The following is a 55,329-nucleotide window of genomic DNA, read 5'->3' on the forward strand; positions in this document are numbered from 1 at the left end:
ACAGGATGGGAAGCAGAAGAGCCGCGAAGGCCATCCATGTGCCAGAAAGCCAGCAGATGCTCAGCCCAAGAACAGGACGCTGCAGAACAAGAGGACCGAGGATGCAGCCCCAGTCAGAGGCTGAGGCCCAGAAGCTCACTGTGGAGCCGCCACTGAAAGTCTGCGTAGGAAGGTGAAGAAACTGGAGACCGGAGGCCAAAGGTGATGGTGAAGAGCAGCTGGCCCCAGCGGAACCCTTCCCGCTCCCCCTCCCCTCCCACCCGGGCCACAGGCCTAAGGTTGGTGCTGCCCGCACCGCACCCCACGGCAGGCTGTCTTTCCCTACACCTGGGGCACGGACACACCCAGACCTGCACTTTGCTTTTCTGACCGGTCAGGTGTTCTTTCAGCCACTCAGTTGACAAACCATGATTAACAGTCACCCTGCCCTGACGGGGGTGATAACGTGTTCACCCAGGAAGGGTGACTTTGAAGTTATGACTCTCTTTAACAGAGTGGAGACAAATAATGGAAACATTTAACATTTTACAAACCCACTGTGTGAATGTGAATATATTTATTCATGCAAGTGGACATGATGCCCGTGGGGGGACAGATGCCACACCTCTGCCTGCGACCCAGCCTTAGCCCAGGGTGGGTGTGGACTGGGAGCTTGCATGGAGGGCTCCTGAGTTGCCCCTGAATGAAATCAGATGGTTGCTACAGTCAATGTCTCCGAGGCACGGGTGCTGAAGGCTTGGTCACAGCCTGTGGCACCACCAGGAGGGGCAGGAGATTTAGGAGAGGAGCCCAGTTGGAGGAAGTTGGGTCGCTGGGGGTGTGCGCTTGAGGGGATATTGGACATGGGTGTCTTCCTCTTCTCTTGGCGTCCTGGCTGTCTCAGGGTGAGCATTTTCCTCTGCATGCCCTCTACTGTGGTGTGCTGCCTGGTCACAGTCCAGACTATGGACCAAAACCTCAACACCGTGAGTCAAAGAAACCTCTCCTCCTTATAAGCTGTCTGCCTCGGGTATTTTGTTACAGTAACAAGAAGCTAACCAACAACAGTCAAAATAAAGATGCTAGGTAAAACAAGATTTTAATGGAGAAATAGTATAAAAAGCAATAAATGGGAATCTGTGTATGAAAGCGAAGATGAGCGAATGGTTGAGTGAGGGAAAGACACTCAAGGAGTGGACACAGTGGCAACAGATCGCAGGGGCCATGAGCCCTGGGGTGAAGCCAGAACTGAGGCCTTCTCCGCCTTCCCTCTGCTGGGCCCAGGACTGAACTTTACAAAAGTGGGGGGACCAGGACGTGGGAGCATGAACAGGGCGGGTAGGGGCTCTAGGATCGGAGATTGCGCCAGCTCCGCGGATGCGGCCACCTCTGCCTATGCTCTGAATCTCCAGGGCCGAGAGCCCCGCTGTGGAAGCGGACGCGGGGCCTGGGCTGGAGGCCGGCCGGGCCGATCACCACTCACCACGACACTGCAGACCACACGGAAATGACAGCCGCCCCGGGGAGGCCGCGGGCGGGCTTGCAGGCCTCGGCCCAACGCTGCCTCCCGAGGGCGCTGCCGCTGGCCCTCCTGGCCCTTGCCGCACACACGGGTGATGGAAGATGGAGTTTAGGTTCTAAAAGCACGTGTTAAAGGGAGTCACACGGCGCAAGGACGGTGCTGAGTGGCTCCAAGAAAGGCGTGCAGCAGAGACAGCCCCAAGGAGAAGGAGGAGCCGCCCTGTGAACCACCTGGGAAGCCAGTGATAGAGGCAGGAGCGTCGTCCCGGAACACAGAGCCCAGGGCAGCCGAGCACCGGTGGGCGCGAGGGCAGGCAGCAGAGCTGCACCACTAGGAGGGGCAGGCTCTTGGCTGCTGTTGTCCTTTGTTCTAAGATGCTTTTCACTATCGCTCAGGCTGGGCTTGAACTCCCACACTCTAGCAATCCTCCTGCCTCAGCCTCCGAGTACTGGGACTACAAGTGCACACCAGTGCACCCAGCTAGGAGCAGACTCTTAATAAAAAAAAGTGTTGGGGGTAACCACTTGCTTCACACTGGAAACAACATAAAACTGAATTTTACCTTATGCCAAAGATCAAGTCCAGATAATTTAAAGGTTTGACATTCAAAAATCCTCTAAAATTACAAGAAAAAAAGAAATTATATGGCTTTATAATAGCGGAAGCCTCTTAAAGATACATATACACACGTGACTAAATAAGTATAAGGTACATTAGCTTGACCTACAAATTAAAAACATATAAAAAGTACATGCTAAATGGCTCCAATTGCTTTATAAAAGGGACACAAATAGGAAAAGGAGTCAAATTATCCTTATTACCAGATATGATCCTTCTTGGAGTTTTGTTTTTTGTTTTGAGACAGGGTCTCACTATGTAATTCAGGCTGGTCTTGAACTATGTGGTCCAGGCTGGCCTCAAACTAGTGGCGATTCTCCTGCCTCAGCCTCCTGAGTGCTGGAATTACAGGTGTGCACCACCAAGCACAGCAGCAGATATGATCCTATACACTGGAGACCCTAAAGTCTCCACCAGAAGACTTGTAGAGATGATAAATAAATTCAGCAAAGCACCAGGATATAAAATCAACATTAACGGCCAGTGATTTAGCTCAGTGGTGCTGCCGCCTGCCTTGCAAGCACTAGGTCCTGAGTTTGATCCCCAGTATCAAAAAAAAAAAATCAACATTAAAAAAATCAATAGCTTTTCTATACAACGATAATGAACTACTTGAGAAAGAAATCAGGAAAACAGTTCTATTCACAATAGCTTCAAAAACAAATCCTAGGGGTCAATCTAATCAAGGAGATAGAAGACTCTACAAAGACAATTTCAGAACTCTGAAGGAAGAAATTGAAGAAGACACTAGAGATGGAAAGACCCATGTTCAGGGAGCAGCAGAATGAATGTGGTTAAATGGTCATCCCAGCAAAAGCACTGGACAGATTCAATGGAATCCCATCAAAGTACCAGTGACGTTCTTTACAGAATCAGACAGACATCCCAGAGGTCATATGGAAACAGGAAAGACCCAGAACAGCCAAACTGAACCAAAGCAAACACCGCAGGGCTGGCAGCACTGCAATACCCAGTCTCTAACAGTGACACAATGGCGTGGTGACAAAACAGCATGGTTCTGGCAGAAAGGGACACTCAGACCAGTGGGACAGAGAGAGGACACAGAACAAACCCACACACCACAGCCAGCTCACTCTTGACAGGGCCAAAGCAAACACCGGAGAAGGACACCCTCCTTAACAGCCATGCTGGGAAGTGGGACCTCCACTTGGAGGAGGCCGGAGCCAGGTCCCTGTCCCTCACCCTGTACAAAATCAATTCGAAATGGATCACAGGCCTGGGTCTAAGACCCAGAACTCTGAAATGCTAATAGAAAACACAGCAGAGACACAGACGCTATGGGAACAAAAACTTTCTGAATAGGACTCCAAATAGCACAGGAAATAATAGCAAGAGCCAACAAATGGGGCTGGGTCAGGTTTAAAAGCTTTTGCACAGCAAGAGCATCAACAGTGAAGAGACAGCCCACAGAATGGGAGAAAATCCTTGCCAGCTACTCTTCTGACACAGGATTAATATCTAGAACACATAAAGAACTCAAAAAACAACACCGCTGGGGATTTAGCTCAGTGGCACTGTGCCTGCCTTGCAAGTGCAAGGTCCTAAGTTCGATCTCCAGTACCAAAAAAACCCCAAAAACCAAAAAAACTTAACACCAAAAAAACAAATAGCCCAATCAATATATGGGCAAAAGAACTGAACAGACATTTCTCAAATGTACAAATGACCCGTATGTAAATGAAAAAAGGTCCAACATCTCAAGCCATTAGAGAAATGTAAATCCAACCCACAATGAGACTCCACCCTAGTTGGAATGGCTGTCATGAAGAATACAAACACACCAAGTGCTGGTGAAGAGGCAGGGGAGAAGGGGCACCTCTCACCGCTGGTGGGAGTGTGAAAAACAGCCACTGCGGAAATCCGAATGGAGGTCCCTCAGGACGCAAAAATGCAGCAACCTCTCCATCCAGCTGTATTGCTCCTTGGTTTAGACCCAAAGGAATGGAAGTCAGCACACCAGAGGACATCTGCATGCCCTTGTTTCTTGTGGCAAAAATATAACTGCCGACATGGAACCAGCCTAGGTGCCCATTGAGACGTGGGTAAAGAACACATGGTTTACATATACACAACAAAGCTGCCATAGAAAAGCATGGAATTCTGTCATTTGCAGGAAAATGGATGGGTCTGGAGATCATCGTGCCCAGTAAAATAAGCCAGACCCAGAAGGATGAATATCTCAGTTCTCCCTAATATGTGGAATCTAAAAAAGATAAGTAGAAGGAGACTATTTTTAGAAAAGGAAGGGAAGAAAGGGAAGGGAGGGAATTGAAGGTCAGGTAACGGGGCATAAATATGATCACATGCATTACACAGCAATACACACACACACACACACACACCACCGTGAGACTGGAGGGCGGGGCAGTGGTGGTGGAGAAAGGGCCAGCTACAGTGTGTTATGTGCATGCACAATTGTGCCCAACGTCTGTATGACCAACAGGCACTAAGAAAAGTGTGGGGAAAAACAGCTCCGCAACAAGTAACTGCTGGGTGTGGTGGTGCACACCCATAATCCCAGCACTGGGAAAGCTGAGGCAGAAGAATTGCTGCCAAGAGGCCAGCCTGGGCTCCATGGTGAGTTCAAGGCCAGCCTGAACTGCACCGTGAGACCCTGTCTCAAATAAACAAACACACAAGTAACAACCTGGAATATGTTTGCAAGGCATATAACAGAACAGTGAAATTGCTCCTGCAACTCACTATGAGAAAGCCCAACTCAACAGAAAACCAGGCAGGGAAGCACTACTGTGAGGGAACCAGAGTTGTGGATCTACATAAGAAAAGGATGCCCAGGCTCATTAGCAACTCCAGGAAGCTTACGAAAACTCAAGGTTCTTTTCACTCAGCAATTAGCAAACGTTAGACAGCATCCACTGTCAGCAGAGACACGGAAGCAGAAACTGAATCCTCCCAGGGCTGAGGACCAAGCTGCTGCACTTCGTGGTCGGGAGCCCCTGGGCTCTGGGAGCCTCCACAGGGGCAGTGCAGGGGCTGTTCCCTCCGATGCTGTTCCCACAGGAAAACCCTGAAGACACCCAGGTGCCCACTGGTGGGAGATCAAATAAAAACTTGCTGCACTGATTCAGCAGGATAGTGGTCCAACAGGTAGCCCTGACACATAATAGATAAAAATAGAGCACGCAGACAGCTGGATGATAACTGTGTGTATTTCTAAACCACCAAATAATACAGTTGCCTTACAGTCACTCGGTGAAAATGTGAAAGACACAGATACAGATTCGCTCTCGTGATGGCTCTGCGATGGCACTGTGAGAACTGACTGAAGAGTTCTACTTAGATCTTTTGTTTCCTTATATTTAGTTATTATTTCTGGAAGGGGGAATCAAGACATTTGTCTTTTTGGTGATTATTTCAAGTATTTCTTTATGGTGCACTTCCTGTGGGGTTCAAACTTTTCAGAGGCCGATCAGGCCTCCAGCCTGCCTGGAGAGTGGTGTGCAGAGGGTAGAGAGAGACAGACAAGAGCCAGACTTGCAGAGCACCTGGGGCGCTGGGAGGTCAGGGTGTCTATTGGGTGCACACAATAATCAGAGGCAGTGCAGGGAGACTCCAAGGGTGGTGGTAACCCTATGCTGATGAGGACCTCAGGGCGATGAGATGAGGTGGGCAAAGCATTCCTACAGTAGTAGGTGGGAAGAGATGGCAGGCTAATGAGGCATTTGTCCTCCCCAGGTGAAACCTTTCTCTTACTGCTCGGTTCTCAAGGAACCAGGGTGTCTTCAGCTGATGTAACCTTGCCTTTGAGCGTCACAGCATCAGAGGACCACTGAGGCTTCAGCTGTGGCTGGAGGCAAAGCAGTTATGTTCCCACGTGCCATGGCCAGCCGACAGGCAAGAAGACGAGGCCTCAGACAGCCCTGATCACAATTTAATTATGAAATGATTTTTCCCCCCAAAATTATACAGAATGGCTCTTGACACAAATTCATGCCTTTTGCAATACTGGCAGAAAACTGTCGTGACGGGCACACTGCAAATGGCGTAACACTGAGGTCTACATACAATTTAAATGACCTTCTAAGGAGATGTCGAAAGTGCTGTTTCCCTTTACTGACAAGGTGAGCGTTAATCTTATATGTTAAGACTCACAGCATTCAGCAACATGATGACTTAGGTTTGAACTATACATAAGACATTAGATAAGGACTTTTGAAGAACCAACGGTGAGTACAAATCAGGTTCATCAAAACCTTTTCTCTAGCGCCATCTGGTGGGAAGAAGAAACAACTTCAACTGCCCCTTCCACAGAGTCCCTTGCAGCTATCGCAGGGCGCTTTTCAGCAAAGCTCTCTCCCTTACACTGCACTTACCGTGTCTGCACAGTAGCTACTTACTCCCTTTAGGGACTTCCTTAAACGGGACATTCTTCAGCCCACTGGTTACATAAGAAGCAAGTGATCTTGTTCTTCATTCTTCCTGTCAAACCTTGGGTTTTTCCATATGTTTTATTCCCTTTCCTGGCAGGTTTGCTCATCACCTCTTGTGATATATTCCAGTCACACGTGGTCTGACTCCTTCCCTCCAATCATAACCTATACGCACCTGCACTTCAGCCCTCTAGTATAAAAATAAATATTCCAACAGCTGGTTTGTACGTAAGACATTTAGTGTTCTTTTATCATTTTACTTTACATAAACTTGTGATGGTGAGAATATTTCATTTAAAGGACTTTAAATATAACACAATCAATATAAATATTCAGTGTCAATTACAGGGAGTTCTTTCTCTGAAGCACTGGGTGAGATGTAAAAAGCACACAGTATTTTACCAGGAGCCAATAATATAAGCTGAGCATTAAAAAAATACATCAACATTTTAAAAGGGGGAAAACACAGTAACAAGATTATTAATCCCCAACCGCAACACTGAGCTCCCTCACCCACTTACAATGCAGAGATGTGACTGCGGAGGGCGGTAAAATTACTCTGGAAAGTGCCAACAGCACTGGCACAAATTACATCGTGCAAAATGGCTATCGCTGTTTGATGTGGAGGTCTGGAACGTGATTCTCCCTGTTTCCAAATCAGCACAGCAGAGGACAGAAAAGAAGCAAGGCAAAGCACTCGCTGCAGACCCTTCGACCTGAGACTGGCGCGTGGGGGCTCGGCCCTGTCAGTTGACTCCGCTCAGGTGGTCCCGCAGGTTCATACAGACACAGTGGACCGTGGGTTCACCCCCCTCTTTGAAGTCTATGATGAAGAGGCTGATCCCGGTGTTGGGACTGACGGCCATGAGCTCCGATCTGTTCAGAGTCGCTGGCAAGGAGCCTTTGAGGTCAGTCAGAAAATAGCCGAACAAGCTCCGCATGTAGGCGCCGTGGCTCACGACCAGGATGCTGGCTGCCAGGCCTGGAGGGCTGCAGTCTGCACGAAACTCACCACTGTGGTTCTTTCCTAAAGGAAATATCTCTGCCAAAGATGTTTCCAGATAGTTGCCCGGAACTTCTGGGGAAAGCTGTTCTTTCTGACTTGCTTCTTTTAGGATTAGTTGGCAAAGAAATTCAAAGAAATCTTTTCCACGTATTTTTACCTGTAAGGAAAAAATAAAAAGTAAAATAAGATGACATTAATGACTTCTTTAAAATAGAAACATAAAACATAAGTGACTGTTAAAATCTTTAAACTTATATGGAACTTAAAAAAACCCAAATAACCAAAGACACCCTGAAGAGAAAAAAAAACCAAAAAACCAGGAGGTTTATACTATTTCAAAATACACTATGAAACTTCAGTAACTTCAAAATATAGTACAAAACCATAGGAATCAAACCATCATGGTACTGGCCTAAAACAGACACACAGAGCAGCGGAGCAGAACACAGCCTGGACGTACACCATGGATCTGCAGCCAGCCGACGGACCTCCAGCACAGGCACTAGGACGCACACCAGGAAGAACACTGGCTCTGCTCCGTCCCATCAATGGTACTGTGGCAGCGGGAGACCCTACCTGCCTCTCGCCAGCTACAGAACCAGCTCACAACAGACTGCAGACTTCCAGCCAAGACCTGAAACTATGAAACCAGAGGCAAAAGCAGGGCAAACGCTCCAAGATGCGGATGGGCGTGGAGTTTTTGCACAATATCCCAAACACAAGAAACAAAAGCACAAGCTGATGAATGGGACTGCATCGAAATGGAAAGCTTCTGCCCAGCAAAGGAGTCAGCAGAGTGAAGCGACAACCACAGGAGGAAGGGAACTGCTCGCTGCTGCCCACATGACAAGGGGTCAGCACACACAAGGGCTCCAAACCCCCAGCAGCGCAAGACAATCCAACTGAAACATGCTCAAGAGACCTAAACAGACATCTCCAGGCACACGAACAGGCAGCTTCCGTGAACAAATGCTCCACCTCGCTCGGCACCAGGAAAACCCAGCTCAAAAGCTCAAGTCATCAGCTCAGCCCCAGGAAGGGTGGCTACTAACACCCAGTGCTGCTAAAGATGTGGATGAAAGGGGCCCTCGCACTCTATGGGTGGGAATGGAACTTATACATCTACGGCAGAAAACACGACGGAGGGTCCTCAGAAGATTACGATAATCCCACTTCTGGTGTATGTGCAAAAGAGATGAAATCATTGTGTTGAAGAGAAGACTGCAGTGCAACATTCTTCACACTAGCCTAGATGTGGAAATGTGTGGTAATACACTCAATGGAATATTATTCAGCCATAAAAAGGATGAAATCCTGTCACTTGCGACAATGTGGATGGAACTGGTGATTATTATATTAAGTAAGATAAGCTGGACACAAAAATATAAGCAGAGCATGGTCTCACTCATGCAAAATCTACAAGGTTGATCTCATAAAAGCTGGGAGCAGAATGGTGGTCACCTGCGGCCAGGGAGAGAAGATGGGACAGTCTGGCCAGTGGGTATAAGTCACACTCAGGGGCAGGCAGCTATGCCATGCCACCCGGGCCTGGGGTCCACAGATAACAACTACAGATTACACTTTTCAGAAGGTGAGAGGACTCTGAAGGTCTCCATCATAAAGAGATGATGTCTGTGGAGGCGGACGTGCTTAGCTACTTAAACGTCCACAGTGGAAGCTGAGTCAACATCACACGGTGCTCATTAACATCTGTAACTTGTCTTCATGGATAATTAAAAGACAAATTTAAACTGAACAATCTACATGACCGACAGCACACCTTCCCAGTGTGTCGGCGTAAGTGCACATGAGCCAGTGTCCCAGGCTACATTTCCGGCCACTATGAAGCCCCTGGTGTGAGTGTCCCCACATTTCTGCAAGCACAGTGGCAACAAAAATGAGTAAGACACAACTTCCAAGTCCTGACCTCAGAGGAACTACGTAGTTAGGGAATCCAGAGTAAGGACAACGCCAGGAAACAGCCTCCCTGGGAAACGTGGCTGCAGTGACACCACAGCTCAACGCTAAGTCCTGCTTCTTACTGAGTCATTTCCTGATGCAGTGAGTCTTTATCGGGAGATTACAAAGTGAAAAGTAGGAAGAAACCACCACCAGTAACACAACTCAAGTCGGAAGACTTGGAAGGGATGGGAGCACCGGCTGTCAGCGAAGAGCAGAGAGGGGAGAGACCCAATAAGTGCAGGGCCTGTGTCGCGGCTCCTGCCACACCGCCTGCCCAGGCGCTGCTTCACAACCTCAGCCGCTCTTAAACACATTTCCCTAGACCCGGCACCAGTGACAACTGCCATGACGGCGTGTGCAAAACGTTGGAGAACTTGAGAGGAAAAAAGAAATGATGCCAAGCCAAGCTGTTTTGTGAACCAAGCAACTTCCAAACTGCTTGGCTGTGATTCCCAAACCTCTGATTTGCAAGTGAGCTGATCCCAGCCGCCTGGCACTGCAAGTTCACCTGTATGGAGATGGGGCTGGTGCTCCTGCTTACCTGGTCCAGCGTCTCTCCTCCGGGAGGTGTGAACACTGGGCACTCTTTCCCTTCAGCCTTGGCCATGGCTCGTAGCTCGCTCAACGCCTTGCCTTCGGCAACCCCGTACTTCTGCAATGGTCCAACAGATCAACGCGCCCCATGTGAGTTTGCAATGTAACAACCAAGCTGAGGGTCAGGGCAAACTCGGAAATCATCCCAGGACTAAGCTTCGTGTCCTTCACGTTACTGCTTGATCCTGTGCTCAGCAGAGAGCCATGACCCCAGCTTGCCATGTGGGCCATGCGGACACACGAAGGGCTCTGCACAGCCCTCACCACGGGCAAGGAGCCAGGCTGGCCACTGACCATGCAGGGTCTCCCTCATCCCAGCAACAGCGATGGGGGAAGCTGCACTGGGAGAGGCCGAGCCACCACCTCCATCCTCCAGCCAATCACCAGCAGGGCTGTGTGACTTCGAGGCTCACAAGCTTTCCAGGCTCACCAAGTCTCAGCTGGTGCAAAGGATGAGCTAGTCAAAAAGAAATACAGGGCCGGAGATGTAGCTCAGTGGTGCCACCACCTGCCTCGCAAGCGCAAAGTCCTGAGTTCGATCCCCCGTACCAAAAACAAAAAGAAAAACAAATGACCAAGAATGCAGGGAACTTGCAAGGATCGATAAGGAGAAGTCTGATGGCACCATTCTTAAGCTATTAAACTGGGAGATGAAAGAGACAAACTTTCATGAGCTTCAGACATTTATAGCTAAATGGATGCACCTTGAGACGGTATGTTTAAATACCACATTGTTTCTCTGGTGTGAGAAACTGAAAATGGAAATAAGGACTAAAATGTATAATAGATATGGGGAAATGGGAAGAAAACGTTCAAAGGGGAAGGGGAACGAGGGAGGGGGAGGGAGAAAGGAAGGAACAAGAAAAAAGTGAAAATAGGAAAAAATGGAAACAGCTTTTGTACAATGGGGGAGGGGCTGGAGGGAGGGGAGAAAGGGAAAAAAGAGGCGGGATATATAGTGTGCAGATGCAATTCCCTACGATGGGTGTTATCATTGCGTATGCCTAAAATGTACCAATAAATGTTTTGCTATTAAAAAAAAAAAGAAAGAAAACCCACACTTTCTCCTGGAGCACAGGAGGCAATCAAGCAACAGCTATAAGAGCCTTAAAGAAAAGTGCACATTCCCACATCCATTTCTGAAAACGTGTTAGACAGGTGTGCACAGAATTAACTACGAAGATGCTTAACATATATGCATCAGCAGAAAATCCAGCCATAATCCAGCTGTCAATCAGCAGTACCTGGGCTATAGAAACTGTGCAGTAGCCACACACAGGAACGATAGCCAGTGCACACTAAATGGGAAACGCTGGCCTAAAAGTGGTAGGTACAATTCCATTTAGAAGAGTGCACACAGAGACGGACATGTAAAAGTCAGCAACACGCATGCCCCAGTGTTCACTGCGTGTATCTGGGGGTGGTGGAAATTTACACTGTATTTTTTTCAAACTCTTCTCACTGTTAGCTTCCTACAATGATAACGCAATACTGCATGATAAAGTACCGAAAGAAACAACTGCCATTTTTGTGCTGCAGGGACAATGCCAGTGTCCTCATACCATTATCAGATACAGGGCCAATTCTGAAAATGCCTCTTTACAAGAATACATGCATGTTGTCTTAGAAAGTTGGCCACTCCTGCCATCCTCCAGTCGCGATTTTTACGTCTTCAGCTCTATGTGCACTCGCTTGCATCTCACAGGGACAGAAACCTCTTTTATAAAATATCCCGAGTGTCACACTGAGCACACTGGGGACAAGGCCCCAATGTGATGGGGATCCCAACAGCGACACCCTCTCCCAGGGGCCCACAGGGCGACAACCAGGGGAGCCAGTGGGCGGCCTGGAGGGAGGGCGGAGGGACACAGACATGTGCAGCTGCCTTTGGAGTTCACCTTGAGGCCCCAGAGCCTGGAAGGGGAGCGGAAGTCGGCAGGGTGTGGGGAGCAAGTGCCCCAGGCGGGGCTGATACAAACCAAGAAGCGCATGGAGGGAAGAGCTGGAGCGCGTGGGCAGCAAGAGTGGTCCCCCGGCCACACAGACTCCAAGGCCAGGTGGCCAGGCGATGCTGGACACGGACGGGGTCTGTGTCCTGTGGCTCCCGCCCCGTAAGGTGTGGATCAAGACAAGGGTTTCGTCCTCAGCACTGGGAGCTGTGAGGATGGAGGGCTGTGCGTCACTTGCTCGGAGGTGGGCCGCCCGCCCACTGGGGACTGTGCCAGGGTTCACTCAAGCTACCTCGCGGGCTGGAGAACCCGGGGAGCGAATGGCAGGGGAGGTGACAGTCACTACGCACATGAGACCCTGTCTCGAAAAACTGAAAAGAGTCATCGTCAGTACCAAGGTGAGAGGACCCTGAGCTGAAACAAGGGCAGCATGGGCTCTCCGAGAAATGAGCAGCTCAGCACCACCCAGAGACGAGGACGAGGCACACACCTACAGTCCTCACCACTCAGGAGGCTGAGGCAGGAGGGATGCAACTCAAGCCCAGCCTGGGCAACTTAGCAAGCCCATCTCAAAATAAAATAAAAAGGGCTGGAGGTGTAGCTCAGGGATACAGCGCTTGCCTAGTACACATAAAGCCCTGGCTTCTACCCACAGCACCAAAAACTTACAACAAACAAAAGCTACAAAGTATCACAATAACAAGCACACAGATGTAACACTCGTCAGGTGTAGATGTTGACTGACTGTGCGGCAAGAGGCAGCAAAAAGGAAAAATGAAGGACTTGCAGAGCGGGGTAAGGCAGGAGCAGGCTGTAGTAAGGGCAGCACACCCCACTGCGGGGTGGAAATGTCACGACGCATCCAGACCGGAAATCAGCAGCTGGCAGTGTGACGTCTGAGCGTGCAGCTCGGGAAGAGACCAACAATCATCAGGCCATTGCTGCGAGCACAGATGAACAACTGAGAGCGCAGCGAGAGAGGGCGGCGCTGAGGCGGGGGTCCCCACCAGGTCTGAGCATGGCTCTGGGGGCGGGCGGGAGGGAGGGAGGGGTCCCCTCCATGGGATTTACCTCTGCTGGGGCCGAGGCTGTGTTCTGAACTGTAACAGAACACAGGGAAGTCAGGAGGCGAGTCTGTAAAAGTGCTCTAGCTATTCTGCCGGATTTCTACCCAGCTAGAAAAGACGTTAATGAGCTTACAGGTCAGTACTGTAACAGAACACTGCTCTAGAAGAGACCTGGGTCCAAATCTCAGATGTGAAATTGCTGCGACTCTGGGTGAGTCACGGCTTCAGGGAGATTCATTTCTGGTAGATAAAATAGGGGTAAGAAAATCTAATTGTGCTGAGGAGTAGGATTAGGAGTGAGAACTATTCATTCTTACTTGAAACTTATCTTTTATAATTTAAGGTGCTTATCTCATCTCACATGATTTTAATAGTTAAGTAAAGGTGGCTGGAAACCTCGTAGAGTCTAAAACATTTCATTCCCAGTAGGACAGCACTTGAATTTTTAGCAAGTGATAAACTAAGGTGGCTTACTGAAAACATATGGTAAAGAATAATATATAAATAAGTTACCCTTTCTCGAAGTCTTGAATCATACTTTACTGTCATGCCTTTGCAAAATTTGCTCTTCTCCAAAATTCCATGGATGGTCTGAAAAATCAAAAGACAGTTCCTTTTCTTAGATTAAAAAAAAAGAAATTTCAAAATAATACATGCTATCCTAGTTAATAAAAAAGAACCAGCAATGATTTTCCCATGCATAGCTGTCTGTCAGGCTAAGGGCTATAGCTCAGTGGCAGGGCACTTACTTAGTACGCTCAAGGCCCAGACTTGCTCCTTAGTGCTGAGGAAGCAAAGCACTGGATGTGGTGGCTGGGACTGAGGCGAGAGGTTCACAAATTCAAGTCCAGCCCAGGCAACTTAGCAAGACTCTATCTCAAAATAAAAGAGGAAGAGGGCCGGGACTGGCTCGGCAGTCGAGTCCAGGGGGCTCGGGCTCAGTACTGGGGACAAGGCTGTCCCAAGGTGCCACCTCCAGCAATCACGTCAGCTGTGTGTGATCTGTAACTCAGTGGCTTCACTGAGGTTTTCATTTCACTTATTCCCCATTTTAAACTGATGTTATCAATATACACACCTATTTTAAGTCTGCTGCTCACTGAGTTCTGGAAGGCATATACACCCATCTAAATACCACCTAAATCAAGAGAACTGCACCATTACCAACCCAAAGGCTCCTGCATCCCCACGCCAGCAAATCCTCCTCACCCCAGGCAGCCACTGGTCTGCCTTCGAAAGCCAGGGGTCACGCTTTTCCAAGCGTCACGAGTGGATCCTGAGGTCTGTACCCTTTTGTGTCTGGCTTCTTTTGCTTGGCATAACGTTTCTGAGCCTCCTCCACTGGATGAATGTATCTCACCCAGCTCTCCGGCTGAGCTGTGTCCTGCTCCATGAATACATGCTCCTGTATCTATTCACTCCTCACCAGCACATCGGCCGTTTCTGTCCCTCGGCCATTACACATAAAACTGCCGTTAAACGATCATGTACAAGTCTCTCGGTGTGAACATTCCTAATTCCGCGTGTTCCTAATTCTGTTAGGTAAATTTCTGGGACTGAAATTGCTCGGTAACACAACGAAGGTACGTTAAACTTTGAAACAATTTCCCAAAGTAGCTGCTTCCTTTCACGTTCTCAGCAGCAACCAGAGGCTTTCAGCCGCTGGACAAGCCTCTCTTCTGAGGCATTTGAATGTGTGAGGCAGCGGCAGCAGTAGCAGCAGCACACTGTGGTTCTGATTTCCATTTCCGTGGTGATTAATGATTCTGAGCATCTTTTCACTTGCTTATTGGCCTCCCATATATCTTCTTTTGTGAAGCACTTAGTCAAATTCAAATCTTTCACCTCTTTTAAAGTGAAGTGATTGTCTAATTAATGAGTAGAAGGACTTTACATTCACATACTTTGTAAGGTATATACACCCATCCATATGCATGGCATATGCATTATATGCACACAATATATATTTTTCCCTCCCAATCTATGGTTTGCTTTTTCATTTTCTTAGTGGTATCTTTCACAGAATAAAATTTTTCATTTGAATATATAGTGAATTTCGAGTTAGTTTTTGTGTCTGGGACAAGCTAAGGGTCTCCTGCTCATGTCCTCCGCGTGGCTCTGCCCACCCCCGAATCACCTGGCACTTCTCTGAGCCCTGCTGGGGGCTGGAGGCACAGCACCATGATGGGGCCCTTGCTCAGCACAGCCAAGGCCCTGGGTTCTATCCCCGGCACTGAAAAAAGGTAAAAACAAAACCAAAACTAAACTAAAAGCCAACTGACCAAAAAAACAAAGATAAATAACAGTTGCCAGTATAAATATGGGTCTATATCTCTTCACTTTATGTGACCAAACAAAGTTTTATTTCACCTTCACATTTTTAAAGAATTTTCATTGGGTATAGATTTGGAAATTTTTTTCTTTCTTTTCTTTTTTTTTGAAGACAGGGTCTTGCTGTGTAGTCCAAGCTGGCCTCGAACTCACAGAAATCCACCTGCCTCAGCCTCCCAAATGCTGAGTGTGCCACTATGCCTAGCCTGTCCAAAACATATTTTTTTCAATTGCCATTGATATTTAATGTGCTCATTTCAGAAAATTTGGAAAGTGAAAGGGAGGGTAAGATGACTTACCACACTGAGGTAATTGCTGTTAATATTTGACTTAATTTCCAGTGTCTCTTTTTCTTATGTAATAATTTCCTTTGCAAATGTGAGACCTAAGTGACTCCATTTTAAAATTTGGCTCCATCTTAAAATAAGGTGGTCTGGACATAAACTCCAGTTCCAAGAAAAACCACAAGATGTACTTTGACCACCCGCCTGTGATAATGTTCAGCAGTCCCCTAGCAACAGCTAATCAGTAGTTACCCCAATACCCCAATGTCCCAGATGTTCTTTTCAATAGCTTGAGCAACCGTTTGCTGTTTGGCCCACGAGGCACAGCCAATCAGGTTTAAACATTCAAAATTTGCTATGTACCAGCCAATCATGTAATTTCCAAACTGGAACTCCCCGAACCTTGCTGTAACCCCTATAAAAACCCCTGCTGATTTGGAGTTAGGGGCTCTCAATCCTGACCCGCTGCATCGGCGATGGTTGAGAGTCCCTGCTCGAGCTTGAATAAACAACCCTTGTGTGTTTGCATCGGAATCGGCTCCTTGGTGGTCTTCGGGGTCCTGGCAGTCTGGGCACAACATTTGGGGGCTCGTCCGGGATCCCCAAGACCCCCAGGATCCCCGTACCGGAGGGTCGACGCTGGGCGGTGAGTGTTTCTGTGTCTATAAAGTCTGGGGCCCATTTTCTGAGCAGGTCGGCAGATGGTCTAGGCGGATGCGCTGGAGGGCCGCTGACCCGGGGTCCTGGAAGACGTTCTGGACCCCTCCGGAGAGGACGGAGTGCCCTGTGAGTCTCTAAGACTTCTGGAAGGACGGTGCGGGTCACTCCCACGGCATGGCGTGAGGCCGTCGTCCTACTTTCAGTTTTGCCTCCGATTGAGCAGAGGACTGTTTTGTCTTGCCTTTTGTTTTTCTGTTGTGCTTGGCTGTCTATCACCGTGTATTATTGTTGTCACTTGACTTGGACTGGGATGATGGGACAGACCGTGACCACCCCCCTGTCCCTCATGATGGACCATTTTAAAAAAGTTCGGGAGTGTGCTCATAATCTAAGTTTAGAAATTTAAAAAGGGAAACTAATCACTCTCTGTAGATCAGAGTGGCCAACTTACGGAGTGGGCTGGCAACCCGAGGGCACATTTGACCTCGGAACGGCTAGGAAGGTCCGAGAAGCAGTCTTCCACTCCCAAATGGGACATCCTGACCAGGTGCCTTACATCGTCACTTGGGAAAATCTAATATGTGACCCCCCTCCATGGGTCAAGCCCTTTTTGCCTCCACAGAAACAGCAGCCGGAGGTAATCCTGGCAGCCTGTGAAAAGATTCCCAGAGAATGCGATGGAAAAAGGCAAACCGGAACTGAGCCGACCGTGCCGCTTTACCTGGTCCTCCAAGGAGGAACCGAGGAAGATCTCCTTTCCCCCCCACCACCACTCTCCCTCCACTCCCCCGCGACAACAGGCAGGGGGAGAAGTCCCAGCCCCAGCCGGAACTGGGGAGGGAGGGCCGGCTCTGGGCGCTGGCAGCGGGGATGGCCCTGCCCAGAACCCTCACCATCAGCATGCTGCCTCACCGGCAGGGCCGGCAGACTCTACTGTTCTCCCGCTGAGAGTGACAGGGCCCCCTGATGAGCATGGTAACCAGCCTCATCACTACTGGCCCTTCGCCACCAGTGACCTTTATAACTGGCGTACTCAACACGCCAAATTCTCAGACAACCCTAGGAATTTAATTAACCTATTAGAAACTGTTTTGTTCACTCACCAGCCCACCTGGGATGATTGTCAACAGCTCCTCCAGATCCTGTTTACCACACAGGAGTGAGAGAGAATCCAAAATGAAGCCAGGAAATCGGTTCCTGGTGACAATGGTCAACCCACCACCAATGTTGACACTATCAACACTTCTTTTCCTTTGTCCTGGCCCGACTGGGACTTCAACACAGCAGAAGGTAAGGAGAGGCTCTGGGTCTATCGCCAGGCTCTGTTGGGAGGTCTCAAAGCGGCTGCTCGAAAGCCCACCAACTTGGCCAAGGTAGGGGATGTACAACAGGGACCGAAGGAAAGCCCTGCAGCCTTCCTAGAAAGAATTCAGGAAGCCTTCCGTAGGTATACTCCTAGGGACCCAGAGGCAACTGAGACAAAGGAAGCTGTAATAATGCATTTTGTCAACCAGGCGGCGCCAGATATTAGGAGAAAGTTACAGAAAGTAGACAGATTAGGAGAAAAGAGTATTCAGGACTTAGTGGCAGTGACAGAGAGAGTGTATAACAACAGGGAAAATGCAGAGGAAAGACAGGTAAAAGCTGACAACCGCCAGACCCAAAACCTGGCTCGGATCCTTCTGGCCACCACTGCAGGAGAGCCGAGAGAACGTGAATGTCGTCTGAGAAAAACTGCGGTGGAAGGAGAAGGTAAGGGGGAACGCAGGGAGTGCCCCCCGGTTGGGGAAAAATCAATGTGCTTACTGCAAAGAGGAAGGTCACTGGGCTAAGGAATGCCCCAAAAAGTGACAGGGAGGCCACTCAAAGGCCCCCATCCTGGCCATGGACGAAATAAGTGGTTAGGAGGGATGGGGCTCGGCACCCCTCCCTGAGCCCAGGGTAACCCTTAAAGTGGAGGGGAAGCCCGTTGAGTTTCTAGTAGACACCAGAGCTCAGCATTCAGTTCTGCTTAAACCACATGGCCATATATCTGACAAAACTTCCTGGGTCCAAGGAGCCACAGGCATGAAAAAGTACTCATGGACTACCTGAAGAACAGTGGACTTGGGAGTGGGCTGGGTAATCCACTCATTTATGATTATACCTGACTGCCCCTATCCTCTACTTGGAAGAGACTTGCTCACTAAGTTAGGAGCCCAAATCCATTTTCAGCTTGGGGACATGGAGGTCCTTAACCAGGAGGGAAAGCCCATCCAAGTGTTAACTATGAGCCTTGAGGATGAGTATCTGCTACACCAGGGGCAGCCCCCCCCCCAATCCTGACGTGGAACAATGGCTTGCCATGTTCCCGCAAGCATAGGCAGAGACTGAGGGCATGGGGCTGGCCGCACACAGGACACCTGTGTTCATAGAAATAAAGCCAGGAGTGGACCCTGCACAAGTTTGCCAATATCCTATGTCCCTGGAGGCCCGCAAAGGAATAACTCCACACATCAGGAGGTTACTTGCTCAGGGTATTCTAAGGCCCTGTCAATCGGCCTGGAACACCCCCTTGTTGCCGGTACAGAAACCCCACTCAAATGACTATCGACCAGTGCAGGACCTCCGTGAGGTAAACAGAAGGGTCATAGATATCCACCCCATGGTGCCTAACCCATACACCCTTCTGAGCTCAGTTCCCCCGAGCCATCAATGGTACATGGTCTTGGATCTCAAGGATGCCTTCTTTAGCCTTCCGCTGGCACCCAAAAGCCAGCATATCTTCGCATTTGAATGGAGTGACCCGGAACAAGGCCTCAACGGACAGTTGAGCTGGACCCAGTTACCTCAGGGGTTCAAAAACTCCCCCACCATCTTCGACGAGGCCCTGCATGAAGACCTGGGTGAGTTCCGCCTCCAAAACCCCCAATTGACTCTGTTACAATATGTAGATGATCTCCTTATAGCAGCTAAGACGTGGGAGGCCTGCCTAGATGGAACCAAGAAACTCTTGACGGTCATAGGGGAACTGGGATACCGGGCATCTGCCAACAAGGCCCAAATCTGTAAACCTGAGGTAAGCTACCTAGGATACATACTCAAAGAAGGGCAGAGATGGCTGTCTGATGCTAGAAAAGAGACAGTTCTCAAGATACCCGCACGAGATTCCCCTCGGAAGATTAGAGAATTCTTGGGATTGGCTGGCTTCTGCCGCTTATGGATACCGGGGTTCACGGAACTTGCGAGGCCCCTTTATGAGACAACTAAAGACAATCAGGCCTTTCAATGGACAGAAAAACTACAAAAGTTCTTTGATCAAATTAAGGCTGCCTTGTTGTCAGTGCCAGCCTTGGGCTTGCCCGATGTCACTAAGCCCTTCTACCTTTACATTGATGAAAACAAAGGAATTGCTAAGGGCATCCTAGTCCAATATCTGGGCCCATGGAGCCGACCAGTAGCATACCTGTCCAAAAAAACTTGATCCTGTTGCACTCGGATGGCCCCCATGCCTGAGGATAATCGCTGCCATGGCCCTGATGGTCAAAGATGCTGATAAGTTGACCTTGGGCCAAGAACTGTACGTGACCACCCCCCAAGCCATTGAAGGGGTTCTAAAACAGCCTCCAGATAGATAGCTCAGCAATGCCCGCCTAACCCACTATCAGGGCCTGCTCTTAAACCCAACCCGAATTGTCTTCCAGACCCTGGCTGCCCTAAACCCGGCTACATTATTGCCTGACCCAGACCTGGAGGCCCCGCTACATGACTGTACTGACATCTTGGCTCAGGTACACGGGACCCGAGCGGATCTGAAAGATCAACCATGGCCAGATGCTGAAGATACCTGGTACACTGATGGGAGCAGTTTTATTCAGGATGGGCAAAGGTATGCCGGGGCAGCTGTGGTCACTGAGACTGAGGTCGTTTGGGCTGAACCCTTGCCCACTGGAACGTCAGTACAGCGAGCAGAGCTCATAGCGTTAACCAAGGCACTGACTCTGGGAAAGGGCCAGAAGCTAAATATATACACAGACAGCAGGTATGCTTTTGCCACCGCTCACATACATGGGGCCATATACAGGGAAAGAGGACTGTTAACGGCTGAAGGAAAGACTATTAAAAACAAAAAGGAAATTCTTGCGCTACTGGCGGCCCTATGGCTGCCAAAGAAATTGACTATTGTCCACTGTCCCGGGCACCAAAAAATGATACTCTGATTGCCCGAGGAAATAATTTGGCCAACCAGACAGCTCGAAAAATAGCCCTAGAGGCTGATCTGACGCTGACCACTCAATTGCCCGATCCAGGGGGCGCTGCTTTGCCAGAAAAACCTCAATACACTGAGGCAGACTTAAAATGGATAAAACAACTGCCTATGACCCAATGCCTCAAAGGATGGTGGAAATCATCTGAGTGTAAAATCATTCTACCTGAGGCCTTGGGAGAACAAGTTCTCTCCAAAATGCACCGATCCACCCACATGGGTGTCCGCAAGATGCAGGACCTCCTAAGACATGCTGAAATCAAGATTCGAGATGCCAGTACCAAAATAGAATGCATTGTTGCTACTTGCAAGGCCTGCCAACTGACCAATGCTACCTCAAATAAGGCTAACCCTGGCAGCAGATTGAGAGGAGACCGACCTGGCGTACACTGGGAACTAGAATTTACTGAGGTAAGACCTGGAAGATATGGTTACAGATACCTGCTAGTCTTTGTAGATACTTTTTCAGGATGGACAGAAGCTTTTCCCACCAAACATGAGACAGCACAGATTGTGGCCCAAAAGCTGCTAGAAGACATATTGCCAAGGTATAGTTTCCCAGTAATGCTAGGGTCAGACAATGGACCTACCTTCGTTTCGAAGGTGAGTCGAAGCTTAGCGCAGGTACTGGGGGCAGACTGGAAATTACATTGTGTATACAGATCCCAGAGTTCAGGACAGGTAGAGAGAATGAACAGGACCCTAAAAGAGACCTTAACTAAATTAGCCTTAGAGACTGGCGGTGACTGGGTGGCTCTCCTTCCCTTTGCCCTCTATAGGGTACGCAATTCACCCTATAAGATGGGACTGACTCCCTTTGAAATTATGTTTGGGGTGCCCCCTCCCATTATCCCTAACCTCCGGTCTGAGGTGCTCACTGAACTTGGTGATCAAGAGTTGTTATTTTCTTTAAGAGGTATTCAACTGATTCACAAGGACGTCTGGCCCAAGCTAAAAGCCCTATACGAGTCTGGACCTTGCATACTTAACAAATTGGTCTCATTCATTAGAGAAAGCATCAGTACAGTACAATTAATGGTTCTCAGGTCAAAATACCAACCTATATCAGAGAACCCAATAGAATTAACCCCCAGAGACCCATGATTGGGCCTCTAGAGCTACATACGAAGGGGGGAATGTGAGACCTAAGTGACTCCATTTTAAAATTTGGCTCCATCTTAAAATAAGGTGGTCTGGACATAAACTCCAGTTCCAAGAAAAACTACAAGATGTACTTTGACCACCCGCCTGTGATAATGTTCAGCAGTCCCCTAGCAACAGCTAATCAGTAGTTACCCCAATACCCCAATGTCCCAGATGTTCTTTTCAATAGCTTGAGCAACTGTTTGCAGTTTGGCCTGCGAGGCACAGCCAATCAGGTTTAAACATTCAAAATTTGCTATGTACCAGCCAATCATGTAATTTCCAAACTGGAACTCCCCGAACCTTGCTGTAACCCCTATAAAAACCCCTGCTGATTTGGAGTTAGGGGCTCTCAATCCTGACCCGCTGCATCGGTGATGGTTGAGAGTCCCTGCTCAAGCTTGAATAAACGACCCTTGTGTGTTTGTATCGGAATCGGCTCCTTGGTGGTCTTCGGGGTCCTCGCGGTCTGGGCACAACACAAACAGGCTAAGTGCAGTTTGTATTACATGTGTATCGGAACCTATTTTTTTAAAAATCTCCACACTGCCATCACTTCTGGGACTCCAAGTGCATGCATTAGATCAAGCGTGGTATCACCCCACACCCCACCCTTCCTCAAGACTGTCTCTCAAGTCCTCCCTCTCCCCCAGTTACTTCCGGAAGGTTGTGCTCTGTCTTCATGTTCATGGATCTCCTCTGCAGGGCTGGGTCTGTTGTTCACCTTCTCTTGTGAAATTACATTTTACAAATCTCTCCATCAGTTTAGATCCTTTAAAAACCCTCTCTATAACGTCTGTTTCCACCTTGTCATTCTCCAGTGGGGTGAGCTTAGCACTGCTGTTAAAGGAAAGGGTCTCCTCCTGGATCTCTACAAAGTCGTGCATTCAGTGACACCCCCCCTTGTCTGGGGAGCCCAAGCACTCAGTGCACCCCTGCACCAGGGACTCTGCACCAAGCCGGTTCTGTTGGCCTCCCAGCACCACCCTGCATATGCAGCCTCTGCCCTGGTTTCAGTCATGCCAGGGTCCGCAGACCCTGTGCTCCCTTCCTCGGCTCACTGGTGATCCTGGGACTCACTCGGGGCCACAGTGCCAGGTCCAAAAGGCCCGCATTGCTGTGTTTTCTAGCTGTTACACAGGAAGGCAAAACTCCAGCCCTATTATTCCCTCATCGTTAGCCACAAGTCTCCTTCCACTGACTTTTCACAAACTGATTTGGCTATTTTTAAAATCTGGCATCATATTTATAATAAATATCACTTAAATGGGGCCGGAGATTTAGCTCAGCGGTTCCACCGCCTGCCTCGCAAGCACAAGGACCAGAGTTCGATCCCCGGTACCAAAAAAAAAACCAAAAAATCCCTTAAAGGTACTTCTAACTTGTCTTTTTAGTATTGTAACTTGTCTTTATGGTATTATAATGGTTTTAGTTTGCTGAGACACAGTCTTGCCCAGGCTAGCCTAGAACATGCACCAATCTTCCTGCCTCCACCTCCTAGTACCATGATTAGAGGCATCTGACACCACACCCAGCTTGGGATGGTTTTCTAAGGTCTTTGGTGATTCTGCTACCTGGCAGCTTTGTGGGTTCATCTGTCTGTTGTCTCTGCTGCCTCTCTTGACGCTGATTTATATTTGTTTATATTCTTGTTACACATTTTTTTCAAAATGTGCTATTCTAATGTAAAAATTACTCCCAAAAAGTACAATGACAATAAAAGTAATGAGTTCTGGACTGAGTAGAGGGAGAGGGTGGGGTGAGGTCTCTGATTTAATCCTCTACAGACTTGGGCTGCGCTTCTGCCTTATCAGCCCAGACCCTGACCCAGACTCACCTGCTTTGTCCTCGTGAGGTCACTGGAAAATGCGTGAGTGAACAGCACATTATTCAGAAAACTCCCAGCGGCGGCTGCCTGTTTGAATCCAGTCTCGGAAAGAGGCTCGTCCATGCCTTGTCCTGTGGTGAAAGAGTAACGTTCGAAAATATCTCCCAGAGCTCAGAGAGAAGTATTTCAGGCCTTAAAAGAAAACAACCTCCAACCCAGACTGATCTTTCAAAATCAATGGAGAAATAAGATACTTCCATGACAAAGAACTGAAGAAATTGATAACCACCAATCCAGCACTCCAAAGTGTTCTGAAGGGTATTTTAGAAAGAGATAATGAAGATTACAATTCCAAGAACACCAAGAGAAAGAACCCACCAGGCAAAGCAGGCAATTAAACAGAGGGTAAAGACAGGAAACCAACAGCAGGAAAAAAACATGACGAGGATAAGTCAACACGCATCAGTTATAACCATCAATGTTAATGGTCTCAATTCACCAATCAAAAGAAACAGACTGGCAGAATGGATCAAGAAGCAAGAGGGCCCAGGGATTTAGCTCAGTGGTTCCGGCGCCTGCCTCACAAGTACAATGTCCTGAGTTCGATCCCCAGTACCAAAAAAGAAAAAAAATCAAAGCAAGATCCAACAATATGCTGTATACAAGAAACATAATTAATTCAAAAGCAAATTAAGAGTTGGAAAGTCAAAGGATGGAAAACAATACTCTATGCAAAAAGAAATTGGAAAAAAGCAGGGGTAGCTATTCTATTTGCAGAAAATGTGGATTTCAAGCCAAGACTGAGTAAGAGAGACAAAGGTTACTACATCCATGTAAAGAAAACAATCCAAGAGGAAGTGATAACAATCATAAATATATATGCACCAAACACCAGCACACCCAACTATATAAAACAAACATTAAAGAACATGAAAAATCAAATAAGCACTAATGCTACTGTAACGGGGACCTCCATACCCCACATTCAAAATCAGATAGATCAACTAGACAAAAGAAATCAACAAAGAAATACCAGAACTGAACCAAACTTTTGAACAAATAGACTTAGTACACACCTACAGTGATCCACCCTACAACATTAAAATACACATTCTTCTCAGCTGCACATGGGATGTTCTTCAAAACAGATCACACACTAGCTCATAGAACATGCTTAAGTAAATGCATAGGAATTGAAATTATCCCATGTATACATGTTATCAGACCATACTACAATGAAATTGGAAATCAATGGCAAAAGAAACCACAAGAACTCCCTAAACACATGGAAATTAACACTGTCCTGAACAACCAATGGGTCACAGATGAAATTAAAGAAATCAGACAGATTCTACAATTAAACAATAATGCCAATACAACATACTGGAATTTATGGGATGCAATGAAAGTAGTTCTACGAGAGGAATTTATAGCAGTACATTCTCACATTAGAAAAACAGCAAGCTATTTAAGTGCCTTGTCTTCCCATTTGACCCCCATTTAATCAATGTTACCTGGGTGACTGTACTTGTGATCTTACTGGTTGGTCATGGTTTTGTCCCACCTCATGCCCACCTTGTAAATTTCCATTGGGTCTTACAGTTTTGTCCCACTGTGTACCTGCCTCACCACGTGGCTTTGCTGTAGAAAGCATCTTTGAAAAGTGGGGTGGGCAGGCAACCCACTTTCGGGTCCCCCTTCTGTCTCTCTTAGATAGAAGCTTTCTTTCTCTCAATACATTTTTCCTACTCTTAAAAGAAAAAAAAGAAAGAAAAAGAAAAACTGCAAGCTCAAATAAACAACCTAATGTTGAACCTCGAGCTTCTAGGAAAAGAAGAGCAAGTCAAACCTAAAGCTTGTACGAGGGGGGAAATTATAAAGATCAGATCAGAAATTAATGCAATGGAGACTAAGAAAATACAAAGAATCAATGAATTGAAGAGTTGGTTCTTTGAAAGATTAAATAAAATTGACAAACTCTTAGCCAACCTTATCAAAAGAAAGGAAAGACTCAGATCCATACAATTAGAAAGAAAAGGGTGAAATCACAATGGATCCTGCAGAAATCCAGAGGATCATTAGTGTCTACTTCAAGAACCTGTATTCTAATAAGATGGAAAATGCAGAAGAAATGGACAGATTCCTAGATATGTATGAATTACCAAAGCTGAACCAAGAAGATATAAAAATTCTATATAAACCAATATCAATCAATGAAATTGAAGATCCAATTAAATATTCACCAACAGGGCCGGGGATTTAGCTCAGTGGTTTTGTCGCCTGCTGTGCATGCGTGAGGACCCGAGTTCGATCCCCGGTACCAAACCCCCCCCCCCAAAAACCTGAATACTGAGGTTTTAGTTTAAATATGCACCAACAAATAAAAGCCCAGGCTCTATTGGATTCACTGCTAAATTCTATAAGAAATTCAGAGAAGACCTAATGCTGCTACTTCTCAAACTCATTAATGAAACTGAAAGGGAAGCGATATTCACAAATTCATTCCTGGAAGCAAGCATTTTCCTGATACCAAAACCAGAGAAGAATCCAACCAAAAAAGAGAACTATAGGCCAATCTCCCTACTGAACACAGATGCAAAAATTCTCAGTAAGATACTGGCAAATAGAATGCAGCAAATCATCATGAAGATTATACACCATGAAAAAGTGGTATTCATCCCATGGATGCAGGGATGGCTCAATATATGCAAATCAATAAATGTAATATACCATATCAACAGAGCCAAGGACAAAAACCATATGATCATCTCAATAGATGCAGAAAAAGCATTTGACAAAGTCCAATACCCACCATTCATGATTAAAAAAAAAAACCCTACAGAAAACTGGAATAGAGGATCTTTATGTCAATCTGGTAAAAGCCATCTATGACAAACCAATAGTGAACACCACACTAAATGGACAAAGACCAAAATCTTTTACTCTGAAATCAGAAGAAGAGAAGGATGTCCACTATCACCACTCTTATTCAATATAGTTCTGGAAACACTAGCCAGAGCAATTAGACAAGAGAAAGAAATAAAAGGAATAAGAATAGGAAAGGAAAAGGTTAAATTATCATTATTTGCAGATGACACAATACTCTACATAGAAGATCCCAAAAGACTTCTAGACTTAATAAGCAAGACTTAATAAGGCTTAAAAAGACTTAATAAGGTGTAGCTGGATACAAAGTCAACACTTAAAAATCAATAGCAATCCTGTACACAAATAACTCACTGAGAGAGAAATTAGGGAAACACCTTTCCCAATAGCATCCAAAAAAAGGAATATTTAGGAATCAATCTAATGAAGGAAGTAAAAGACCTTTACATGGAAAACTGCAGTACTGTGAAAAGGGAGAGCAAACAGGATATCAGAAAATGGAAAGACATCCCTTGTTCTTGGGAAGGAAGAATCAATGTAGTGAAAATGGCCATACTTCCAAAATCGTTACACAGATTTAATGCAATCTTGATCAAAATACCATGAGCATATCTCATAGAATTAGAAAAAACATTCCTAAAATTCATTTAGAACCAGAAGAAATCTAGATTAGCAAAAGCAATTCTGGGCAGCAAAGGCAAGGCAGGAGGCATCACAATCCTCAACTTGAAATTATACAACAAAGCAAGTTTGATAAAAACAGCATCAGACTGGCAAAACAACAACAACAACAACAACAACAACAACAACAACAAACCTGAGGATCAATGGAAAAGATTAGAAGATGCAGAAACAACTCCAAACAAACTAAGCCACCTTATCTTTGACAAAGGGGCCAAACACCATCACTGGAAGAAAGCCTCTTTAATAAATGATGCTGGAAAATCTGGCTTTCCACATACCAAAGATTAAAACCAGACCCATATCTTTTACCATGCACTAAACTAAAATCAAAATGGATCACAGATCTAAATATTAAAACAGAAACGCTAAATCTGCTGGCAGATAAAATAGGTAGAACTCTTGAAGACACCGCTGTAGGCAAAGACTTTATGAACAAAACCCAGACTGCACGGGAAAATATTCAAAGAATCAACAACTGGGATTTCATCATGTTAAAAGGCTTTTGCACAGGCCCAGGGATCTAGCTCAGTAGCACCACGCCTGCCTTGCAAGCACAAAGTCCTGAGTTCAGTCCTGGTACCCAAAAAAAAAGGCTTTGCACAGCAAAACAAACCACCAACAGAGTGAAGAGACACCCTATTACAGAGTGGGGAAAAATTGTAGTCAATTGTTCCCCAAAGGACTACTATCTCGAATATATAAAAGACAAAAAAATTAAACCCCCAAATTTAAAGACCCTATCCAAAAATGGGCATCTGGGGCCAGGGATTTAGCTCAGTGGTTCTGGCGCCTGCCTTGCAAGTGCAAGGTCCCAAATTTGATCCCCAGTACCAAAAAAAAACCCCAAAAACTAAAAATGGGGATCTGAAATGAACAGACACTTCTCAGATGAAGAAGTAGAAACAGCAAATAAAGATATGAAAAAATGTTCAACATCACTGGTTATTTGAGAGATGCAAATGAAAACAACACTGAGATTCCACCTCAACCCAGAAAGAATGGCTGCTATCAAGAAATCAACCAATAACAAATGCTGGAGGGGGTGTGGGGAGAAAGGAACCCTTCTCCACTGTTGGTGGGAGTATATACTGGTGCAACCACTGTGGAAATCAGTGTGGAAATTCCTCAAAGAACTAGATTTAGATGTCCCATTTGACCCAGCTATTCGTTTTCTGGGTATCTTCCTGAAAGAATTAAAAGCATCAAACCACAGTGATATAACGGCACCCATGTTTATAGCAGCACAGTCTGTAATAGCTAAATCTTGGAAACAGCCCAAATGCCCATCAACTGATGAGTGGATAAAGAAGATGTGGGGTTTTTATACAATGAAATACTACTCTGCCATAAAGAAGGATGAGCTTAAGACATTTATAGCTAAACAGAGCTACTTTGAGACCATACACTTAAATGAAATAAATGGAACACACATATTTAAATACCACATTGTTTATCTGGTGTGAGAAAGTGCAAGTGTAAACAAGGACCAAAATGTATAAAAGATATTGGGAAATGGGAAGAAAATGTTCAAATATGAAAGGGAACTAGAGAGAGGGAAGGGAAAAGCAAAGAAGGGACAAAGAAAAAAATGGAAACAAAACTTTTGTAAACAAGGTGAAGAAGGGTCAAAGGGTAGAGGGATGGGAAAAAAGAAGGAGCAGGATATATCATGCACAGGTACAAATTCCCTATGATGAATGTTATCACTATGTGTATCTAAAGTGTACCAATAAAATTGAAAAAAAAAAAACCCAAATTAAAGAAATATCTCCCAGGGCTGCCACCAAGTCACCATAGGAACAGAAACAGCGTTCGTCTTCACTGTAGTGAAAGGCTTTCTGGAGTAGTTTTCCACCCAACTTTTGGGAAAGCTAATAGTTAAGTGCTGCGAAATTAAGCTGTAATTGTGCACAGGCTCCCGTTTTCAAATGTTTTTTCAAAAGCTATTTGCCTGAGAGTGTCAGGTGAAGACAGAATTCAGCCACCTGAGCTTCTCTCTCTCCAGTTTGCTCATTTCCTCCTTGGCTGTGTTTGATAAACCTCGACTGACCCTCCAGGCATGAGGTCAGGGTTAGGATAACCACCCAAAAGCTTCCCTCTTTGTCTCCACTGTCCCAATGCCAGTCTTTGTATTAATTCTCTTCTTCCTTCCCTCCCTGCCTCCACTTTCCTTTTCATTTAAAATATCCTCTCAAACCTCAATTTCAGCAGCAAAGTTGATTAAGACACTCTACAGGCTTCCCGCTACAAAACACAGAAGCAGTGTGCATTTTTGTGACTGGGCTCTGGATGTGGAGAACTGGCCAGGCACAAAGAGAAGCCCAAAGACCCCGGACTGCAACCTGGGGCTGAGAGACAACTGGAGCTGTTCTCATTTGTTCTCTCTCTCTCTCAAGCTGGCGGGTCTGGGTGGCGTGTCGAGCTGAAGAGAAGCAAGGAGTCCTGTGGGGAAACTGAGGCAGGCTCAGGGCAGGGAGAAATCACATGCAAAGCCTTCTCAGAGCAAACCATTCTCCACAGAGGACAGCGAGTTTCCCTCTAGTTTAGAGCAAATGATAGTTGAGGCAAAGATCAACACACACAAATCCCTCATGAATGAAATCAATAGAAATAACAGACTTAGAACCATTAAGATTTTACACATTAAAACAAGCAAATACAGACTATAAAATAACTATGAATAAGACATAAAGGCAAGCTGCGTGTAGTGATGCATGCCTGTAATCCCAGCACTCGGGAGGCTGAGGCAGGAGGATCACTGCAAGTTCAAGGCCAGTTTGAACTATAGAGTGAGACCCTGTCTCAAAAAACCAAAAATCAAACCAAAAAAGACATAAAGGCAGATTCACAAAAGTAAGCAATTAACAGGAAGCATCAGAAACAACCAGACAACTTTCTAAAGTAACCAAATAAATCTTTTAATAACAAAAAACACAACTGCCAAGGTGGGAAAAACCCTCTGAGGATAAAGCAAGGTTTGGTTTCCAGCAAGTAGGTGTTACCCAGGGGAAAGGCACATCTGGGATATGAAGGAGAGAATGAGGAGTGTTGGTAGCCATTCTACATAATTTTGGGGAAAAAAATCATTTCATAATTAAAATATGATTAGGGCTGTCTGTGGCCTCAATGGTCTGCTGATACTGTGATGCTCTAGGGCAAGATTACATCAGCTGAAGGCACCCTGGTTCCTTGAGAACAGAGCGGAGCATTAATACAGAAAGAGAAAGGTTTCACCTGGGAGGGGCAAATTCCTTATCAGCTTAACTCATCCCACCTACTGTTCTAAGAGCATTTTGCTCATCTCACTGTCCTCATCAACATAAGCTCTTCATGGACCTAAGATCCTCATCAGCATAAATTCCTTGTCAATTTAGGATTATCACTACCCTCCAAGTCATCTGGTACTCCCTATGAACCCAATGAACAGTGGTGAGCTCGGGTGCCTTTGTCTTTGCTACCCAGAGCAGCACCGATCAGGCCGAACACCCAGCTTCTCTGTATCATTTCCTGTCTTTATTCTTTAATTCACTTTGTGTTGTAGTGGCTCACAGGAGACCAGGCCCCCACTGCAGGGGCTCTGGTAACGTCCCCTTTCCCTGTTCCCTACAGAGGAGCCCTCACATGTGCTGTCTTGATGTGAGTCTCTGGACAAAGTCTCACAGATTAGGTCAGCAAGGCTGGGCCCTGGGAGCTCCTCTTCTGGGGTGCAGCTGCTGACTTCTCACTAACACAAATGGCAGAAAGAGGGCGTGGGGGCTTGGGGGGGGTCTCTACAAGCCGCATGCGTGAAGACTAACCGCTGCCCTACATCACTACAGGGTGAGGACTTCGACACATGACTCAGGGTGACACCTGCAGCTCAACCTGCTGTGTGCATCTAACGGAACTCCAGGAACTCCAGAAACCAAGCAAGGCAAACAGAGGAACAAGCATGAAGAGGCACTGGCTGAGTCTTCCTAAAATGAGGAAGACACCAATCTACAGATAAAGGAAACACAATGTATCCCACAGGTTACTTTTTAATCCCTGAGGTATACTAAGGGAAACTGACAAACAGCCAAATCAGGGAAGATTTTAAAGCAGTTATGGCCAGGCATGATTAATCCCAGTAACTGGGAGGCTGAGGCAGGAGGATCACCAGGAATTCAAAGCTAGCCTGGACTACACAGTGAGACCCTGTCTCAAAAAAACAAAAAATAAATACAGCAGTCACAGAGGCTGAGTGAAGGCCCAGTCACTGTCTGCAGAGTGGACATGGGCACCTTGGTCTGTGGGCACAGCCATGGCAACTCGCTGTCCTGGGGGCATGTGACTGGCGGCCACCCTCTTCTCATTTGGCATCACCAGCATTTTCTACAGCAGGGCAGATAAGGCTCCATGTGGAGCCTTTACCTGAGCACAGAAACAGACTCACTTCGCTTGTAGCTGCTGATCCTGCACTCATAAAATAGCTTAGTGAAGTGGTGAACAGCTAAAAGATCGGCCACACAAATGTTCAGCTCAGAAGCCGGTGGCAGTGATCCCAAACATGGAAAATGGAGAGACCCTGAAAGACGCAGTTTGACACTGAGTGTGATAAGACTGCAAAAGATGACAAAAGCAGCTCCCAAAGAGGAGTCTCAGAAAGCCACCCTGATGCGATCCATCTGAAGGACAGAGTACAGCTACGGTGACATTCCTGCCAAGGTTGGAAGCTCCCTGTTCATCTCGTCTCCTGCCTTACACAGAGATTTTACTGTGCCTGCAAAGTGGGGCATGCTGGGGCCCAGCTCTTCACTGATTCTGGGGAAGCCATCTCTATTCATCTACCGGCACCCCCAGGGAAACAGCACGGCGCCTACCAAATGGCTATCCTGAAGCCAAGTCAGCTATGGCTGATACCTTTGCTTCACTGGTTAACTGAGGTGGGAGAAGCCGGCACTACACGTCATGAAGGCAGGCACGTAACTGCTCTAGCTGGGCGTGCCTAGAAGCACAGTGAGCACACAGCAACGCTCAAGAGGGACCAGCAGTCGCCAACACCATGGCGTGACTCCCTTGGAGGGTGCGCCCCAAAGATGGGACTCTGCCAGACGCTGTTTCTCTAGTGACTGTGGTCAAACACTGAAAACAATGGTTATCAGTATTGTTTAATTTCTGTAATACAGAACCCTTAAAATGTTTTTAATGTTTTAGAAATCAAACGTTAAATGACAATGATGAAATAAAGCTAAAGCAAAAGAAGTAGTCATTGAGAGAGAGAGATTGCCAATCACGGAATACCATTTGACTGACAAGGGACTTCTTCACAGCAAAAAGAAAAGAAAAGAGAAAAGAGAAAAAGCCAGGCATGGTGGCACACACCTGTAACCCCAGCACTCAGGAGGCTGAGGCAGGCAGATCACCATGAGTTCAGGGCCAGCCTGGGCTACATAGTGAGTTCAAGGGCAGCCTGAACTACTTAGTGAGACCCTGTCTCAAAAAACAAAAAAAGGCTTCAGTCCAGAACGGTGACACTGATTGAAGCTCATCTTTGCCATCAGTCAGTCTACACACAATAGAGGACCTTTCAAAGAATATACTTCTGGAAAGAAAGTCTGAGATTTTAAAAAAACAATGAGCAAAGAATCTGATAAGTGTATGTGTAAATCTAAACAGACTGCCTAAAAAACAAATGAAAACAATAATCAGTAAAAAAAAAATGACTAAGATACTAGACGATATGAACATAAGTTCCTTGTGTTTTCAGGAGGGCATGCTGGAGTGAATGCTCATGTCTCTAAAATCAGGATGCTAAAATTCTGACCTTACAATGGTGGCAGGAGGAGGCATTCAGATCTCAAGGCGGAGCCCTCCTGAGAAGATGAGCATCTTCCTGAGAAGAGATGGCCCTTGCTCTGTTCTTTGCCTGGGCAGATGGAGTTAGAGGGAGGAGTGTGCATGCCAGGAAGCAGGCCTGCAGACACTGGACTGGGGCACCTGGACTGAGACTTCTGACCTCCACAGCTGTGACGCTGACTGTGTCTGAGCTACTCCACCTCCGGTGATTCGTTATAGCCTCCCAAAGTGACTAGGCACCAACAGGAAAAGGGTACAGGCAACCATTAACAGACAGGAGTGGCGTACCATTTCACAACCAGTGGGGAAGGGAAGAGAGGACTAAAAGAAAACAGAAAGAAAAATAAGCCCTTAAACAGAGGCAAGTGAGAATAAAGAGGAAGACTAAAAAGGGGGAAAGAATGAAAAAGTCCAAACACACCAATAACCAGAATAACCAGACTATTGCCTGCTGAAAGACTGCATTAACAACAACAAGAAGAAATAAGCATCCACCTTACAAAGTAAACTTCAAAATGAATGTGAACACAACACATTTATTCACATCCCATGGTCAGCTTCTAATGAAGTAAGACAAATGAATACTGAAGACCAGGCAGTCAGGGACTGAGTTCCAGGAGGAGCCCGGTGGCCACATGTGACTGAAAGCAAAGGCCTGCACCAGTGTCGGACCTGATCACCCCAGAAACAGGGGCCAGGCACACTGGGAACGAAAGCCAGCTTCCGCCAACCCTGCAGACCCCTACCCCAAGAAATAAAACTAAATGCTTTCATTATCACAGCACAAAAACAGCACGTCCAGCTGGAAGTTCACCCAAGGTACTCTGACAAAGCCAGACCAGCTGGGTCATGGCAGTCTAAGGTCCACGTCCACTTCCACAGACAAGGGAGGGGAAGGGGCACCCACAGGACGGGAGCGCTCTCCGAAACTCTTCTCTGTCATCACTGAAATAATTATCTTAGCAGCAAAATGCCACTAACAATACCCAATAAGCTTTCTAACTATGAGATCATTTTAAATCTAGGCTGTCATAATCTAAGACACCTAAGACCAGTGTAGCTCTTGAGTTAGCTGAACAGGCCACTGGAGCAGGCATAGAGAAAAAGTTGGAGAAGTGTTCTTCACATCAAGTTCAGGTCAGGGACTTATTTCTCTTGGATTTCAACTGCTCTAATCACAGCCATGGTTGTTACGATACTTTAATTGTGTAACCTAGTATAGCTCAATCCCAGGACCATGCAAGTCCAACCTACCCTACCAGATCTGATAGACGCATATAGCACACTGACACTAAAACAGAAAGCTAAAGTAGAAATTGGATTTTACTAACCTTGAAGTATCTTCTCTTTGTTAAGTCTTGTTTCTCCACTGAAATAAAGAGGAAAAAAACCTTTATTATCATATTATGGTACTTTAGAGAGAAAATAATCACCAATGAAGCTATGAATCTCATACTTCATAATCTAACCTATAAAAATACAATTTATTCTGAACTAATACTTCAATCATCTGTTCTAATGTTGAACTTAAAACTGCAAAGTGCCCCAAAACAAAATGTGAATGTAGATTGGGAATCATTTCAAATGAATTCCAAGAGAAAAATGCTATTAAAAGCATATACATATATACATTACACATTATTTCTGTTAGTCTTGTTTTATTAATTTTATTGGTACAATTTAGATACACATAATGATCACATTCATCATAGGGAATTTATGCTATATCTTCATTCCTTTTTTTTCCCCATTTCCCTCCTTCCCTTCAACCCTCTTCCCCTCATTTACAAAAGCTTTCTTTCCATTTTTTTCCTTCTATTCGTTTTCTCTTGTCCCTTCCTTTCACCCTCTCCCCCTCCCTAGCTTGCCTTTCCTTTTCAACCCTTTCTTATTTCATATTATCTATTATACATTTTGTTCCTTATTTATACTTTCAGTTTCTCACACCAGAGAATGTGGTATTTACATGTGTCTGATTTAATTCACATAGCAGTATAGTCATACATCCATTAACTTAGAAATGTCTCAAGTTTATCCTTCTTTTTGGCTAAGTAGTACTCCACTGTATAAAGAAAACCACATCTTTTTTATCCATTCATCAGTTGATGGGCATTTGGGCTGTTTCCAAGATTTAGCTATTACAAACTGTGCCATTATAAACATAGGTGCACATATATCACTGTGGTATGATGCTTTGAATTCAGGAAGATACCCAGAAAGGGAATAGCTAGGTCAAATGGGACCTCTAATCCACAGTGGTTGCACCAGTCTACACTCCAATAGTGGAGAAGGGTTCCTTTAACCCCACAGTCCCGCCAGCATTTGGTGTTGGTTGATTTCTTAATAATAGCCATTCTTTCTAGAATGAGGTGGAATCTCTGTTTTAATTTGCATCACTCAAATGACCAGTGATGCTTAACATTTCTTCATATTTTTATTTGCTGTTTCTACTTCTTCATCCGAGAAGTGTCTACTCATTTCAGATGCCCATTTTTGGATTGAGTCTTTAAATTTGGGGGTCTGATTTTTTAGTTTTTTCATATATTCTAGATGAGTCCTTTGAGGAACAACTGACTACAATTTTTTCCCTCTTGTAGTTTGTCTCTTCACTCTGGTGGTGATTTCTTTTGCTGTTCAAAGCCTTTTAACAGGATATAATCCCAGTTGTCGATTCTTTGTTATGTTTTCCCATGCAACTGGGGTTTTGTTCATGAAGTCTTTGCTTACAGCTATGTCTTCAAGAGTTCTATTTTATCTTCCAGCAGATTTAGTGTTTCTGTTTTAATATTTAGATCTTTGATCCATTTTGATTTTAGTTTAGTGTATGGTGACAGACATGTGTCTAGTTTTAGTCCTCAGCATGTAGAAAGCCAGTTTTTCCAGTATCACTTATTAAAGAGGCTATCACTCTTCCAGTGAAGGTGTTTGGCTCCTTTGTTGGGGATAAGGCGGCTTAGTATGTTTAGAGTTGTTTCTGCATCTTCTGATTTTTTCCATTGATCCTCTAGTCTGTTTTTATTTTTTGCCAGTATCATGCTGTTTTTAATCACAGTAGCTTTGTTATATAATTTCAAGTTGAGGATTGTAATGCCTCCTCCCTTGCCTTTGTTGCCTAGAATTGTTTTTTGCTATTCTGTCATTTGTGATTCCAAATGAGTTTTAGGAATGTTTTTTCTAGCTCTGCGAGGTATGCTAATACTATTTTGATGAGGATTGCTGGTTTTTTGTCTAGTTGGTCTATTTTTGACAGTGGGATATTGAGTTCCCCCATTGCAAGTGTTTTAGTGTTTATTAGATTTTTCATGTCCATTAATATTTGTTTTATATAGTTAGGTGCACTGGTATTTGGTGCATTTATATTTATGATTGTTATCTCTTCTTCTTAGAGTTTTCCCTTAACAAGAGTGTAGTGACCTTCTTTGTCTCTTTTGATCAGTCTTGGCTTGAAGTTCACATCGTCTTCAAATACAGCTACCCCTGCCCTTTTCTGGGTTCTTGTCACATGAAATATTTTTTCCATCTTTCAACTTTCAGTCTATGAATTTCTTTTGAGTTAAATGTGTTTCTCGTATGCAGCATATTGTTGGATCTTGCTTCTTGATCCATTCTGGCAGTCTATTTCTTTTGATTGGTGAATTGAGACCATTTACATTGATGGTTATAACTGATATGTATTGGCTTATCCTTGTCATAGTTTCTTCCTGCTGTTGGCTCCTTGTCTTTCCCCTCTGTTTGCCCTGCTTGGTGGCTTTTGTTGGTGTTCTTGGAATTGTAGTTTTCATTATCTCTTTCTAAATTGCCCTTCAGAACACTTCTTCACCCCAAGCTCTCTTTGCCTTAAAGGTTTAAGTTGGGAAGTCTGCTATGATTCTGATGGGTTTTCCTTTATAGTTGATGTTTCTTTTTTCTAACAGCTTTTTACATTTGCGGGGGGGGGGTACCAGGGATCGAACTCAGGACCTTGTTTTTTGTTCTGTTTTGCTTTTTGGTACCAGGGATTGAACTCGGGTCCTTGCGCTTGCAAGACAAGCGGCGGAACCACTGAGCTAAATCCCCGGCCTGAACTCAGGACCTTGTGCCTGCGAGGCAGGTGTGACGCCACTGAGCTAAATCCCTGGCCCTCTAACAGCTTTTAATATTCTGTTCTTGTGCTGAATTTCTGGAATCTTGATTATTATATGCCTTAGTGGAGATTTATTTTGGTTATGGCTATTTAGAGTTCTATATGCCTCACTTATATGTATGTCAAAATCTTTTTCCATGTTTGGGAAGTTTTGTGCTATTAGTTCTGTGAACAGGTTTTTTATGACTGTTTTTGCGCTGTCTCTGGTCTTCTCATTGACTCCAGTCAATCTTATGTTGTTGTTCTTTGCATCATCTTGCAGCTGTTGGATTGATTTATCACGGTCCCTTGTTATTTTTAAGATGTATTTCTTCTCATGGTCACTAACTGCAATCCTGTCTTGTAGATCTAATATTCTATCCTCACTTTTGTTCAATCAGTTGCATATACTTTCAGTGGAGTTTTTAATCACCTGGATATCTGTTTGAATCTGTTTCATGGATTCCATTTCTTTCCTATGTTGGCCAATTCATGATTTCCATTGCTTTAAGCTCTTCTATTTTTTGATCTGTGTCTACACTAGACTCATTGCGCATGTCCTTTATTTTGATCTTTTTAAATCTGAGATATTATTTTCTCTACAGCCTCACCCATCTGTTTTTTACTTTGCTGCTCTCATTTTAGAAAGTTTAGGTGGGTGGCTTCTGATTTCCTCTATCTCATTGTCCCCTGAACTTCTCCTAGGTGGGTTGGAGGTTTGAGGTTGCATTTTGCTTGTTTCTTGTCATTTTCTTTTTTAAAATTTTATTTTCTTTTCTTTGTTGTTATAGATTTCATATGGTAGGTAGCTTTATCACTAGTATCCAGGCTCCCCTAGGAAATGTCTATTCCTCAGATGTATCTTCTAGGTATAAGCGGTTCTTGGTTTTTGTGTCTATCCCAAAACCCTACCTTCCCGATCTATTAAGGAGCAGAAGTTGCTATTTGCCTTAGCACCTAGTCCTTTGGTACTTGACTATGGTGAAGGTTGCAACCCCAGACAATCACTGGGATATTATACAAGGAAGTACAACTGATCACAGCAGGTGCGGCATCCTGGCTAAAGCAGTTCAATTAGCAAGATCAATAGCATCAAGCACAGCCTAGAAACTGACAAACTGCAGTAACTATTAATTTGGTACCTTTAACCATACAAGCAAGATCTACAAGTATACAACAAAATCCAACTAAACTAGGAACTTGCCTGCAGTGAGTTTTCCCTTAATAGAGTGATTTTACCCTGTGGGGAGGAAATTTAAGAGAGATGGGATAAAACAGAAATAAATGAAGAGAAATATAGTAGAAGCTGGGCTGGAGGGTAAAGGATGAACACTCAATCTTTGGGAAACTAGAGAAGATTGCTCTTATGGGCTGGTCATGGGGTGGTGCCCTTGTCCTGCTGCTGGCTAAGGCCTCTTGCCTGTTTGTGCTGCTGGTCACAGGGCAGGGGCAGTGACCCCTTCCCACTGGCTGCTTGCATACTGCCACCTCTAGCCACACAGCAGAGAGACACCTCCAGTCCTTTGCAGCTAGGGCTGATGCTTCTGGCGGCCGCTGGAGCAGAGTCTGGGTGGTCCCAGCCCCTACTTCTCAGCAGAATTCTCTCATCTGTGGTCTAACTGCTCGCAGTCCATGGTGACTGGACGCCCTCCCCTTCTTCCACTCCTGGATGTGGGCTGTTCTGCTGCGGGAGTTCCAACTGAGTCTTCTGAAACAATTGACAGCCCTGCCCACCAGGTGCTGATCCACTTCACCCACCAACTGTTGGCCGGGGGGGGGGGCAGTGCACTCAGGAAACAGTGTCTGGCATTCTCACTGCTGCCTCTGGCTGCGTAAGGCTCTCCCGGCCCAGGTCTGGTACCCATTTCACAGTGAGCTGCAGAGCTGTCTCCTGCTTCCCCACCTGGGCAGCTCCACTGCACTGGGAAGCCTGCGGCTGCAGCTGGGAGCTACTACTCCTGCAGCACTGGGCCCCATCTTGTTCCCTGTCAGCTCCCTCATGGTCCCCGGTGCCCACCACTCACTCTCTACTTCCTCTCCGAGATGCTGTTTCCAGACTCTGGGCACTCTGCCCTGGAGAAGCTGCAGTGCTGGCACTCAGCTCAGCCACATTTGCAGTCTATCTTCAAGAATTTTTTTTTTTTTTTTGGCATCAGGAGTTGAACTCAAGGCCTCAAACTTGCCAGGCAGGCACTGTGCTGCTAAGCTACTTCCCCAACTCTTCAAGATATTTTAAATTATACTTTTTCCTCTTTTTTTCCAGAGCCGCTTCTTATCTGGGGCTACCTTTTATATTGTTGTTGAGGCTTAATTCATAAGGGACTACACTGTTTTGACAAGATTTCTTACAACTATGGCTGGCTGTTTTTTGTTGGTCTTGTTAAAATAAATACATTGATCAAAACTACTTTCACAGGAGGCAGGACCAAAACATGAAAGTCCAGCAACAAAGAGACCATGGGGATATGACAGAAAAGGAGTAAGGACCTCTGGAAAGCCTGTCTTCCCCCATTCCCTAGAGCAGCAATGGCAAACCTTCCGGAGACCGAGTGCCCAAAATGCAACCACCTCCTTATCGCACAGTGCCAGCGCTGTAATTAAACCCAAATATGGAGGTTTTAGTTTAGAAACTGCAACCATCCTCCAATCTTGGCTACTGGGGTGACTCGTCCCTCATGCCGACAGGGGGCTCCCCAGGCCTGCCGTGGCACATGTGCCACAAGATTGCCACCGCCGCCAGATCCTGAGCAGCCGGTTACCTTCCGTAGCACTGAGAACTTCTTTGCAGGCCAGTTGCACACGGACACCAGGAATGGACATCACAGTTTTAGGAACCATAAAACCACAACACACCCAAACATTCTTGAGGCAACTAAAAGGGCAAGAGGCCTGGAAATCCAGGTGTGGGGCGAGGTGGCAGGCCAAGACCAGCGACAGGGTGTACCCACAGCAGAAGGAATCATCAAGCACAGGAAGAGCTGAAACAATCCTGAGTGTTAGTTAATGCCTGCTGACCCACGCAAAGGGAGCCTTTCCATGTAGCCCAGGCTGGCCTCCAACTTGCAGTGATCCTCCTGCCTCAGCCTCCCAAGTGCTGGGATTACAGTCGGCACCACCATGCCTGGCTCAATCCCCTTCCTTGAGAAAGATCTACTTCCCTACTTCCTATTATCTATCTTTTATTTCGCTCATTATCTATACTTTGGGTTTCTCATATAAGACAAACTATGAGATATTTAAGCTCCTGTGTCTGATTTATTTTATATCATGTTCTCAATGATGCATCCATTTTCCTAAAAAATGACTTAAATTCATCCTCTTGTTTTGGCAGAGTAGTACTCCATAGAGTGTAAACATATTTTCTTTATCAACTGATCTGCTGATGGACATAGAGGTTGCTTCCAAGATTTAGCTATTATGATGAATCCTGCTGCTATAAACAGGGGTAAGAATGTTATCACTGTAATGTGATGTCTTTCACTCTTTGGGGAAGATACCTAGAGGGGGGAATAGCTGATAATGCAGTATCATTTCTAATAGCAAACAAATGTAAATAACCCAAGAGCTCACTAGGAACTGGTTGGAAAGGCTACATCAAAGAATCATTAGTAGCATATCTACCCAATGGAACACTATGTAGCTGTGTCATTTAAAAGAGAAACTTTAAATAAAGATGTGGGAGGATCATCAAGTTATATAATTAAGTAGAAAAAGCAAGGTGTAGAATATGTGAAGAGAACACTATGTATTTAGAAAGGTGGGCAATAATAAATATTTGGATTCACACAAAGGAAACACAGGCAGAGTATATATGAAAGTAATAAACATGGTCACCTATGGGGTGTGAAGAACAGGGAAAATTGTTTTGGCTTTAAATCTGTGGCTATATTAGTCTAAAAATAAATGCATTACAAATAAATGAATTACTATACACAAAACCATTTGTACCTTGGCAGAAACCAACACCACTGATTCACCCTTGTTATCACCGCTGTTAATATTAATAAAAGATTTCCCCAACTCCAAAACCAACTCAGAATCTGAAGAAGTGGTTGCAAAAAGATGTTAACCTCTACCACTCAGGAAATCAGCAGAATCCAGGGCAAGGATGGGGAACCATTTCTAAACTAGAAAATGTTACCATGCCTTAGATTTGCTTCCCATCTCAGCCTCATCACCTTGTTGGGATCAAGAATGAAAGAACTGCTGTTTAAACACAAATAGCATCCTCTACAGACAGCAACTTTGTAGCCACTTCAGTTTCCAGCAAAAGCCAAAGAAGCATCCTCATTTTGTAAATTTAAAATCAAGAGTGAGGAGAAATTTAATAATTTTGCAACCCAAAAAATTCAAGAGGCACCAAAAAGTTCAGGTCTTTACAAATCACACAAATTCACCAGACATATTGACTTCCTGGATACTTGTTGAAAAGATAAGCTCAGGATTTTAATTTAATCTCAATAGCTGATTTGATGAAAGGCTCTGATTAAAAATATTATACTGGGCCGAGCATTTAGCTCAGTGGTTTCACCGCCTGCTGCGCAAGCGCAAGGACTGGAGTTCGATCCCCGGTACCAAAAAAAAAAAAAATTATACTATCAAAATGCCATTTTATCAAAAAATGGAATCCCAGTAATTTGATAATTTTGTAAAGACACTGTTCCACCATCTAACAATTTTTCACCAAAAGGAAAAAAATAGCTGTGATATGATAAGGGATTTCTTTTAGCTATAAATCAATGGACACTACTGCAGATATAACAGTATTATTAATAATCACCAGCATTTGCTTTTAGCTTCTACTAGGTATTTTTGTCTTCAAATCACTTTATAAATATTAGAGTAGAAATACAAAAATAGATTTTTTTCCCCAAAAACTTTTATAAATATTTAGTTGTGCAGCTTTTAATAGCTTTATCAAGAGGTTTATATAAATCCTGGAACAAAATGTTTAAAACTAGTTTGGGGAGAGGGAAAGGAAAACAGATCACTAAAAGAGCGTTACTATTAATCTACGTACTTTCACCGAAGTTTGGCTGTGACAGCTGCAGAGAAGGCAGAAGGAACCGAAAGGTCAGAGGGATATATTTTGAAGGAGTCAGGAATAACACAGCTCACTTTCAAAATCTGCAGTGTGATCCATTTCCAAATCAGAACACTCAGGCCTGCAGGAATCCAAACGCTTATGCCAAGAAGTGAAGTCTTATGACTAGCCATTTATAGGCCCTACAAATATGCATTATTCATTTTGTATGTTATCACAGCACTCGTCACTAAAAAGACAGATTATCTCATTGGTCCAGATGTATATTCTGTGCCATTTCTTTAGAAATTGTATGAAAACCTGAATCTCCCTATTTTGTCCTTTTAAGGAATTAAAATTCAACAGACAATACTCAGTTTGCCACAAAAGAGACGAATCATGGGAATTTGTATAAATTTGGGGCATACTTTTTAGTACACATGGAAATGTAAAATATCTGATATTTTGTTATAAATACAGCTTAATCATCATTCTTTTACACCAATCAAATGATTTGCAAATACATAAGATTTAAAAGTAACAAACAAACTTTCATAGATAGTCTGAGAGGAGAGAGACCTGTGAGACACCCAGCTTGCAGTGTTGCTTTCCAGAGATTAGTCCTGGCTGCAAAGCCTCACCCAATGGTCACCGTACTACCCAGAAAACAACAGTACAGTATGGTAACAAGCACATCTAGCTTTATCAAAATATTAAAGCACAGGTGATCAAAGGTAGTTCTGCCTGCTTTATTCATGTCCAGAACAATGATTAGTACTCAACAAAAAGCAAGTAACTGCTGACAGAGTATGAGAAATCAGTTTTGGTATCAATAACTTTACTAATTCGTCATCTTTAAGTCATTAAAATTAAATTAAATTTAGTCTAGAAAATTCTTTTGAAGTTTTAGAGTTGATTAACGGAAGTGAAATGAATGGTTCACAAGTGACTCACTGCAAGCACAAATAATATTTCAAGGGAACGAGGCCTTCGGTGGTGTTGTGCAAGGGATGTAATGCAAACTACATCTGCTGGAGCTTTCAACAACGTTGTGCTGTCCTGAGAAATTATAGTTTATTAATAATGACAGATTTAAACTTTGGAATTTCGGCAACCAAAAAATGACAAGCATTGGTACTTTCGATTCAGACTATGATAAAAGACAAACACATACAGTAAAAGCACAAAATTAAAAATGATTTGGTTAGACTTAAAGAAATTGCTTTAAAATTTTCTTGCATTAGGAAAAAGAGAAAACAAATTTTTCTTGCACTATCTGAAGAGGTAAAGTTCAATAAAATTATCTAATTCTTCAGCAGTCATTCTATTTAATTATGATTATCAATCCAATTTGAAATAATTTTTCTCTTGAAAGAATCCCCAGGCTTTTAGCCTTTAGCACACAGAAGGCAAGAAGAGAGATGGAATGGCCCAGGCAGTAAAGCAGCTAATCACAGCCCGGTTGGTTATTTTAAAACATCCTCTTCATTTTCCTATGTATAAAACAGAACAAAATCTCTTAGCACTCTGCAAGACTTTCTCAGCCTCAAAGTTGGCTGGTGACATTCAAGTAATTTACACACACCAAATTTTAATTTAATTTAATTTTAGCAGAGGAAGAGGCAGAAGACAGTGGTTTCGTTGCTTTGGTTCCAATCCTATTTACCCAAACTGCTAGGCGACCTTAAGCAAGTTACACTGTTTTCTCACTTGCAAACTGAGGGTGTCAGTCCCTACCACTGGACTCTTGTCAGGTTTTGATTACACCAGTGTCTGGCACATGATAATTTATTAAGAGCTGTTTTAAAAATTATTCCAATGAAGGCCTCCAAAATCAAACCCTTTTCAAGCAGCAGGGATGGACTAAAACATACATTCACGTTACTATCATTTATTAAGAATATAAATAGGGACCACCTTACTTTTCAAGAGGGGGGTCTTAGTCCAGATTTCCGACGACTTCTAAGTTTTCAATCATTTGTCTGACACTTGGCTGGCTGGGTCCAAAAAAGGCTCTCATGTTTAAAAAGGGCAATCAGCACTCTACTTCTTGTTCTGCTACCAATTAAACTGTATGACTTTAAGTATGTCAAGGCTCCTCCCAAAGCATTCTATGAAATAGAGGGGGCGAGGGAGAAGAGAAAGGAACTACATTTCTGAGTTAGTCATTAAAATCTTGTAAATTAGCCTGGGACTTAGCTCAGGGGCTGGGGATGTAGCTCAGTGGTGTCACCGCCTGTCTGGCAAGCACAAGGTCCTGAGTTCGATCCCCAGTACCCAAAAAAAAAAAATCTTGTAAATCCAACAAGGTCAATTTGAGATGGTTCCCACAGGAGACATGCATCATGATACATGCCTGTAATTCCTGCACTCTGGGAGGCTGAGGCAAGAGGAATGACAGTTTCAGTCTGGGCAACTTAGTGATTTAGTGAACCCCTGTCTCAAAATTAAAAAAAAAAAAAATTTCTTTAAAGGCTGGGATGTAAAATGCAGAGGCCTTGAGTTCAATCCCTACTCCTCCTCACCCCCCCCCCAAAAAAAAGAAAGAGAAGAAAAGAAAGAACAGGGCAAAAAAGTAGTTAAAGCAGGCTTGACAAGGTTAATCAGAGTTCCTTGGCTCCAGGGCAAAAATGGTTACCTAACAGTTACCTAGTATTGCTCTGCAAGAGACTGCAGTGCACACCGACCCCACTCGCGGGCACGGAGCCGAGAACCACCAGCGCTACATCGCGCTGCATCGACGCTGCCCTCACAGACCTGTCCGTCCTGGGGGATTTCTGCCCTCCTGCTTGGTGCACCCGTCGCTGGACCTCTGCCCGTGGGACCCGGAGCAGCCCAGGGAAGCGAGTACCACCGTCCGCCTCAGGCTGCACACCGGGGCGGGTCCGAAAGGTCAGGACGTGCTTGGGGAACAGCTCGCGCGGCCCTGTCTGGAGCCCAGAGGCCCCCCGGGTCCATCTTCCTCGAGAAGCCGCCTCCGGGCCCCGGGATTCCCCTCCCCGACACGCGCGGGGCCAGGCCCGAAGACGGCTCCGGAGACCCCTGGTGCCAGAAGCACTGGGCGAGCCGAGAGCTGCGGCCTCTTCCTTCCCTCGGACGGGACCCTCCCTCTGGCGGGCGGGCGGGGACAGGAGCCTTGAAGCCGCGCCCCGGCCCGGAGCGCAGTCGAGGAGCCGAGTCCGCAGCCTCCTCGGCGCGGCCGGTGACAGGGCCGAGCCTTCCCCGGGCCCCACAGCCGCGTTCGCCCGCACCGGCCGGCACCTTCGGGGCTGGGGCCGGAGTCCCGGCGCTCGGGGGCACCAGAGCCCCGCGCCGGCGATACTCACTGCCGCACCACTGTGAGCGCGAAGCGCGGCATGTCCGGGCGGCCGGAGAACTGCGCCCGGCGTCCCGCACGGCGGCGGCCGGCGCCGCAGCCATAGGGCCGGGGCGCCTTGCCGTCATCCCCGGGCGGCCTATCACAGCGGCGGGAGGCCGGCAGGTCCACGAAGATTGGAGGACGCCGAGGCCCCGCCCCGGGCTTGGCGCGTGCGCCCTGCGCACTGGCCCGTGATTGTCGGAGCGGTAGGCGCGCTGGCGGCTGAGCGCCTGCCCGGAGGCCTGATCCGAGCCCGGATTGTGGCTGGAGGGCCGAGGTTCCGAGTGCCCGGAGGCTGCAGAACCTTGCGGTTTAGCCTCTAATCTCTGGGAGGGAAGAAAGGTCAGCAGCGCTTGTACAGGCCTGGCCCCGCGGGTTCATTCCCAGCCCCTCCTTGGCCAAGCTGGTCCGGCCACTTTGCCCTCCCGAGAGCCCGCCGAGCCGGTGACGCAGAACCCCTCAGCCGTGCCCGTGCCCTGCCTGCAGCCGCTTCCTCTTCCGCAGGCAACTCGTCTTCCGTCCTCCCTGCTCCGCCGAAGGTCTGGCCTGGTCCCTGTGCAGACGGAGCTGATTCCTTCTCTTCCTGCAGAAACCTGGGCCCCGCTGCACTGGTCCTAATGAAGGTCGTCGTCTGGCTTTTGCAGTGAGAATCAGTAGTTCCCGAGTTCCCGTTTAACAGTCCTCGCCTTCCGCCTTGGGCCAAAAGATGACTAAACTGGGTCAGGCCACCACACGAAGGTCAGAGCGGAGCTGTCTCTATGGTTACGTGGCCCTCTGGGCGTTTTCGCCTACGTTCTCATATTCGGGATACCCTTGTCTCCGTGGAGTCTCGATGACTTGGAGAAAATCTACTTATAAATAAATAGGACACGTGTAAATACTGAACAGTTTCTCTGGTGTGAGAACGCAGAGTTGGGCTGCGGCGTCGGGAGACCCAGGCACACCCTTCACAGGCCCACTGTGCTACCACCTGGGGCTGTAACAGTCCCAGGTGGGCAGCGCTGTCGTTACTAAGAGGCCAGGGCGACCTGGAGGGAAACCAAAGCGCGTACCACGTCACCGGCGGTCAGCGGCGACATCAAACCACGCTTCCGGTCTCACAACATCGAGGAATGTCACCCACCAAAAGGAGGGAATTGGGATAGTTTTTATTGGAAATAGGGAGAAGGAAAAATGCTGTTTCTCCGGGAGATGAATCTGAAAATGGAATTTTCTCACGGCTCTGGGTCCATAACTGTCATGGGTAGGTGGAGCTCGGGGATGCCCAGCTGCATGGTGGCAGCTTTCACAGGTGGCTCTGTGAATTTAAAACAACCAATCGGAACCCAGGCTCTCTAACCCAGTTACTTAACATGTAAGTTTTAAAGGAAACTTGGATTTTAAAGAAAAACTTGTTATTTTGCATGTGAGATTCCTCAAAACTCAGGAGCTTAGTAAAGAGGGCCCACAACTCCTTTTAGGAGGGAGGGAGCTGCATTTCCACATTCCCTGGGGGGATCCTTCTTCGTTCTAAGTCCTATTTCACTGTCTATTCTTATTTTAATCCTTACAAATATGGCTGATCAACCAACTCTATCTCAGACCCTTCCCCTAGCTGGCTGCCTTACTCATAAACTCACTAAACTTTTCTATAACAAGACTAGTTCACAGGTCTGTCTGTCCCCCGTTTCCCCCGCTAAATCTGAATCTCCAGGGGGAAGGCCCAGACATCCGTATTTTTAAATCACCAACTGCTTCCAGTCTCGAAAGTTAACTGTTTAAAGCAGTTTCTCAGGCTTGAACATCCACACAAATCATTCAGGGATTTGAGTAAAGTGCACGTTCTAGAATTAGTGGAGCTGGGATGGGGGCCACATCCAGCATTCTTCGTGGCCCTGGGGTAGACAGGACTTCAAGGATGAGGTTGGGGCATCACTCAGAGGGACCACACAGTGAGGGGTGCAGGTACCCCAGGGCACGCTGCCCATACGGTCTCTGGGCACACATGAAAAGAGCAGGTAGGTGGGTTTCTGTGAGGGCTAAAACAGAAGACAGAATGGAGCAAAACTGCAAAACAGCTCAGGGCTATGAAGGGCCTGAAGAGCAAAGTTATAAGAACCAGAGACCATACGTGATAACGTGCTTGAGAACACACAAATAAGGTAAGAACAAGCAGTGGTGATGGAAGAACCTGCGAGACCTCAGAGAGACACAGACACAAGTAGGGCAAAGTCCCTGGTCACCACTCCCTCGAGCTCATGGCACATCAGGTCTCTTGCAGGTGCTAGTTTTTTGTGTGTGTTTTTTTCAGTACTGGGAATCGAACTCAGGGCCTTGTGCTTGCCAAACAGGCACAGTGCCACTGAGCTGCATCCCTGGCCTGTGAGGTGCTAGTTTTTACAATAAAGTCCTTTTCTCTTCCATTTAGTACAAGTGCATTTTTGTATTCATTAAGTTTATTGGTACATTTTAGGTATACAGTACAGTTACATTTATCTTTGGGATCTTGTACCTGTACATGATGTATCTTGGTTCTTGTTTTTCCCCATTCCCCTGCCCTCCCTTCAACCCCTCCACCCCTCCCTATTTACAAAGACTTGGTTTCCATTTTTCCTTTTCTCATAATTTTTCCTTTCCCCTTCCCCTTCCCCTCCCACTTCCCCTACCCCTTTGGGCCTTTTCTTCCTATTTCACATTAACAGTTACACATTTTGATCCCTGATTGGCCTAGATTACAACAGTCAGTGAAACAGTTATTTTTAGAGCCAGCTTACCCTAGAAGTATAAAGTACTCACAGGGCATCCCAAGTGGGACGCCCCCTCTCTTGCAGCACTACTCTGCTGTTAAAGATAGCTTTTCTTCCGCTTCCTTTGCATCTGCCACACGTTAAATGGACTATTGCTTTGCACCATATCAGTCTTGACTCCCCCATTTTCTACTAAGAGCCCTACTTCCTCATTCTTCATCAGAGTGAGGACAAGGACCTGGTGAGAGGCAGAGGGTCATTATGGGGGACCCCTAGCCCATGCCTCAGAGACCCCCAGCTGGATGTAACAGTGAGACCCTGTCTCAAACCCCCTCCAAAAAAAGGAATTGCTTAAGTTGTCAAAAATGTTCCCCCAAAGTCTCCCTTGTTTGGAAGACGACTGCATCACGGGCACTGTGCTCCTCAGTAGAGTTCTCCTTGGTTGAATTCAGAGCTGAATGTGCTGTTTGGGGTGTGGCCTGGAAGGATGTGTTCTCGTCCCCGGCTCCTCCCTTCCCTCTCTGCTTTCTTGCTGCAGTGGGTTGAACAGTGTCCCTCTGCCGGGCCCTCCACCATGTTGATACAGCGGTCATGGGACCAGAGACTGGACTGTCATGAAGCTAGTCACCTCCCTTACCTCCTTTGCTCACCCCTCCTGGCATTTCCACTCCCCACTCTGAGTTACAGCAGCCCCAGGCCCTCACCAGAAGCCAAGGTGTCAGAACTATGCTCATGAACTTCCCAGCCTCTGAAACCTGGAGCTAAAAGAAACCTGCATTGTTTATAAATCACCCAGTCTCTGGTGCTCTGTTATAGCAATGGAGATGGACTGAGACAGGACCTTACTGGATGCCAAGCTATGCCTCCATCCTCCCTAGTCTGGATGCTACAGCCCTGATTCTTGTCCTCAGTCACCAAAGTGATCTCTCTGGTGTTATATCACGTCACTCCCTTCCTTGAAAATTCTCTAATAGGTTCTCATTGAAATCAGGATAAAGTTCCAGCTCTCACAAGGGAGGTGTGTTTGGCACCTCCCTGGGTCTTAGTCAGCTTCTCTCTTCCCGTCCCCTCACCAAGCTCCAGCCATGTGGCTTTTCTGTTCCTGAACCATCTCATGCTCACTCCTGGGTATAAGGGTCTTAGCATTTTCTGTTCCTTCTGCTCACTAAGCTCCTCCCCAAGATGTCTGTATGCCTGTTGCCTTTCACTCTTTAGGTGTCAACTGCAAAGTCACATCTTCAAGGGTCTTCCCTCAAGCAAAGTCGCCTTGACCTATTAGATTAGAAATTAGCTCACTTCCTTACTGTCATGGCTTGTATCCAGATGTCCCCCGAAAGCCTCATGTGCTCCTAGGTGGGGCTTTTGGCAGTGACTGGATCATAGGTGTGTGGGCTGGTTTGGTTTAGCATGGTACTGGGTGTGGATAAAGGATTTACTGAAGAGGGAAGACCCACCCTGGGTGTAGGTGGCACCAACCAATAGGGATGTGGCCTGGATGGAATATAAAGGGAAAGATGGAGGGATCGCTGCCTTCTACCTGCTCTGCCATGGACTGTTTCTCCTCTGCGATGCCACCTGCCTTGGAGACAGCTGACTATGGAATGAAACCTCGCAAAGTGTGACCTAAAATAAACCTTTCTTCCTTTAAATTATGGTTGTTGGGCATTTTGTCCCAGCAATGAGAAATTAATGAAGACATGGGCTTTACAGGCTCAGTACCTGTATCTCTCCACTAGAATCCAAGTTCTCTTGAGGTCAAGGACTATCTTGTTCTCTCCTGTGTCTGTGCCAGATACATAGTCATTGATCAAGCAATATTTGTTGTAATTAGAAATCATGTTTTTTTCCCTTAAATTCTTTTATTGGTACATTTTAGGTATACATTTACATTTATCATTGGGTGCTTGTACCTGTACATGATGTATCTTGGTTCTTATTTTTTCCCCATTCCCTGCCCTCCCTTCACCCCCTTCACCCCTCCCTATTTACAAAGACTTTGTTTCCATTTTTTCCTTTTCTTATAATTTTTCCTTTCCCTTCTTTCCTTTCCCCTTCCCCTCCCACTTCCCCTACCCTTTTGGGCCTTTTCTTCCTGTTTCAAATGATCAATTATTCATTTTAATCATTTTAATCCTTATTTACACTTTCAGTTTCTCACACCAGAGAAACTATTCAGTATTTACACACGTGTGTCCTATATATTTCACTTGAGTATGACCTCAATATGCATCCATTTAGCTATAAATGTTTCTAGTTTGTCATTCTTTATGGCTGAGTAGTACTCCATTTTATTAAAAAAAACACATCTTCTTTATCCAGTTTCCAGTTGATGGGCATTTGGGCTTTTTCTAAGCTTTAGCTATTACAAACTGTGCTGCTATAAACATGGGTGCACATATATTGCTGTGGTATGATTCTTTAAATTCTTTTGGGAAGATACCCAGCAGGGGAATAGCTGGGTCAAATGGGACCTCTAGTCTTAGTTCTTTGAGGTATCTCCACACTGGTGGAAATCATGTTCTTAAAATATATCTGATGGTATGATAACATTTCCCTAATATATGATTAAATCAAAAGATAGAGATGTAAAATATTGAGGAAAAACATCAGTTTCCTGGGAGCCTGATTGTTAAGAAAAATATGTATTGGGCCGGAGATTTAGTTCAGTAGCACCGCACCTGTCTCACCAGCACAAGGTCCTGAGTTTGATCCTTGGTACCAAAAAAAAAAATGTATTTTTTGAAAGACAAGAAGAAACACTTCATTTATGTCAAGGGTTCTGTTCTAGTAGTACAGGATTTGTATCTGGAGACGTATTCACACAAATCAGTCTTTCTTTTAGAAAGAGATGCATCTGTGGGGTGAGTAGGGGGTGTAAATCCTCCACACAGTGCTCTGCACTCATTATTAATATGTAACAACTTAACTCTGAATAGCAGGACACTCTTAGTTGATGGGTACTTGTGTTCTTGTTTGTTCAGCTTGCTTTCAATGATGTCTTTGTATGTTTCGCCATTTGGAGACTCACTGGTATATGCAGAATCCAAAAAGGCGAATTCACAGAAGTTGAGAGGAGAGTAATGGTGACCAGGCCAGGGAGGGTCAGAGAGGGAGGACGGGGGGAGTGCGTGCTGGTGCCACACTGCACACAGGGTGAATCCAGTTAGCAGTGTGCACTGTGGGGCTCAGGATGGCTAGCCAGAGGACCCAGGAAGTGCAGTTCTCACCACAGAGAAGGGTAAGTTTAAGGTGAGAGCCAGGCATGATGGTGCACACTTGGAATCCCACAACTTGGGAAGCTGAGGCAGGAGGATTTCCACAAAATTGAGGCCAGCCTGGGCTACACAGCAAGACTGTCTCAAAAAAAAAAAAAGTTTACGGTGATGAATATACTAATTACCTGACTTAATTGTTACAAAATATACACATGAATCATAACACTACTTTGTATATTAAAAAGTACAATTTTACTCGTCAACCAAAAGAAATAAAAATAACTCTTAAAATGTAAAAGATTCACCAGAATAGCAATGAGAAGATTTAAAGATTACAGACTAAAAAAGAGCAGACAAAATCAACATCAGAGTATAGGCCGAGAATTTGGGGGACCCACTGAGAATTGTGGTTTTGTGATTACCCAAGTTGTGTGTAACACTGCTACATGCTTTTTGTTTCTATTGCTTTTAAGTTGGAAACTGCCCTGGTTGGTGTGGACAGAATGAAAGAGAACGCCTCAGGCTTTTCCTGGCAGGGGCTTTCCCGCACCACCCACTGTCATAAACGATTACTTGCTGGACCCTGACGGAAGAACAGACTCTCTAGGGCGACAGAAAAATCACAAATACATGGTAAACCATCTGCTTTGTCCAGCCCCAAGAAATCATAATGTGACCAATGATCCGAGTGAGCAGGACCTGCCAGTCCAACTGCCCAGGCTCCATCAGCATGGTGTCTGAAGGTGCAGAGAGATTTGGTTTGGCAGCTGCTCTGCCAACATCTGACATCTGTCACCAATGGCTCCCTATTATTTTCAGCTCCAAAAGATCATCTCTGCCAGTCAAGTAGCTTCTCTGCCGACGGACAGTCAAAGGACGCCTTCTCAGCTGATGTGCTTCTGGGGAACTCCCCTTTCTCCAAGTGCATGCATCCATTAATTCCTTTTCATGCTCTGCCTTTTAGCCTGTCACTTGGTGGGGAAGAGAGCTTTCCCCAAGCCCAAGTTCACTGCCGTTTGGAAGCATAGCAGCCGAGTGAAGAAGTACTGAAGGAAGCTGTACATGCTTGGGTCTTTCTGCCGGGGTATCCAGAGGAGTGTCCTGCATCGGGACCGCCAGACACCTGTATCTGCCTCCACCCCTGCTTCCTTGGGAAAATGTCAATCGCATCTGTTAAATAGAACCAACAGTGCTTGACGGGTGTGTGCCTGTTTAGGCTGGCTGATTCTTGCTGACACATTCTCTGACTTAGGTGCTTTACATAGACTCCTCTCTTAATCCTTCTGATAATCCAGCAAGGTCTTTTCTTTGATAAAGGAACAAGCAGAGGCTTGCAGCTCACACAGCGAACACATGGCAACCCTGGGTTTAACCCAGCTCTTGCTGCATGAATTAAACTCTTCGCTCTCCCTGTTGCAGTGATGGTGCACACACATAAATGTGCATGGAGACAGCAATGCTCCAGGCAGGGAGCAAGCACCACAGGGGTCAGTGAGAAGGACGAGGCTCCCGGTGTGGCCACAGCTCAGACAATGCTAGGGAAAAGAAGCAACCTCGAGGCCTCGCATCCTGGTCTCCTGGCTCTAAAACTGAGTCTTGTTGTAAAGCAAGTAGGACAGCAGGAGCTGCCATTTCAATGCCAATCTTCCATAGTCTCTTCTTCTTCGGGAGGTGACAGTGACAAGTGAAAAATGAGACTGACTGCTCTGAAAATACCAGACCACCGAGACTTCCTGGGAAAAGGATAAACTGAGTGTCTTTCCTCTTCAATGCTTGGACCATACTGATTTCCATAGTGGTTGCACCAGTTTACAGTCCCAACAACACAGAAGGAAGCCACCGTCTGCCAGCCTCGCCAGCGTTACGTTTGATTTCTCAGCAACCGTCATTCTTCCTGGAGTGAGGCGAAATCTCAGAGCTGTTTTAATTTGCATTCCTCAAATGACCAGTGATGTCGAACACCGTTTCTACTTCTTCACCTGAGAAGTGTCTATTCATTTTAGCTGCCTATTTTTAAAATTGGGACTTTAAACTGAAGGGGACCGATTTCTAGTTCTTTGCATATTCTAGATATTAATTAGCCCCTTGAGGTGTAGCTGGCAAAAATTTTTTCTCATTCTGTAGGTTGTCTCCTTGTTGTGTTAGTGGTTTCCTTTCCTGTGCAGAAGCTTTTTAATCTGATGCGATCCCATGTGTTGATTCTTGGCGGTGTTTCTTGTGCAAGCAGGGTTCTGCTCAGAAAGCCTTTGCCAACACCTCTGTCCTCACGAGTTTTCAGGTAGATTAATTTTAGGTCTTTGATCCACTTAGATTTAAGTTGAGTGTGTGGACAGACATGGGTCTAGAGTTGGTCTTTGGCACGTGGACAGCCAGTTTCCCAGCACCACTTGTTAGAGAGCTGTCTTCCCTCCAGTGAGGGTGTTTGACCTGCTGTCAATAAGGCGCGGAGTGCACTTGGAACTGTGTTCTGCTCCACAAGTCTGGTTTTGTTTTTGCTAATGCCACGCTATTTTTATCACAGTAGCTTTGTAGTATAACTTGGAGTGTAGACTCATGATGCCCCCCTGCCTTGACCTTGTTACCCAGAATTGCTTTTGCTGTTTTAGGTCTCTTCTAGTTCTGTATGAATTTTAGGATTGGTTTCTCCAGTACTGTGAGGAATGCTATTGGCATTTTGGTTGAGATTGTGTTAAATCTGTATAATGGGTTTTTTTGTTGTTGTCATGGGACTTACCCGCCTTTGTCATTAGCCTGAGATCAAGGAACCTCTCAGCTGGCAAAGTGGGTACTACAGAAGCAGGAGCCAACTGCAGTCCCCCCGCTGAGGATGCCAGGCCCGGAACCAGCCCTGATCTGTGGGTGAAGGAGGTGTCTAGAAAGCTGCTGAGGGATGGGAGGAGGGGCCGTGCTGCCTCTGAGATTTGGGCCCTGTCAACAGGTCTAGAACCTCAGAGGAGCATCTGAGCTGGGTTCTTGTAACTACGAAAAGGACTGTGAAAACAGTTGACCTTTAACCTGCCCGACCCCCAACCGGGAGTTGGGCCAACCCTGGGGTGTCTGATGAGGATTCCAAAGGCCCTGGGCCTGTTCCTTCTCCAAGAAGGTCCCAGCCAACTCCAGCCGGGGCTTTCAGAGAGCCCTGAGGTGTGCAGGAAAGACCACACACAACCTGCGGGAGTCCCAACGGGAGAGTAGAGGCTGCTGGCCCCAGGGCTGCAGCCAAGGCCGAGGTCTTCAGGGCCTCCTTTTCCCGGAGCTGGTAGCATCCTGACTTCCCAGAAAGTCTGCCGGCCCACAGCTGAGTCCAAGACGATTTCAGTCTCGGTGGGAGCCTCACTCATGTGTCTGCTGGCTGCATTCGCTCTGCTAGCTGCCAGTTTGCCATGTTGGGATTAGATGGCGCACGGGACAAGGTGACACAGCAAGTCACCAGCCTCCCAATGGAGGCAGTGGCACGCAGCAAGGGGCCCGGGTGGGGTGTAGCCCTGTGGGGGTGCCTGGGCTCCTTCGCTGTCCTGGGGTCTGGCTCAGCCCCTCACAGCTTGGCTCCACCCGTGTTTCAGTGCCCCTGGTGACTGCCGGGAAGAGCTGCACATTTAAACCTTGGGTCCCACCTGGGCTTTAACTGTCACCAGAGTGGGGTCGCCAGGGCCAAAGCACATTACCCCGAGGAAACAGAGGGTGTGTTTTGGATAGGCATGTCTCAGAGCTTGAGGGTGAGGATGGTCAGAGGCCAACAAGTCAGGCTTTGTCTTACTGTGCTCTCAGTCGGCTGGTTCGGGGCAACCAGGCCCGCTTCTGGAAGCTTCTGGCTGTCTTCCTGTAAGCTTCCTGAGAAATCACAGGTGATGGTCCCCAGCCCATGTTTCCAGCTAAGTTTATGCCATGTAACATGGGAGACCCCAGTGTTGATAAGC

At 46.0% G+C, this 55,329-nt stretch overlaps 1 protein-coding gene and 1 long non-coding RNA gene across 14 annotated transcripts; both read right to left on the reverse strand.

The window, feature by feature from the left end:
* Positions 1-6,752: 6,752 nt before the first annotated feature.
* Tigar (TP53 induced glycolysis regulatory phosphatase) lies at positions 6,753-45,547 on the reverse strand. Of its 13 annotated transcripts, XM_021248114.2 has the most exons (9): positions 44,871-45,006; positions 44,036-44,224; positions 42,111-42,135; positions 34,320-34,357; positions 23,611-23,732; positions 21,221-21,332; positions 13,623-13,700; positions 10,041-10,151; positions 6,753-7,694 (listed from the first exon to the last, which is right to left on the reverse strand). In XM_021248114.2, exons 5-9 carry the CDS (start codon positions 23,658-23,660, stop codon positions 7,278-7,280), a joined length of 768 nt encoding a protein of 255 aa, XP_021103773.1. In that variant the 5' UTR covers positions 23,661-23,732; positions 34,320-34,357; positions 42,111-42,135; positions 44,036-44,224; positions 44,871-45,006; the 3' UTR covers positions 6,753-7,277. The 13 variants fall into 13 exon arrangements, with proteins under 13 accessions (XP_021103773.1, XP_012922800.1, XP_021103771.1 ...); XM_013067346.3 differs by lacking the exon at positions 21,221-21,332 and having other exon boundaries at positions 44,871-45,502; XM_021248112.2 differs by lacking the exon at positions 42,111-42,135.
* Positions 10,158-13,616, reverse strand: LOC110346642 (uncharacterized). The gene is made up of 3 exons (XR_015452360.1): positions 13,243-13,616; positions 13,114-13,142; positions 10,158-10,550 (listed from the first exon to the last, which is right to left on the reverse strand). It is a non-coding gene; the product is annotated as an uncharacterized LOC110346642 (long non-coding RNA).
* Positions 45,548-55,329: the final 9,782 nt, after the last annotated feature.

The sequence above is a fragment of the Heterocephalus glaber genome, unplaced genomic scaffold (assembly GCF_053883595.1).
Source record: "Heterocephalus glaber isolate CG9 unplaced genomic scaffold, H.glaber_assembly_v1.0 deba00001444, whole genome shotgun sequence".
Lineage (NCBI taxonomy): Eukaryota > Metazoa > Chordata > Mammalia > Rodentia > Bathyergidae > Heterocephalus > Heterocephalus glaber.

Bases quoted from the DNA above. Each gene is read 5' to 3' on its own strand.
- Tigar (XM_021248111.2), bottom strand. From the start codon at position 44,851: ATGCAGCGCGATGTAGCGCTGGTGGTTCTCGGCTCCGTGCCCGCGAGT. The intron at 23,733-34,319 runs GTTAGTAAAATC...CTTTCACCACAG, and splicing joins CAAAGAGAAGATACTTCAAG to GACAAGGCATGGACGAGCCT. The intron at 7,695-10,040 runs GTAAGCAGGAGC...TTTTCCTTACAG, and splicing joins GAGGAGAGACGCTGGACCAG to GTAAAAATACGTGGAAAAGA.